The 65,960-nt window shown below is 45.2% G+C and overlaps 1 protein-coding gene across 1 annotated transcript; it reads right to left on the bottom strand.

Annotated features, from left to right (window-relative positions):
• Positions 1-19,414: 19,414 nt before the first annotated feature.
• LOC120061689 (sodium-dependent neutral amino acid transporter SLC6A17-like) lies at positions 19,415-54,215 on the bottom strand. Its single transcript, XM_039011583.1, has 11 exons — positions 53,918-54,215; positions 46,955-47,112; positions 36,377-36,506; positions 34,315-34,496; positions 29,646-29,756; positions 25,799-26,040; positions 23,780-23,972; positions 22,161-22,356; positions 21,769-21,928; positions 21,261-21,423; positions 19,415-19,789 (listed from the first exon to the last, which is right to left on the bottom strand). The coding sequence occupies exons 1-11, from the start codon at positions 54,213-54,215 to the stop codon at positions 19,415-19,417; spliced, it is 2,208 nt and encodes a 735-aa protein (XP_038867511.1).
• Positions 54,216-65,960: the final 11,745 nt, after the last annotated feature.

The raw sequence follows: 65,960 nt of genomic DNA, 5'->3' as shown, positions 1-65,960 counted from the left end.
TATACTGACTATCTCTGAAACTCATTTAGATAATACATTTGATGATACAGTGGTAGAAATGCAACATATTCCCGAAGAGACAGGAATGCCCGTGTGTGTCACGTCTACTCCCAATCCCCCTCTCCAGCGCTCCACGTCGCCGGGCCTACTAACCACCGGTCCTGGCAACCCATCTTTACGCACAGCTGCCTCTCATCATCAGTCACACCTGGACTTCATTACTCCCTGATTACTTACCCTTTATATAGTTCTCTTCTGTTATCAGGTAGTATTGGTTAGGTTTCCTTGTCAGATGTTTCTCTTGTTTTATATCGTTCTATGTTCATTCATATTAAACTCCCTATCTGGGCACCTGCTTCCTGACTCCCTGGTCGACGTTACAGTGGGTTGCTGTTTATATTCAGAGTCATATTTAGGTAAAGCTTAGGGAGAATATCATGTCAAATGCTGTAGAAGTAATATGGCTACAGGTTCACCTGCCTCACCTAAAGCCTGTTCTTGTGGGAAGTTGCTATAGACCAAGTGCTAACAGTCAGTATCTGGAAAAGACTGTATGTGTGAAATGCTTGATAATGTATGTGATATCAACAGAGAGGTATATTTTCTGGGTGACCTATATATTGACTGGATTCCATCCAGCTGCCCACTCAAGTAAAAGCTTCAAACTGTAACTAGTGCCTGCAACCTGGTTCAGGTTATCAGTCAACCTACCAAGGTAGTTACAAACAGCACAGGAATGAAATCATCAACATGTATTGATCACATCTTTACTAATGCTGCAGAACTCTGCTCTAAAGCTGTATCCAGATCCATTGGATGTTGTGATCACAATATAGTAGCCATATCTAGGAAAACCACAGTTCCAAAGGCTGGGACTAATATAGTGTATAAGGGTCATACAATATGTTTTGTAGTGATTACTATGTTGTTGATGTAAATAATAATTGTTGGTCTGTGGTGTGTAATGAGGAGCAACCAGACGCTGCACTTGACACATTTATGAAATTGCTTATTCCAGTTACTAATAAACATGCACGCATTAACAAAAACTGTTAAATCCTTGTGGTTTGATAAAAACATTTATGTTTGAGAGGAATGAGGCAAAAGGACTGGCACATAAGTCTAATAATTACCTTGATGAGGACAGTTTGTCTATCGAAACGTTGGTTATTAAATTATTGCATCTGAGCTCCTGGAGTGTGCGGCTCTCCTTTTAATTTTTCAAGAGTCAGGCATTCCCCAGAGCAGATGTCTAGGCCTCTTACTTTTTCAATCTTTACTAATGAGCTGCCACTGGCTCTGAGTAAAGTCTACAGTATGTGTCTATGAATGCAGATGACTCAACACATCAGCTACCACAGCAAGTGAAATCACTGCAACATTTAACAAAGAGCTGCAATCAGTTTCAGAATTGGTGGCAAAAAACAAGTTAGTCCTAAATATTTCAAAAAATAAAAGCGTTGTATTTGGGACAAATCATTCACTAAACCTTAAACCTCAACTAAATCTTGTAATGAATAATGTGAACATTTTGCAAGTTGAGGAGACTAAACTGCTTGGAGTAACCCTGGATTGTAAACTGTCATGGTTAACATATATTGATACAACAGTAGCTAAGATGGGGATAGATCTGTCCATAATAAAGCGCTGCTCTGCCTTCTTAACAACACTATCAACAACGCAGGTCCTACAGACCCTAGCTTTGTAGCACCTGGACTAATGTTCAGTCATTTGGTCAGGTGCCACAAAGAGGGACAATTACAATTGGCCCAGAACAGGGCAGCACGGCTGCCCCTTAAATGTACACGGAGAGCTAACATAATAATGTCAATCTCTCCTGGCTCAAAGTAGAGGAGAGATTGACATCATCACTACTTATATGACCTCCCGGGTGGCGCAGTGGTCTAGGGCACTGCATCGCAGTGCTAGCTGCGCCACCAGAGTCTCTGGGTTCGCGCCCAGGCTGGGCTGGGTTCGCGCCCAGGCTCTGTCGCAGCCGGCCGCAACCGGGAGGTCCGTGGGGCGACGCACAATTGGCATAGCGTCGGGAGGGTTAGGGAGGGTTTGGCCGGTAGGGATATCCTTGTCTCAGCATGTAAAAATGTAATGTAAAAATGTAATAAAATGTATGCACTCTACTGTAAGTTGCTCTGGATAAGAGCGTCTGCTAAATGACGTAAATGTAAAATGTTATATTTGTGAGAAGTATTGACATGTTGAATGCACTGAGCTGTCTGTTTTAAACTATTAGCACACAGGTCAGACACCCATGCATACCCCACAAGACATGCCACCAGAGGTCTCTTCACAATCCCCAAGTCCAGAACAGACTATGGGATGCGCACAGTACTACATAGAGCCATGACTACATGGAACTCTATTCCAAATCAAATAATTAATGAAAGCAGTAAAATCAGATTTAAGGTATACTTATGGGGATACATAATAAATACAAATAAAAAGACACGGGCCAGCTGGTGCTCTGAGTATGCGTCCTGGTAATCCGTCTGGCCCCGCGGCCTTGTGAATGTTAAGCTGTTTAACCTGTTTGGGCTGCAAGGGGCAGTATTGAGTAGCCAGATAAAAGGTGCCCATTTCAAACGGCCTCGTACTCAATTCTTGCTCGTACAATATGCATATTATTATTACTATTGGATAGAAAACACTCTCTAGTTTCTAAAACCGTTTGAATTATTTCTCTGAGTGAAACAGAAGTCATTCTGCAGCACACTTCCTGACCAGGAAGTGGAAAGTCTGAAACCGAGGCTCTCTTCTACTTCCTGCCTATAAATGGTCATGAGATCTATTAGTATACATGCACGTCATACACCTTCCCCTGGGTGTCAAGAGGCTGTGAGAGAAGAAATGAGGTGATTATCTTGGTCTGAGATGGAACACATCATCTTGGAATGACGTGTCCACCATTTTCGGTACTCTGAAGAGCGCGAGGTGGACAGTGGGATTGCCTTTTGTTTAGCTGCCGTTATAGGCGACTATTATCTCCGGCTTTGATTTTATTTGATACATGTCACCATATCATCGTAAAGTATGTTTTTTCAATATAGTTTCATCAGATTATTGAAAATTTTTCGGGAGTTTTGCCGTGTTCCGTTCTCTTCCGTTTGTTGACATGGAGAGCGTCGTGCCACTCGGCTCGTGTGCATGCTAAATGAAGAGGGAAAGTTGCCGTTCTAAATCCAAACAACGACTGTTCTGGACAAAGGACACCTTGTCCAACATTCTGATGGAAGATCAGCAAAAGTAAGAAACATTTTATGATGCTATTTTATATATCTGTCGTAGATGTGAACTGGTCGTCGGCGCCCAAGTGTTTCTGGCTATTGTGCTAAGCTAATATAACGCTACATTTTGTTTTCGCTGTAAAACACTTAATAAATCGGAAATATTGGCTGGAATCACAAGATGCCTGTCTTTCATTTGCTGTACACTATGTATTTTTCAGAAATGTTTTATGATGAGTAATTAGGTATTTGACGTTGGTGTCTGTAAGTTTTATGGCTGCTTTCGGTGCAATTTCTGATTGTAGCTGCAATGTAAACTATGATTTATACCTGAAATATGCACATTTTTCTAACAAAACATATGCTATACAATAAATATGTTATCAGACTGTCATCTGATGAAGTTGTTTCTTGGTTAGTGGCTATTTATATCTTTATTTGGTCGAATTTGTGATAGCTACTGATGGAGTAAAAAACTGGTGGAGTAAAAAAAGTGGTGTCTTTTGCTAACGTGGTTAGCTAATAGATTTACATATTGTGTCTTCCCTGTAAAACATTTTAAAAATCGGACATGTTGGCTGGATTCACAAGATGTGTACCTTTCATATGCTGTATTGGACTTGTTAATGTGTGAAAGTTAAATATTTAAAAAAATATATATTTTGAATTTCGCGCCCTGCACTTGAGCTGGCTGTTGTCATAAGTGTACCGGCGTCGGGCTGCAGCCATAAGAAGTTAAAGGTGTAACTCATATCGGCTACGGAGAGCGAGATCACACAGTCATCCAGAATAGCTGGTGCTCTCGTGCATGGTTCAGTGTTGCTTGCCTTGAAGCGAACATAGAAGGCATTTAGTTCGTCTGGTAGGCTAGTGTCACTGGGCAGCTCTTGGCTGGGTTTCCTTTTGTAATCCGTTATAGTTTGCAAGCCCTGCCACATCTGACGAGCGTCAGAGCCGGCGTAGTATAATTTGATTTTAGTCCTGTATTGACACTTTGCCTGTATGGTGATTCTTCGGAGGTCGTGGTGTGATTTCTTATATTAGTGTCCCGTTCCTTGAAAGCGACAGCTCTAGCCTTTAGCTCAGTGAGGATGTTGCCTGTAATACATGGCTTCTGGTTAGGATATGTACGTACGGTGACTGTGGGGACGACGTCATTGATGTACTTATTAATGAAGCCGGTGACTGATGTGGTAAACTCCTCAATGCCATAGGATGAATACCGGAACATGTTCCAGTCTTTGCTAGCGAAATGCATCCGCTTTATCGGACCACTTCCGTATTGAGCGTGTCACTGGTACTTCCTGTTTGTGTTTTTGCTTGTAAGCAGGAATCAGGATAGAGTTATGGTCAGATTTGCCAAATGGAGGGTGAGGGAGAGCTTTGTTTACATCTCTGTGTGTGGAGTAAAGGTGTTCTAAAGCTTTGTCTCCTCTAGTTGCCCAGGTGACGTGCCTGTGGAAATGAGGTCAAATGGATTTCGGTTAAGTTCACCGACCACTAGGAGCGCCGCTTCTGGATGAGCATTTTCTTGTTTGCTTATGGCCTTATACGGCTCGCTGAGTGCGGTCTTAGTGCCAGCATCGGTTTGTGGCTGTAAATAGGCCGTTACAAAAAATATATACGCTAAATAGTATGGCCTAAGGCTTATAATTAGGTATTTTAACTCAGGCGAGAAGACTTCCTTAATATTAGAGATTGCTAACAAAGTCACACACCCCTCCCCACTAACCTTACCCGACACTTGACGATGCATAGAAAAAAAACTTCTAGATGTGTATTATCCATGTCCTTGTTCAGCAACGACTCCGAGAAACATAGAATATTACAGTTCTTCAGGTACCGTTGATAGGATAGTCTCGAACGGAGCTCATCCAGTTTGTTCTCCAGTGATTGTAGGTTTGCCAATAGAACGGAGGGTAGAGGAGGATTATTTAATTGCCCGACATACATTATATATACAAAAAGTATATAAAAACACTGACTTCAGTGTTCCAAATTGCCTCTGAAAGCAACGTCAGCACAAGAACTGTTCGTAAGGAGCTTCATGAAATGGGTTTCCATGGTAGAGCAGCTGCACACAAGCCTAAGATCACCATGCACAATGCCAAAGTGTTGGCTTGAGTGGTGTAAAGCTCGGCACCATGGGAGCAGTTGAAATGCGTTCTCTGGAGGGATGAATCATGCTTCACCATTTGGCAGTCCAATGGACAAATCTGGGTTTGGTGGATGCCAGGAGAACGCTATCTGCCCTAATACATAGTGCAACTGTAAAGTTTGGTGGAGGAGGAATAATGGTTTGGGGCTGTTTTTAATGGTTCGGGTTAGGCACCTTAGTTCCAGTCAAGGGAAATCGTAACGCTACAGCATATAATGACATTCTAGACAATTATCTGCTTCCGAATTTGTGGCAACAATTTGGGGAAGGCCCTTTCCTGTTTCAGCATGACAATGCCCCCATTCCGCTGATAAATAAGCGTAACATAAACTTATCATTACACTATTGTCTATCTAAATTAAAATCAACCTCTTCATTTAGTTGGGCCTAATATAAATTAAATTGTGAAGTAAGGTGCACAATTATCTCCCGTTCATTCATTTGTCATTCATTCAGTGAGGAGAGAGAGACGTATTAACACCTGTCTGGGTACCAATGTCCTACAGCACATTGTCTTGGAGCGTGTCTGGGTACCAACGTCCTACAGCACATTGTCTTGGAGCGTGTCTGGGTACCAACGTCCTACAGCACATGGTCTTGGAGCGTGTCTGGGTACCAACGTCCTACAGCACATGGTCTTGGAGCGTGTCTGGGTACCAACGTCCTACAGCACATGGTCTTGGAGCGTGTCTGGGTACCAACGTCCTACAGCACATGGTCTTGGAGCGTGTCTGGGTACCAACGTCCTACAGCACATGGTCTTGGAGGGTGTCTGGGTACCAACGTCCTACACCACATTGTCTTGGAGGGTGTCTGGGTACCAACGTCCTACAGCACATTGTCTTGGAGCGTGTCTGGGTACCAACGTCCTACAGCACATGGTCTTGGAGCGTGTCTGGGTACCAACGTCCTACAGCACATGGTCTTGGAGGGTGTCTGGGTACCAACGTCCTACAGCACATGGTCTTGGAGGGTGTCTGGGTACCAACGTCCTACAGCACATGGTCTTGGAGCGTGTCTGGGTACCAACGTCCTACACCACATGGTCTTGGAGCGTGTCTGGGTACCAACGTCCTACAGCACATTGTCTTGGAGCGTGTCTGGGTACCAACGTCCTACAGCACATTGTCTTGGAGCGTGACTGGGTACCAACGTCCTACACCACATGGTCTTGGAGCGTGACTGGGTACCAACGTCCTACAGCACATTGTCTTGGAGCGTGTCTGGGTACCAACGTCCTACAGCACATTGTCTTGGAGCGTGACTGGGTACCAACGTCCTACAGCACATTGTCTTGGAGCGTGACTGGGTACCAACGTCCTACAGCACATGGTCTTGGAGGGTGTCTGGGTACCAACGTCCTACAGCACATTGTCTTGGAGCATGTCTGGGTACCAACGTCCTACAGCACATGGTCTTGGAGCGTGTCTGGGTACCAACGTCCTACAGCACATGGTCTTTGGAGCGTGTCTGGGTACCAACGTCCTACAGCACATGGTCTTGGAGGGTGTCTGGGTACCAACGTCCTACAGCACATGGTCTTGGAGCGTGTCTGGGTACCAACGTCCTACAGCACATGGTCTTGGAGCGTGTCTGGGTACCAACGTCCTACAGCACATGGTCTTGGAGCGTGTCTGGGTACCAATGTCCTACACCACATTGTCTTGGAGCGTGTCTGGGTACCAACGTCCTACAGCACATGGTCTTGGAGCGTGTCTGGGTACCAACGTCCTACAGCACATTGTCTTGGAGCGTGTCTGGGTACCAACGTCCTACAGCACATTGTCTTGGAGCGTGTCTGGGTACCAACGTCCTACACCACATTGTCTTGGAGGGTGTCTGGGTACCAACGTCCTACAGCACATTGTCTTGGAGCGTGTCTGGGTACCAACGTCCTACAGCACATGGTCTTGGAGGGTGTCTGGGTACCAACGTCCTACAGCACATTGTCTTGGAGCGTGTCTGGGTACCAACGTCCTACACCACATGGTCTTGGAGCGTGTCTGGGTACCAACGTCCTACAGCACATTGTCTTGGAGCATGTCTGGGTACCAACGTCCTACAGCACATGGTCTTGGAGGGTGTCTAGGTACCAACGTCCTACAGCACATGGTCTTGGTGGGTTACGTCAGGAATATGTGTGAAAAAACTGGTAAAAATGCTCTAAATACTTCTGTTTGTGATTTCTAAATTCTGACAAATGAGCAGTGGAAAAAACAAACACTTAGGAAGAGTCAGGGAAGGAGCAGGATTATTTTCATTTTAAAAATCAAACGTAATTGTCGAATTGTCCAAATTTTCCTTGTTTTACTATGCTTGTGATGACTTCTGGTCCCCACAAGGACAATAAAAAAGAAAAACCACACACTCACCCCACACACAGTCCTACACCCATCGTAGAGCAGAGCTGTGTTATTATGTGGTGTTGTTGGACGGTGTCAGCAGCCATCCATTCACTTGTAGTAAGTGGCTGCTGGTTTACACAGGATCAGGAGGACATACACATACACACACACGCACACACATACACGCACGCAGGCACACACACACAAACACACACGCTCATGCACACACACACACACACACACACACACACACACACACACACACACACACACACAGACGCGCATGCACACACACACACACACACACACGCTCATGCACACACACGCACAGACACGCTCATGCACACACACACACACACACACACAGACGCGCATGCACACACACACACACACACACACGTACAGTATATACACACACACACACTTAAATGAACCGATCTCGATATGATATGTAAACTAACAGCAGAGTACAACAAACCATATCAAGTATCTGTGAGGACAGAATCTGTCAGGTTGGAATAAGTCTGTGCCTCATGTCTCCTGTTGGCACTTTGAGTTATGAATTTAATCAAAACCTAACCTACACAATTTCCCCCTAGCAAGAGATGAGTCAACAGTGTGTGTGTGTGTTTCTGTGTGTTTTCTGTTATTGTGTAGATGTACGTAGAGTTCCTGCCAGAGCAGGAAGTGCTTCTGACACTGTTGACTTGGCAGACAGGTTGTGTGTGTAAATGTCAACAGTATTGTCCCTCATCGCTGCGTCACACTTCCATTCTTAATCCTCTGTGTTCCTATGGTCTTTGAACAGCAGAAACGGCAGCATGCCTCTTCTGGGGTTTCCATGTCAACAGAAATACTGACCTAACCATGACTGACACATACTACATGCACATACACACACCAGCGTACACATATATACACAGGCAGGCACACACACACTAATGGGATTCCCATCTTTATAGTTAATGATGGAGGACGATGTGCCGTCCTGCAGGTTCCAGTCCAGATCTTTATCTGGTCAGAGCACCAAGACAACACAATTACTGTGTGTGTGTGTGTGTCTGTGTGTGTGTGTGTGTGTGTGTGTGTCTGTGTGTGTATATGTGTGTGTGTGTGTCTGTGTGTGTATATGTGTGTGTGTGTGTGTGTGTGTGTGTGTGCCCGGAATACCAAGCCAAGAGGCCACTTCCCATCTTCCCAATGTCCGTCCACCTGACCTAGAATCTAGGAAGAGGCTCTTGGTAGTTACAAACATTTTTTTAAACTCTTAGCCCCACTTCCTGTTAGGAAGGACAAGAAGACAGTGGATGTGGGGGTGGAAAGCTATCAGTCATATTCTCACGTCTGTTGCTGTTTCAATGTCAGCTAGCTTCCAGACCAAGGCCCCAGCATAGTGATGCTGCTGTGGGCAGCAGAGTGTTACAGGGAAGTACTGCCATCTCTCATTTCCCACACCTCACTTTGAATAGAAGTCCCATTGTAGGATTTTAGATTAGGTTATTTTCTATAACATTGCATAAGTTTACGCATAAAAGATTTTTTGAAAATCCTCAGAGCTAAAGCCTAGGTATCAGCAGAAGGAGCTAAAGCCTAGGTATTAGCAGAAGGAGATACAGCCTAGGTATTAGCAGAAGGAGCTAAAGCCTAGGTATTAGCAGAAGGAGATAAAGCCTAGGTATTAGCAGAAGGAGCTAAAGCCTAGGTATTAGCAGAAGGAGCTAAAGCCTAGGTATTAGCAGAAGGAGCTAAAGCCTAGGTATTAGCAGAAGGAGCTAAAGCAAGTTTTCAGGTCTCAGGCAAGGTTTCTCATTATGTCATCGTCATCAGTGAACAACCTCAGTTACAGAGATACAGTGTTTTCGGAAAGTATTCATGAAACTACACACAATACCCCATAATTACAAAGCAAAAACAGTTTTTTTGAAATTTTGCAAATGTATGTAAAAACAACAACTGAAATATCACATTTACATAAGTATTCAGACCGTTTACTCAGTACTTTGTCGAAGCACTTTTGGCAGCAATTACAGTCTTGAGTCATCTTGGGTATAACACTACAAGCTTGGCACACCTGTATTTGGGTATTGTGTGTAGATTGATGAGGATTTTTTATTTATTTAATCCATTTTAGAACAAGGCTGTAACCTAACAAAATGTGTAAAAAGTCAAGGGCTCTGAATACTTTCTGAAAGCACTGTATGTGAAGAGTGAGAGACATAGGGTGAACTACAGGTACAGTAGAATAGGAAAGGAGATCCGGCTGCTATCCCTCAATCTGCTCCGGCTGCTATCCTTCAATCTTCTCCAGCTGCTATCCCTCAATCTTCTCCGGCTGCTATCCCTCAATCTGCTCCGGCTGCTATCCTTCAATCTTCTCCAGCTGCTATCCTTCAATCTTCTCCAGCTGCTATCCTACAATCAGTTTTTTCAATCAGTGTTATGCATGACCCTTTTCTATAGGATGGTAGGAAATCTCTAGAGGACCTGGACCAATCGTCCGGTGATGAGTGGGTCAAACAATCCAGCAACTCATCCATTCTAATACAAAACATTTGTACTCAACATTTTATGGTTTTGCGATTAAAACCATCAGTGCATGTTGTTAACTCCAGTCAGACGAGGTCAACACCAGTCAGACGAGGTTAACGCCAGTCAGACGAGGTCAACACCAGTCAAACGAGGTTAACGCCAGTCAGACGAGGTTAACTCCAGTCAGACGAGGTTAACGCCAGTCAGACGAGGTCAACTCCAGTCAGACGAGGTTAACGCCAGTCAGACGAGGTTAACGCCAGTCAGACGAGGTTAACGCCAGTCAGACGAGGTTAACGCCAGTCAGACGAGGTCAACTCCAGTCAGACGAGGTCAACTCCAGTCAGACGAGGTCAACTCCAGTCAGACGAGGTCAACTCCAGTCAGACGAGGTTAACGCCAGTCAGACGAGGTTAACGCCAGTCAGACGAGGTTAACGCCAGTCAGACGAGGTCAACTCCAGTCAGACGAGGTCAACTCCAGTCAGACGAGGTCAACTCCAGTCAGACGAGGTTAACGCCAGTCAGACGAGGTCAACCCCAGTCAGACGAGGTTAACGCCAGTCAGACGAGGTCAACCCCAGTCAGACGAGGTCAACTCCAGTCAGACGAGGTTAACGCCAGTCAGACGAGGTCAACGCCAGTCAGACGAGGTTAACTCCAGTCAGACGAGGTACCTCTCCAGTGTTTCTTTCAAAGGGTGTAAATATTTAATGCCATGCACACACCTTGTCCCTGTCCCAATTCTCTGATGATTTTGTGTGAACACGCGTGTATGTGTGAGTGCGTACATGGGTATTTACATGTGCGTGTGTCCCAAAGCCCTCTATATCGCTGCTGTGTCTTTCTGGTGGGCTTGTCAGTGACCTTTAACCCCCAGTCAGTCAGCTGAGAGGAAAGGGATTATGGTTCTCTGTATGGTCCAGAGAAGAGGGTGGGTCTGTGTAACCCAGAGGGTCATCATTAGGGTCGGATGTGGGTCAGATCTGGGCCAATTTGTGGCAGACCAGACCTGACCAGAGAGGTGTAACAATTAGCAATCAAGTAATAGCAAAATGATGGGATTTCTGAACAAACAACATTCTGATTTTATCTACCAACTAATCCTTATAATTCAGCAGACGTTTCCATCCTTACCGTCATGCACGGACACTTAGTATTGGTACGGGTGGCCTCAGCGGGAATCAAACCCACGATCCTGGGATTGGAAATGCCGTGCTCTAGCAACTGAGACACACAGGACCATGAATCTGATATATAGTGAGCTGAAAGGGTGCGACATCTGTCTCAGACGGTGATGGGATGTGTTGAGTTACAGTGGGGCAAAAAAGTATTTAGTCAGCCACCAATTGTGCAAATTCTCCCACTTAAAAAGATGAGAGACGCCTGTAATTTTCATCATAGGTACACTTCAACTATGACAGACAAAATGAGGAAAAAAAATCCAGAAAATCACATTGTAGGATTTTTAATGAATTTATTTGCAAATTATGGTGGAAAATAAGTATTTGGTCACCTACAAACAAGCAAGATTTCTGGCTCTCACAGACCTGTAACTTCTTCTTTAAGAGGCTCCTCTGTCCTCCACTCGTTACCTGTATTAATGGCACCTGTTTGAACTTGTTTTCAGTATAAAAGACACCTGTCCACAACCTCAAACAGTCACACTCCAAACTCCACTATGGCCAAGACCAAAGAGCTGTCAAAGGACACCAGAAACAAAATTGTAGACCTGCACCAGGCTGGGAAGACTGAATCTGCAATAGGTAAGCAGTTTGGTTTGAAGAAATCAACTGTGGGAGCAATTATTAGGAAATGGAAGACATACAAGACCACTGAAAATCTCCCTCGATCTGGGGCTCCACGCAAGATCTCACCCCGTGGGGTCAAAATGATCACAAGAACGGTGAGCAAAAATCCCAGAACCACACGGGGGGACCTAGTGAATGACCTGCAGAGAGCTGGGACCAAAGTAACAAAGCCTACCATCAGTAACACACTACGCCGCCAAGGACTCAAATCCTGCAGTGCCAGACGTGTCCCCCTGCTTAAGCCAGTACATGTCCAGGCCCGTCTGAAGTTTGCTAGAGAGCATTTGGATGATCCAGAAGAAGATTGGGAGAATGTCATATGGTCAGATGAAACCAAAATATAACTTTTTGGTAAAAACTCAACTCGTCGTGTTTGGAGGACAAAGAATGCTGAGTTGTATCCAAAGAACATCATACATACTGTGAAGAATGGGGGTGGAAACATCATGCTTTGGGGCTGTTTTTATGCAAAGGGACCAGGACGACTGATCCGTGCAAAGGAAAGAATGAATGGGGCCATGTATCGTGAGATTGAGTGAAAACCTCCTTCCATCAGCAAGGGCATTGAAGATGAAACGTGGCTGGGTCTTTCAGCATGACAATGATCCCAAACACACCGCCCGGGCAACGAAGGAGTGGCTTCATAAGAAGCATTTCAAGGTCCTGGAGTGGCCTAGCCAGTCTCCAGATCTCAACCCCATAGAAAATCTTTGGAGGGAGTTGAAAGTCCGTGTTGCCCAGCAACAGCCCCAAAACATCACTGCTCTAGAGGAGATCTGCATGGAGGAATGGGCCAAAATACCAGCAAGTGTGTGAAAACCTTGTGAAGACTTTCAGAAAACGTTTGACCTCTGTCATTGCCAACAAAGGGTATATAACAAAGTATTGAGATAAACTTTTGTTATTGACCAAATACTTATTTTCCACCATAATTTGCAAATAAATTCATTAAAAATCCTACAATGTGATTTTCTGGAGAAAAAAAATCTCATTTTGTCTGTCATAGTTGAAGTGATGGAAATTACAGGCCTCTCATCTTTTTAAGTGGGAGAACTTGCACAATTGTATATATATATATATAAATAAATAAAATACATTTTGCAATTTGACCCTGACACAGTGCAATACTTGGCTGTGTCATCACACAGTTCTATGGTTAGTAGAGGAGGATATAGCCTGCTATTGTACACTATTCTACCTATTATAATTCTATGTACACTAATCTTCCAACGTTAATCATTGGGTTGAAGAACTGAATGTGACACATTTTCAGAATGAATCAAACCACTGTATTTTTGATTTATCAATATATTATAGTACTTAGAGATCTCCAAACCTGTTTTTAATGATTAATACATACCTTCCTAACCCTAAAATGTGCCTAAATAATGAGAGCATTTTTTATTTATTTTTATCTTCCACTTGGTGTTGAAACGGAGACAAATATGCAGATATTTAGATGGCTTTTAAAAAAATGGATCCCTAATATTCTGAACCTGTTCTCCCTACGTATTCTAGTCTGTCGACCATATTCTAATTAACGGTACACCGTAAAGGGATGGCTTTAGATAAATGTACTGAGAACTCTATTGCTTGAAAAATCTGTTGGCCAGCAAGTGAGAGAGGGTTTGTAAGTGGTTGAATTACATTTATTCAACGCCCACAAGGGAGCCACGCCTGCAAAGCCAGTTATGCGTCTGCATAAGGTAAGTCTGAATACCAACTTCTGAGAAGTGCCTAGGAAAGGAATAAATTCCTAAGTCGGAATCGGGCCCTTGTGCATAAACACCTTCTTGTCTCTCACCTCTTGGGCAGCGTCAGACCAGACAGAGACAGAGAGCTCCTCCTGGGTAGTGTCTGACCAGACAGAGACAGAGAGCTCCTCCTGGGTAGCGTCAGACCAGACAGACACAGAGAGCTCCTCCTGGGTAGTGTCAGACCAGACAGAGACAGAGAGCTCCTCCTGGGTAGTGTCTGACCAGACAGAGACAGAGAGCTCCTCCTGGGTAGTGTCTGACCAGACAGAGACAGAGAGCTCCTCCTGGGTAGTGTCAGACCAGACAGACACAGAGAGCTCCTCCTGGGTAGTGTCAGACCAGACAGAGAGCTCCTCCTGGGTAGTGTCTGACCAGACAGAGACAGAGAGCTCCTCCTGGGTAGCGTCAGACCAGACAGAGACAGAGAGCTACTCCTCGGTAGTGTCAGACCAGACAGACACAGAGAGCTCCTCCTCGGTAGTGTCAAACCAGACAGACAGCTCCTCCTGGGTAGTGTCAGACCAGACAGACAGCTCTTCCTGGGTAGTGTCAGACCAGACAGACAGCTCCTCCTGGGTAGTGTCAGACCAGACAGACAGCTCCTCCTGGGTAGTGTCAAACCAGACAGAGACCACACTTTGGCAGAAGCTGCCTGGATGACATTAATGTTGGAGTCCAATAGGATTCTAAACAGCTTCTACTCCTAAGCCATAAGACTCCTGAACATCTAATCAAATGGCTACCCAGGCTATTTGCTTTGCTGCCCCCCCCCCCCCCCCCCCCCTCTTTTACACCGCTGCTATTCTCTGTTGTTATCATCTATGCATAGTCACTTTAATAACTCTACCTACATGTACATATTACCTCAACTTCCTCGACTAACTGGTACCCCCTGTATATAGTCTCGCTATTGTTATTTTACTGCTGCTCTTTAATTGCTTGTTACTGTTATTTCTTATTCTTATCCATATTTTTTTTAACTGCATTGTTGGTTAGGGGCTCGTAAGTAAGCATTTCACTGTAAGGTCTACTACACCTGTTGTATTAGGCGCATGTGACTAATCAAATGTGATTTGATTTGAGTACTGTATGATGGTTACTATTTTCTCTCTCCCCCTCCACCTCCCCCTCTCCCTCCCCCTCTCCCTCTCCACCTCACCCTCTCCCCCTCCACCTCTCCCTCCACCTCTTCCTCTCCCTCTCCCTCCATCAATAATAGTTCAAGTGATTCTAGCTCTCTAATTGGTAATCCATAATTTACCTGTGGCTGTGATCTACAAGCGGTCCCTAGCATCCTGTGACTGTGATCCACAAGCAGTCCCGAGCAACATGTGGCTGTGATCCACAATCTAGAGGGCTTCTCTGTTTGTGCCTGCACTTTAGATCCTGTGCTATTTGTGTGCTGGGTATTCTGTATTGTGCGACCATCATTACAGGTCTATCACTTCTAATAGTATAAAATAAATCAAAAACAAATTTAATGACAGCCCTGTTGTGACTACTGCTGCAGACAGACAAGACATGCTCTGTCGGTGGTTTTCTGTTCAATCAGTGTTTGATGTTCAACTCCAGGGTCTCTACCTGCTATAAAGTCATTGATGTTCAACTCCAGGGTCTCTACCTGCTATAAAGTCTCTGATGTTCAACTCCAGGGTCTCTACCTGCTATAAAGTCTCTGATGTTCAACTCCAGGGTCTCTACCTGCTATAAAGTCACTGATGTTCAACTCCAGGGTTTCTACCTGCTATAAAGTCACTGATGTTCAACTCCAGGGTCTCTACCTGCTATAAAGTCACTGATGTTCAACTCCAGGGTCTCTACCTGCTATAAAGTCATTGATGTTCAACTCCAGGGTCTCTACCTGCTATAAAGTCTCTGATGTTCAACTCCAGGGTCTCTACCTGGTATAAAGTCTCTGATGTTCAACTCCAGGGTCTCTACCTGCTATAAAGTCTCTGATGTTCAACTCCAGGGTCTCTACCTGCTATAAAGTCTCTGATGTTCAACTCCAGGGTCTCTACCTGCTATAAAGTCACTGTTGTTCAACTCCAGGGTCTCTACCTGCTATAAAGTCACTGATGTTCAACTCCAGGGACTCTGACCATAGCCTGTATCAACATTATAATCCATCAACAGGTTGACCATAGGCTGTATCAACATTATAATCCATCAACAGGTTGACCATAGCCTGTATCAACATTATAATCCATCAACAGGTTGACCATAGGCTGTATCAACATTAGAATCCATCAACAGGTTGACCATAGCCTGTATCAACATTATAATCCATCAACAGGTTGACCATAGCCTGTATCAACATTAGAATCCATCAACAGGTTGACCATAGCCTGTATCAACATTATAATCCATCAACAGGTTGACCATAGCCTGTATCAACATTATAATCCATCAACAGGTTGACCATAGGCTGTATCAACATTATAATCCATCAACAGGTTGACCATAGCCTGTATCAACATTATAATCCATCAACAGGTTGACCATAGCCTGTATCAACATTATAATCCATCAACAGGTTGACCATTATTATTATTATTATTATTATTTTATTTACCGTTATTTTACCAGGTAAGTTGACTGAGAACACGTTCTCATTTGCAGCAACGACCTGGGGAATAGTTACAGGGGAGAGGAGGGGGATGAATGAGCCAATTGTAAACTGGGGATAGCCTGTATCAACATTATAATCCATCAACAGGTTGACCATAGCCTGTATCAACATTATAATCCATCAACAGGTTGACCATAGGCTGCATCAACATTAGAATCAAAGCATCTCTGGGCTGGCTGCCAGTAACAGCTTGGATGTATCTCATTCTCAATCTCTTAAAAATCCTCCCTCTCATAATTTCCCCCTCTTCATCTGCACTGTTTGGAAAATATTTAACCTGGTCAGTTCTCGCAGATCAGTGCGATGAAGGAGAGGATAATTTTTTTTAGAACGAGCCACAGTGTGCTCTGTGTGTGTCATCACTGTCTTCATGAAGAGGCAGGAAACACACAGATAATGTCAGGTACTCCTCTGGTGGCCAACAGCGCCACCCTGTGGTTCAAGTCTTCTATTGCAACAACAAAAAACTAGTTTTGTACACTACAGTATTATAGACTACATTATCCACATAATTATTATTACACACTATCGTAGAAATATCTCAACCATTTAAATAAAAAGGCTTTTTTTTTTTTTACTTGACAATTCACATAAATACATATATTATTAGTGCCATTGATTGATCAGAGTGCTTATCGAAGATCATGATTAGAGGAATGTACAATCACAATTAACCCTACATTTCCCATTGATCCATTTCTGAACAACGGTCAACAGAAATCAACATATATAATGGCTTGCGGCACACCTGGGTAGTGTTCAATAGGTCACACATTTTGCAATGGAAAACTACAATCTGTGCTCAAATTTTCAGGTAGTACCTTAGTACACATTCAGGCTGTACCTCCCTGTTTCATTTGTTTTTTTTTAACAGTTGTTTTCACTCTGCTTCTAAACGTTTTCCTCCCAAATGAACACAACCCGGCTTGGTAACAGCTGGTTTCACTCTGTTTTTAAAAATGTTTTCCCTAATGAACACAACCCGGCTTGATAACAGCTGGTTTCACTCTGCTTTTAAAAATGTTTTCCCTAATGAACACAACCCGGCTTGGTAACAGCTGGTTGACAAAGCGCAACAACGTGCCCTCTTGTGTGTGTGTGTGTGTGTGTGTGTATGCCCTCTTGTGTGTGTGTGTGTGTGTGTGTGTGTGTGTGTGTGTGTGTGTGTGTGTGTGCCTTCCTCCATGACATCACAAGAGGATTCATCACCATGGCACTGTGTTGCCGGGGCTGGTTGCCAACGTGGGTATCACAGTTCTATTTATAACACTAGGGGTCACCTGGACTGGCTGGGGAGCACTACGACAAACACACACACACACACACACACACACACACACACACACACACACACACACACACACACACACACACACACACACACACACACACACACACACACACACACACACACGCTGCCTGATGATCAAACGCTAGCTGCTTGGCTTATCTGCGTTCAGATGAATCACCCCCTGCCTGCCTGCCTGCCTTCTAAGGCTGAATTCAAATGGGGGCCCTCCTTCTTCGTTTGTGCCTGAGTGATGTAGGACGAGGACTGCCATCAACATTGGTAGTGGCTCTACTTAGGGCCTTGGTTTTGTTTGGATTAGGGGCGATGTGGGGAAGGTTGTTTTAGAATTGAATGAATGTGTGTTAAGGCTCAGAGATGTTCTATGTTATGGGGAGAGAGGGGGCTGTGCTTTACAGATATGTGAACAGTAGAGAGGGGGGCTGTGCTTTACAGATATGTGAACAGTAGAGAGGGGGGCTGTGCTTTACAGATATGTGAACAGTAGAGAGGGGGGCTGTGCTTTACAGATATGTGAACAGTAGAGAGGGGGCTGTGCTTTACAGATATGTGAACAGTAGAGAGGGGGCTGTGCTTTACAGATATGTGAACAGTAGAGAGGGGGCTGTGCTTTACAGATATGTGAACAGTAGAGAGGGGGGCTGTGCTTTACAGATATGTGAACAGTAGAGAGGGGGCTGTGCTTTACAGATATGTGAACAGTAGAGAGGGGGCTGTGCTTTACAGATATGTGAACAGTAGAGAGGGGGGCTGTGCTTTACAGATATGTGAACAGTAGAGAGGGGGCTGTGCTTTACAGATATGTGAACAGTAGAGAGGGGGGCTGTGCTTTACAGATATGTGAACAGTAGAGGGGGGGGCTGTGCTTTACAGATATGTGAACAGTAGAGAGGGGGCTGTGCTTTACAGATATGTGAACAGTAGAGAGGGGGGCTGTGCTTTACAGATATGTGAACAGTAGAGGGGGGGGCTGTGCTTTACAGATATGTGAACAGTAGAGAGGGGGGCTGTGCTTTACAGATATGTGAACACTAGAGGGGGGGGGGCTTTGCTTTACAGCTAGGTGAACAGTAGAGAGAGGAGGGGCTTTGCTTTACAGCTAGGTGAACAGTAGAGGGGGGGCTGTGCTTTACAGATATGTGAACACTAGAGGGGGGGGGCTTTGCTTTACAGCTAGGTGAACAGTAGAGAGAGGAGGGGCTTTGCTTTACAGCTAGGTGAACAGTAGAGAGAGGGGGGGGACTTTGCTTTACAGCTGGGTGAACATTAGAGAGGGGGGGCTTTGCTTTACAGCTAGTTGAACAGCAGAGAGAGGGGGGGCTTTGTTTTACAGCTAGGTGAACAGCAGAGAGAGGGGGGGCTTTTTACAGCTAGGTGAACAGCAGAGAGAGGGGGGGCTTTGCTTTACAGCTAGGTGAACAGCAGAGAGAGGGGGGGCTTTGCTTTACAGCTAGGTGAACAGCAGAGAGAGGGGGGGCTTTGCTTTACAGCTAGGTGAACAGCAGAGAGAGGTGGGGCTTTGCTTTACAGCTAGGTGAACAGTAGAGAGGGGGCTCTTTCTTTCTCTCTCTCTTGAGGGGTTGTGTTGGGTTTGATAGAAAGGGTTTCTTGTGCTTCAGTCAGTCAGATCGATCATAGTTCGGACTCTGGCGAATGAATATTCTGATAACCCGTCTTGGTCGGTGTCCCGGTACCATATCCAGCCGTGTTGGTCATCTCCTGGGCTCCGCCGGGCCCCAGGTAGGGGCGGTGAGAAGGCATGGGCGAGGGGCTGGGGCTGGGGGTGCCTTTACTGAGGATGAAGCGGGACTCGTTCTCCTCCTCTAGACCAGAGAGGTCCTTGGTCATACCTTTACGGTAGGAGACGGACAGCTTGTTGGAGCCGTCAGAGAGCAGGTTGAAGTGGCGGGCGATGAAGACGCAGGGGAGAGGAAGCATGGCGGCGATGATGAGGGAGTAGGCCACACCCAGAGCCCACGGAGGGTAGGAGAGGAACTTCTCCGACGCCTAGCAGAGGGAAAACGAGAGGGAGGAGAGAGGAGAGGGAGGACGAAGAAGAGGGAGGAGGAGGAGAGTGAAGAAACATTGAGATACAGATTCAGAAAAGCTTTTAATGTCCCAACTGCATCAAAACACAAGAAAGAAGTGTATATGACGTACAAACACACGATAAACTGATTGCACAGTAAATACAAAACATAGATGGAATATACAGTTCCTTCAGAAATGATTCACACCCTTTGACGTTTTCCACATTTTGTTGTGTTATAAAGTGGGATTCAAATGGATTTAATTGTAATTTTTGGTAAGAAAATCTACACCAAATACTCTGCAATGTTAAAGTGGAAGACAAATTGGATAAGTATTCACCCCACTGAGTCAATACATGTTAGAATCCCCTTTGGCAGCGATTTCAGCTGTGAGTCTTTCTGGGTAAGTCTCTAAGAGCCCTTCACACCTGGATTGTACAACATTTGTCCATTATTCTTTATAAAAATCTTCAAGCTCTGTCAAGTTGGTTGTTCATCATTGCTAGAAAGACATTTTCAAGACTTGGCATAGATTTGAAAGACGATTTAAGTCAAAATAGTAACTAGGCCACTCAGGAACATTCAATGTTAGATTACTTGTTAAATATTACTGCACGGTCGGAACTAGAAGCACAAGCATTTCGCTACACTCGCATTAACATCTGCTAACCATGTGTATGCGACCAATAACATTTGATTTGATTTGAATGTCATCTTGGTAACCAACTCCAGTGTAGATTTGTCATTGTGTTTTAGGTTGAAAGGTGAATTTGAAAGCAGACTGAATCAGGTTTTCCTCTAGGATTTTGCCTGTGCTTAGCTTTATTCTGTAATTTTTTATTTTGGATTTTTACTCCCTAGTTCTTGCTGATGACATGCATACCCATAACATGATGCAGCCACCACCATGCTTGAAAATATGAATGAGTGGTACTCAGTGATGTTGTTGTGTTGGATTTGCCCCAAGCAAAACACATTGTATTCAGGACTAAAAAGTTCATTTTCTTTGCAATATTATTTTTTAGTGCCTTGTTGCAAACAGGTTGCATTTTTTGGAATAGTGTTATTCTTACTCTCTGGCAACTGAGTTAGAAAGTTTTTTGTTGTGGTTGTTATACATCTACCAATCGGGTGCCATTCAAAGGGTGTGAATACTTCTAAAGACACTGTATATAAAGTGAAGCAGTCCGTGGTGAGGAAGATGAGGGTGAGTCAACCATTGAACACGAGGAGATCATTTTAAAGGGAAAGTAAATGCATGTGTGAATACAAAGATGCTTCAAGGAGAACCATGTTGTACAAAACCCATCCGGGCTCGAAGGACCATGAAAAAGATTGTCACTTTCTAGTCACTGGACTAAGAGGGAGGTGCCGGTTAGGTGAAATGGATGGATTAGTACAAATGTGTTTGAGCTAAACTGGTGTAACAGAGGTACAGATTCACTGACCAGTTCCTCCACCCAGGCGTTGTACCCAGCAGGACTGACGGCCATCTCTATCACAGTGGCAATGATGAGCACGATGAGACAGGCAGGAGACACGTACTTCCACATATAGAAATAGAAAGAGTAGGGTCTGAAACCCAACATGTCCTCTAGATCCTGCATGAACCTGAGAGAGAGAGAGAGAGGGAAGGAGAGAGAGAGAGAGAGAGAGAGAGAGAGAGAGAGAGAGAGAGAGAGAGAGAGAGAGAGAGAGAGAGAGAGAGAGAGAGAGAGAGAGAGGGAAGGAAGGAAGGAAGGAAGGAAGGAAGGAAGGAAGGAAGGAAGGAAGGAAGGAAGGAAGGAAGGAAGGAAGGAAGGAAGGAAGGAAGGAAGGAAGGAAGGAAGGAAGGAGATTAAGGTGAGGATGAACAAAAGCGAATTTTGAACACAATCAAATTTACAAAGCCATTTCTCCTAGGCACTGCTGTAAAGTAATATGTACGTTCCTTGTGTCATGTTATGCATCCAGTACCTCTTGGTGCCGTAGATCCAGGCCACAGATATATTCTCCAGTATAACCACCACAGTGAGAGGCAGGCCAGCTGAGTAGTCATCAAACATGGTCACAAAGTAGTTCCCTGAGCGCTGGACGAACAGCAGGCCACAGAAGAACGCCACAATGCAACAACCAACTGAGAAGGAAGGAGGAGGTAGAGGAGGAAGAGAGAAGGAGGAGGAAGAGGAGGGGGAAACATTAATGATCATACATACAGACCACAGAAGAAGACTACGATGCAACTGCCCACTGAGAGAGGAGGACTAAGTAAGGCATACAACATATAGTCTCTTTCAACAGCCATTGGCTGACCTTTGACTTCTGACTGATAAAGAATAAATCAACCAACCAACCAATAGAAGACTTACCACAGAGGAACTCCTTGCGTATCTTGGGGAAGGCGTCCAGTACAGGTGTGGTGATCCCTGTCATGGTGCCGATCATGGACCCCAGCCCCAGGTTAATCAGCATGAAGAAGAACATGACAGACCAGAAGGGAGAGGCAGGGAAGTGGGTCATGGCCTCAGTGAAGGCGATGAAGGCCAGGCCTGTTCCCTGCACTGCCTAGAGAAAGAGAGAGGGAGGGAAAGAGATGTTTTATCTTCACTATATTTCACTTCACATAATGAGACGCCTGTTTTCAATCTAAAAGTGGTTGTAGATGATGTTGGAAGTGCTTTGGGTGTTGATAAGAGTATGACATCTCTACTTTATAGGCTAGTTTCAGAGACCGAAAGCAGTACTGGAAAAATCAGGACTATGGAATAACATGAAAGGCCACAAAAAGTTGTTTTTTTTGGTGTGAAAATGTAAAAAAAAAAAAAAACGATTTTCACCTCTAAACCAAATCAGACCAACATGCATTGTTGATTTCGTTGTCCAGTATATAAGGGTCCAGACCCAACATACCTTGTTGAGTTTTACCTCCAGTATATAGGGGTCCAGACCCAACATACCTTGTTGAGTTTTACCTCCAGTATATAGGGGTCCAGACCCAACATACCTTGTTGAGTTTTACCTCCAGTGTATAGGGGTCCAGACCCAACATACCTTGTTGATTTCGTCCTCCAGTATACGGGGTCCAGACCCAACATACCTTGTTGAGTTTTACCTCCAGTATACAGGGGTCCAGACCCAACATACCTTGTTGAGTTTTACCTCCAGTATATAGGGGTCCAGACCCAACATACCTTGTTGAGTTTTACCTCCAGTATATAGGGGTCCAGACCCAACATACCTTGTTGAGTTTTACCTCCAGTATATAGGGGTCCAGACCCAACATACCTTGTTGAGTTTTACCTCCAGTATATAGGGGTCCAGACCCAACATACCTTGTTGATTTCGTCGTCCAGTATATAAGGGTCCAGACCCAACATACCTTGTTGAGTTTTACCTCCAGTATATAGGGGTCCAGACCCAACATGCCTTGTTGATTTCGTCATCCAGTATACAGGGGTCCAGACCCAACATACCTTGTTGAGTTTTACCTCCAGTAGACAGGGGTCCAGTCCCAACATACCTTGTTGAGTTCGTCCTCCAGTATACAGGGGTCCAGACCCAACATACCTTGTTGAGTTTTACCTCCAGTATACAGGGGTCCAGTCCCAACATACCTTGTTGAGTTCGTCCTCCAGTATACGGGGTCCAGACCCAACATACCTTGTTGAGTTTTACCTCCAGTATACAGGGGTCCAGACCCAACATACCTTGTTGAGTTTTACCTCCAGTATACAGGGGTCCAGACCCAACATACCTTGTTGAGTTTTACCTCCAGTATACAGGGGTCCAGACCCAACATACCTTGTTGAGTTCGTTCTCCAGTATACAGGGGTCCAGACCCAACATACCTTGTTGAGTTCGTTCTCCAGTATACAGGGGTCCAGACCCAACATACCTTGTTGAGTTTTACTTCCAGTATACGGGGTCCAGACACAACATACCCTGTTGAGTTCGTCCTCCATTATACAGGGGTCCAGACCCAACATACCTTGTTGAGTTCGTCCTCCAGTAAACAGGGGTCCAGTCCAAGCTGACTGAAGCTGTCCTCCTTGACAGTCTTGATCACTCCATACATCTCCTGATAGTCCACAGCTGACAGGTGAGAGAAGTTGACGTGGGGAGGGATCAGATCATGGCTCAACACACCTGTGTTCAGGTAACCTAGGATCTTCTCCGCATTCCTGTAGAAAGGAGGAGAGAGGAGAGGAGGAAAGGGTTATTGCTAATTGTGAGATAGTGATTTAATATAGCTTCATTCATAGTAACGGGTAGTAAAGACAGAGTGAGTAGGGATAGTGCTGAAAGAGATTGACTCTATTTTATAATGACAATATGAGGTTGGTTAAGCTATTTGAGCTTGACAAAATTATTAGAGTTTGGCGCTTGATGGTTTTTGTGACTGCACTTGAAGAAAGGTTAAAAGTTCTTGAAATGTTCTGTATTGATTGACCTTCATGTCTTAAAGTAATGATGAACTGTCGTTTCTCTGCTTATTTGAGCTGTTCTTGCCATAATATGGACTTGTCTTTCACCAAATAGGGCTATCTTCTGTATACCACCCCTACCTTGTCACAACACAACTGATTTGCTTAAACACATTAAGAAGGAAAGAAATTCCACAAATTAACTTTTAACAAGGCACACCTGTTAATTGAAATGCATTCCAGGTGACTACCCCATGTAGCTGGTTGGGAGAATGCCAAGAGTGTGCAAAGCTGTCATCAAGGCAACGGGTGGCTACTTGGAAGAATCTCAAATATAAAATATATTTAAATTTGTCTAACACTTTTTTGGTTACTACATGATTCCATATGTGTTATTTCATAGTTTTGATGTCTTCACTATTATTCTACAATGTAGAAATAAAGAAAAAACCCTTGAATGAGTAGGTGTACTAAAACCTTTGACCGGTAGTGTATATATACACAGTTGAAGTCGGAAGTTTACATACACTTAGGTTGGAGTCATTAAAACTTGTTTTCAACCACTCCACAAATTTCTTGTTAACAAACTATAGTTTTGGCAAGTCGGTTAAGACAACTACTTTGTGCATGACACAAGTAATTTTACCAGCAATTGTTTACAGACAGATTATCTCACTTATAATTCACTGTATCACAATTCCAGTGGATCAGAAGTTTACATACACTAAGTTGACTGTGGCTTTAAAAAGCTTGGAAAATTCCAGAAAATAATGTTATGGCTTTAGAAGCTTCTGATAGGCTAATTGACATCATTTGAGTCAATTGGAGGTGTACCTGTGGATGTATTTCAAGGCCTACCTTCAAACTCAGTGCCTCTTTGCTTGACATCATGGGAAAATCAAAAGAAATCAGCCAAGACCTCAGAAAATAAAATTGTAGACCTCCACAAGTCTGGTTCATCCTTGGGAGCAATTTCCAAATGCCTGAAGCTACCACGTTCATCTGTACAAACAATACTACGCAAGTATAAACACCATGGGACCACGCAGCCGTCATACCTCCAAGCGTTTATTCAAGTTGGATTATCTTTGGGTGCCGACAGCAGTCGTACCATTGAAGACGTAGCTTGGACTGTAGCCTACAAAAGCCTACTCCTGCTCTTTCCCCGCGATCCATCAAACACATTTGGTGTGTCATCATGGTGGTCTCTGATTGGTGGTCAGACTCGCTCAGGTGGAACAAACTTTAACTTGTTCCTTTTTTCAATGCTGATTTGAATGTCATTGAGAAAACAGAGAAGTATCAAAGATTTTTTTCCCCAAACATCCTTTCTGAATTTAAAAGTAATCCTCGAAGTAATCATCTAGTTTTTCAAAAGTATCTGTAATCTGATTAGGATATTTTTGTTGGTAACGTAACGGATTACAGTTACCGTTTTTTTTGGTAATCCCTTACATGTAACAGATTACATGTAATCCATTACTCCCCAACCCTGCCAAAAAAAACAGATCATATTAAGTCAGGATTCAAGAGGAACGACTCCAGAAGACAACACAAACAGATCTGGGATAAGATATACTCACTCCACAACACATTTCTCGTTCATGATGTTGGCCTTGAACCCCAGCACGGCGAACACCACCAGCGTAGCCAGGATGGAGGTGATGAAGTTGATGATGGAGACCAGCGCTGCGTCAAAGTGGCAGTTGTTGTCCCGCTTGTTGTAGCTGGAGAAGGCTATGACCCCTCCGAACCCAAGGCCCAGAGCGAAGAACACCTGGGTGGCTGCCTCCCTCCATACCTGGGGCTCCAGCATCTTCTCCAACTGGGGTTAGAGGTCAGAGGTCAGAGGTCAGGGGCAACTATGTAATGTTCCACACAATCATGGCCTATCCTTTTGCACTTACCAAGAGGAGAAAGACATTATCTAGTGCGAGTACCTAAGTCAGCCATTGGAGGGAGACAACAACCACAATTCCACACTTTTAGTCTGACGTCACTCTAAGGATCCAGACATCCAGTACAGAGGCATTGAATACATGAATTATGGTTGAGTGTTCTTCAAAGAAAATGTTTCACTAAAACACTCCTCTATCTAACTATCTAAGGGTGAGGATCAACGTTCCCAAAGAATGGGATGCAAGAATGAGGAACAAAAGACTGCAGGACAGACACGGCCCTGAGACTAGAGTTGCCCTACATAGAATCCAGTCCAGACAGACAAACAGACAGTGCCCTGAGACTAGAGTTGCCCTACATAGAATCAAGTCCAGACAGACAAACAGACAGTGCCCTGAGACTAGAGTTGCCCTACATAGAATCCAGTCCAGACAGACAAACAGACAGTGCCCTGAGACTAGAGTTGCCCTACATAGAATCCAGTCCAGACAGACAAACAGACAGTGCCCTGAGACTAGAGTTGCCCTACATAGAATCCAGTCCAGACAGACAAACAGACAGTGCCCTGAGACTAGAGTTTCCCTACATAGAATCCAGTCAAGACAGACAAACAGACAGTGCCCTGAGACTAGAGTTTCCCTACATAGAATCCAGTCCAGACAGACAAACAGACAGTGCCCTGAGACTAGAGTTGCCCTACATAGAATCCAGTCCAGACAGACAAACAGACAGTGCCCTGAGACTAGAGTTGCCCTACATAGAATCAAGTCCAGACAGACAAACAGACAGTGCCCTGAGACTAGAGTTTCCCTACATAGAATCCAGTCCAGACAGACAAACAGACAGTGCCCTGAGACTAGAGTTGCCCTACATAGAATCCAGTCCAGACAGACAAACAGACAGTGCCCTGAGACTAGAGTTTCCCTACATAGAATCCAGTCCAGACAGACAAACAGACAGTGCCCTGAGACTAGAGTTTCCCTACATAGAATCCAGTCCAGACAGACAAACAGACAGTGCCCTGAGATTAGAGTTTCCCTACATAGAATCCAGTCCAGACAGACAAACAGACAGTGCCCTGAGACTAGAGTTGCCCTACATAGAATCCAGTCCAGACAGACAAACAGACAGTGCCCTGAGACTAGAGTTGCCCTACATAGAATCAAGTCCAGACAGACAAACAGACAGTGCCCTGAGACTAGAGTTTCCCTACATAGAATCCAGTCCAGACAGACAAACAGACAGTGCCCTGAGACTAGAGTTGCCCTACATAGAATCCAGTCCAGACAGACAAACAGACAGTGCCCTGAGACTAGAGTTTCCCTACATAGAATCCAGTCCAGACAGACAAACAGACAGTGCCCTGAGACTAGAGTTTCCCTACATAGAATCCAGTCCAGACAGACAAACAGACAGTGCCCTGAGACTAGAGTTTCCCTACATAGAATCCAGTCCAGACAGACAAACAGACAGTGCCCTGAGACTAGAGTTGCCCTACATAGAATCAAGTCCAGACAGACAAACAGACAGTGCCCTGAGACTAGAGTTTCCCTACATAGAATCCAGTCCAGACAGACAAACAGACAGTGCCCTGAGACTAGAGTTTCCCTACATAGAATCAAGTCCAGACAGACAAACAGACAGTGCCCTGAGACTAGAGTTTCCCCACATAGAATCCAGTCCAGACAGACAAACAGACAGTGCCCTGAGACTAGAGTTTCCCTACATAGAATCAAGTCCAGACAGACAAACAGACAGTGCCCTGAGACTAGAGTTTCCCTACATAGAATCCAGTCCAGACAGACAAACAGACAGTGCCCTGAGACTAGAGTTTCCCTACATAGAATCAAGTCCAGACAGACAAACAGACAGTGCCCTGAGACTAGAGTTTCCCTACATAGAATCCAGTCCAGACAGACAAACAGACAGTGCCCTGAGACTAGAGTTGCCCTACATAGAATCCAGTCCAGACAGACAAACAGACAGTGCCCTGAGACTAGAGTTTCCCTACATAGAATCCAGTCCAGACAGACAGACAGTGCCCTGAGACTAGAGTTTCCCTACATAGAATCCAGTCCAGACAGACAAACAGACAGTGCCCTGAGACTAGAGTTTCCCTACATAGAATCCAGTCCAGACAGACAAACAGACAGTGCATTGAGACTTGAGTTTCCCTACATAGAATCAAGTCCAGACAGACAAACAGACAGTGCCCTGAGACTAGTTTCCCTAAATAGAATTGAGTCCAGACAGACAAACAGAAACTGCCATATCAGGAAACCTTTCTCTCCTTTAGAATGTGATGCTCTGCACCAATGCTCTCTAATCTGAGTGTGATGACAGCCACTCTCTAATCTGAGTGTGATGACAGCCACTCTCTAATCTGAGTGTGATGACAGCCACTCTCTAATCTGAGTGTGATGACAGCCACTCTCTAACCTGAGTGTGATGACAGCCACTCTCTAATCTGAGTGTGATGACAGCCACTCTCTAATCTGAGTGTGATGACAGCCACTCTCTAGTCTGAGTGTGATGACAGCCACTCTCTAATCTGAGTGTGATGACAGCCACTCTCTAATCTGAGTGTGATGACAGCCACTCTCTAGTCTGAGTGTGATGACAGCCACTCTCTAGTCTGAGTGTGATGACAGCCACTCTCTAGTCTGAGTGTGATGACAGCCACTCTCTAACCTGAGTGTGATGACAGCCACTCTCTAATCTGAGTGTGATGACAGCCACTCTCTAATCTGAGTGTGATGACAGCCACTCTCTAATCTGAGTGTGATGACAGCCACTCTCTAGTCTGAGTGTGATGACAGCCACTCTCTAGTCTGAGTGTGATGACAGCCACTCTTTAATCTAAGTGTGATGACAGCCACTCTCTAGTCTGAGTGTGATGACAGCCACTCTCTAGTCTGAGTGTGATGACAGCCACTCTCTAGTCTGAGTGTGATGACAGCCACTCTCTAATCTGAGTGTGATGACAGCCACTCTCTAATCTGAGTGTGATGACAGCCACTCTCTAACCTGAGTGTGATGACAGCCACTCTCTAGTCTGAGTGTGATGACAGCCACTCTCTAGTCTGAGTGTGATGACAGCCACTCTCTAGTCTGAGTGTGATGACAGCCATAGCCCTGTGTTTGAGAGGGAGTCGGAGATAGTGCTGGATGGCTGTGTTGGATGTCGGATGGCTGTGTTGGATGTCGGATGACTGTGTTGGATGTAGGATGGCTGTGTTGGATATTGGATGGCTGTGTTGGATGTAGGATGGCTGTGTTGGATGTAGGATGGCTGTGTTGGATGTCGGATGGCTGTGTTGGATGTCAGATGGCTGTGTTGGATGTCAGATGGCTGTGTTGGATATCGGATGGCTGTGTTGGATATCGGATGGCTGTGTTGTACCTTGGATACACAACATGCAGGTGAGTTGAATCTGTGGAGCTGTAATTCTCAGCACCACAGATAAAGGATGGTATGTGTTTACCTTTGGTGTATGTGTGTGTACATTTGGTGTGTGTGTGTGTGTTTACCTTTGGGGTGAACATGTGAGCGATACCGTCAACAGATCCTTTGAGCATCAGGCCTCTGACGAGGAAACAGATCAACACCACGTAGGGGAAGAGAGAGCTGAAGTACATCACCTGATAGGAGAAGAAATACACCACACACACACACACACACACACACACACACACACACACACACACACACACACACACACACACACACACACACACACACACACACACACACACACACACACACACACACACACACCGTCATAAAGTATATCACCTGAGAGGGGCGACAGACAGAGGACTGTACACACATCACACTGTTACCATGGACACCAACACACTGTTACCATGGACACAACCACACTGTTACCATGGACACCACCACACCGTTACCATGGACACTACCACACTGCCTCAGTGTGATGCTTCGAAAAGACAGAGACATGCATACACACGTGCATACAGAGGCATGAACGCACAAACACACACACACACACACACACAGACTGACACACAGACTCACACACACGTAGTTTACTAAAGTTACCGGACATCTTCAATAATTTGGGTAATTAACATAAACTCTATGGCAATCTATCATAACTTTGGTAATTTATAGTTGACTAATAGCCCCATGTTAAAAGGCTGTATCCTTATACAGGGCATTACTTTAGACCATGGCCCCTGCTCTTTCCATGACATAGACTGACCAAGTGAATCCAGGTGAAAGCTATGACCCCTTATTGATGTCACTTGTTAAATCCCCTTCAAATCAGTGTAGATGAAGGGGAGGAGACAGGTAAAATAAGGATTTTTAAGCCTTGAGACAATTGAGACATGGATTGTGTTAGGTGTGCCATTCAGAGGGTGATTGGGCAAGACAAAAGATTTAAGTGGCTTTGAACAGGGGTTACGGTAGTAGGTGACAGGCGCACCGGTTTGTGTCAAGAACTGCAACGCTGCTGGGTTTTTGACGCTCAACAGTTTCCCCGTGTGTGTCAAGAATGGTCCACCACACAAAGGACATCCAGCCAACTTGACACAACTGTGGGAAGCATTGGAGTCAACATGGGCCGCACCCCAAGGACATCCAGCCAACTTGACACAACTGTGGGAAGCATTGGAGTCAACATGGGCCGCACCCCAAGGACATCCAGCCAACTTGACACAACTGTAGAAAGCATTGGAGTCAACATGGGCCGCACCCCAAGGACATCCAGCCAACTTGACACAACTGTGGGAAACATTGGAGTCAACATGGGTGTTAATAATGTTTGGCATACTCAGTGTACAGGAAATAAGGTGCTATTTGGAATCCAGACAAACTGTCAGATCTTGTTATATATTTCTCTATTCCAAAATGTGGGTTGGATTGTTGCGTTGTGATCATGACTCATTGTTTGGACTGAGATGAAAGCACCTTGTTAGGCTGAATCCCAAATGGCACCCTATTCTCAACTTTGACCAAGGCTCTGGTTAAAAGTAGTGCACTATATAGGGAACACACTACCATAGGGCTCTGGTTAAAAGTAGTGCACTATATTGGGAATACGCTACCATAGGGCTCTGGTTAAAAGTAGTGCACTTCATAGGGAATATGCTACCATAGGGCTCTGGTTAAAAGTAGTGCACTAAATAGGGAATAGTTCGCCATTTGGGATGTAGCCATGGAGTTGTTGGCCAGCCAACATATTATCGAACCACACTGTGCCTCCTAGACTCTTCAGACTAAGCTCATTCATTTTGCATGTTTCCTTCCCATAACACAAGATAATACAAAGATAATATTGTTTAACACAAGATAATACAAAGATAGTATTGTTTAACACAAGATAATACAAAGATAGTATTGTTTAACACAAGATAATACAAAGATAATATTGTTTAGCACAAGTGTCACGATCGTCTTCGTGTGAGAGAGAGGACCAAGGCGCAGCGCGTGAAAAATACATCTTCTTTAATGAAGGAAAAAACAACCACTTACAAAATGAACAAAACCAACGATCGTGAAGCTAAACAGAACTAAGTGCACACATGCAACATAGAACATAGACATAGACAACTACCCACAAAAGCCTACTGCCCATGGCTGCCTTAAATATGGCTCCCAATCAGAGACAATGAATGACAGCTGTCTCTGATTGAGAACCAATCCAGGCAGCCATAGACATAACTAGACAACTATACTCTACTCTGCCCCATACACATACAACACCCCATAGACACTACAAAACACATACATTCCCCATGTCACACCCTGACCTAACTAAAAAACATAAAGAAAACAAAGAATACTAAGGCCAGGGCGTGACAACAAGATAATACAAAGATAGTATGTTTAACACAAGATAATACAAAGATAGTATTGTTTAACACAAGATAATACAACAATATAATTGTTTAACACAAGATAATACAAAGATAGAATTGTTTAACACAATATAATACAAAGATAGAATTGTTTAACACAAGATAATACAAAGATATAATTGTTTAACACAAGATAATACAAAGATAGTATTGTTTAACACAAGATAATACAAAGATAGTATTGTTTAACACAAGATAATACAAAGATAGAATTGTTTAACACAAGATAATACAAAGATAGAATTGTTTAACACAAGATAATACAAAGATAGTATTTTGTGCTTTAAATTTTTTGCCTTTCTCACCATAGGCTATGTCACAGTTCAGCCAGTATAAAAATGCTCATGAAAGTTAATATACTTATACACGACGGGATGTGAATCTCCTCCTACTGTACAGTACACATAGAAAGTCCATAGGAAAATATCTGTATTTGAAAAAGTGAAACTCCAGCACACTTAATAATCTGTAATAACAACTGAATGGATCTCTTGAGCCTTCGAGAACAATTTCAACAACACCAGTGTTTCTTTTTCATGTAACCCCCCCCCCCACTGTCTTACCACAGATAGAATCATGTTACAACAACATACAGTAGCTGTAGGGAAGACAATGCCCCCGGCCCTGTACCTTTCCACTCATACAGTGGTGCACTTGGAAAGTATTCAGACCCCGTGACTTTTTCCACATTTTGTTACGTTTACAGCCTTATTCTAAAATTGATTAAATAAATTAAAGATCCTCATCAATCTACACACAATACCCCATAATGACAAAGCGAAAACAGCTTTTTTTCTTTTTTGTGTGCAAATTTATAAAAAATAAAAAACAGTAATCAGACCCTTTGCTAAAAGACTCGAAAATGAGCTCAGTTACATTCCGTTTCCATTGATCATCCTTGAGATGTATCTACAACTTGATCGGAGTCTACATGTGGTAAATTCAATTGATTGGACATGATTTGGTAAGCCACACACGTGTCTATATAAGGTCCCACAGTTGACAGTGCATGTCACAACAAAAACCAAGCCATGAGGTCGAAGGAGTTGTCCGTAGAGCTCCGAGACAGGATTGTGTTGTGGCACAGATCTGGGAAAGGTTACCAAAACATTTCTGCAGCATTGAAGGTCCACAAGAACACAATGGTCTCAATAATTATTAAATGGAAGAAGTTTGGAAACACCAAGACTCTTCCTAGAGCTGGCCCAGCCAAACTGAGCAATCAGTGGAGAAGGGCCTTGGTCAGGGAGGTGACACTATATAATGGTCACTCTGAAAGCACCAGAATTCCTCTGTGGAGATGGGAGAAACTTCCAGAAGGACAATCATCTCTGCAGCACTCCACCAATCAGGACTTTATGGTAGAGTGGCCAGATGGAAGCCACTCCTCAGTAAAAGGCACATGACAGCACGCTTGGAGTTTGCCAAAAGGCACCTAAAGATTCTCAGACCATGAGAAACAACATTCTCTGGTCTGATGAAACCAAGATTGAACTCTTTGGCCTGAATGCCAAGCCTCAGGTCTGGAGGAAACCTGGGACCTTCCCTACGGTGAAGCATGGTGTTGGCAGCATCATGTTGTGGGAATGTTTTTCAGCGGCAGGGACTGGGAGACTAGTCAGATTTGAGGGAACAATGAACGGAGCAAAGTACAGAGAGATCCTTGATGAAAATCTGCTTCAGAGCGCTCAGGACCTCAGACTGGGGCAAAGGTTCACCTTTCAACAGGACAATGACCCTAAGCACACAGCCAAGACAAATTAGGAGTGGTTTCGGGACAAGTCTCTGAATGATCTTGAGTGGCCCAGCCAGAGCCCGGACTTGAACCCAATCAAACATCTCTGGAGAGACCTGAAAATAGCTGTGCAGCAACTCTCCCAATCCAACCTAACAGAGGTTGAGAGGATCTGCAGAGAAGAATGGGAGAAACTTCCCAAATACAGGTGTGCCAAGCTTGTAGAGTCATACCCAAGACTCGAGGCTGTAATCGCTGCCAAAGGTGCTTCAACAAAATACTGAGTAAAGGGTCTGAATACTTACTATATAAATGTGATATTTCAGTTTTTATTTTATATATATTCGAAAATGTCTAAAAACCTATTTTCGCTTTTTCATTGTTGGGTATTGTGTGTAGATTGATGAAGAAATGTAATCAATTTTATAATAAGGCCGTAACGTGAAAAAGTCTGAATACTTTCCGAATGCACTGTATACAGTACCTTCAGATAGTATATATACAGTACATATATATACACGTGTATACACACACACAGACACACACAGATCTATATAATAGCTCTCGGCCTGTTACCTTCCCAGATGACTGGATACCCTTGATCACTGCCAGACAGACGATGAGCCAGGCGGCGAACAGGGACAGGGTCATTCTCCAGTTCAGGCCTCCGCTGTCCTCGATGGTGCTGGTGATGTTCAGGGTCTGCCGGTACCAGAAGTAGGTGGTGGCAGAAGACTTTTCACACTCCGGCTCGATGACTAGAGGGAGGGACGGATGGAGGGAGGTGAGAAGGGAGACGGGGGAAGACAGGAGGGGAGAGGGAGATTTGGGAGTGTGCAAAGAGGGGGGAGAAAGTAAGAAATATACAGCTGTGAAGTATACATAGCGGCCAATGGTTAATATCTGCATAGAGGTCGCTGTGGGAGCTCTAGACTAGCATGCTAACATAACGCTAACATAAGGTCAGTGTGGGACCTAAGACTAGCATGCTAACATAAGGTGAGTGGAGGAGCTAATGCGAGCTAATGCTGACGCAAGGTCCCTGACTCTGTCTGGATCGCTATGTGCTGCCTGCCGTCATCGCAGGGCATGCTGTGTACTCAGAGACTGGGCCATACCCCCTGACAGTATGCAGCACCACACCTACCCTCTTAGATCAGATTAAGTATAGGGCCATCCCAGCTCTGTTCTGACTGCATCCCACCTCATCCTCTCTCTGCTCAACCAGCATATTACCAGCTGTTCACTATATGTGTCAGTAAAACATCGTATTATTTGATGTAATGTATTGTTGACTATACAGTACTGAGCAGGCACAGTGAATGGAAAACTACAGTAGGCCAATGTAGCAAAATGTAACGTAGTGTGGTGTATTCAGCTGTACTGCAGTGTTTGACATTTATGTACCATGATGTTATATGACGTCCTATGACGTCCTGTGATGTCATATGACGTGATATGACGTGATGTCATATGACATGATGTGATGTCATATGATGTGCTGTGATGTCATATGACGTGATGTGATGTTATATGACGTGATGTGATATGACGTGATGTCATATGACGTCCTGTGATGTTATATGATGTTCTGTGATGTCATATGACATGCTGTGATGTCATATGATGTGCTGTGATGTCATATGACGTGATGTGATGTCATATGACGTGATGTGATGTCATATGATGTGCTGTGCTGTGGTGTTATATGATGTGCTGTGATGTTATATGACGTGCTGTGATGTCATATGACTTGCTGTGATGTCATATGACGTGCTGTGATGTCATATGACGTGCTGTGCTGTGGTGTTATATGTTCTGTGATGTTATATGATGTGCTGTGATGTCATATGACATGCTGTGATGTTATATTCCATGATGTGATGACATATGACGTGATGTCATATGACGTGATGTGATGTCATGTAACGTGCTGTGATGTCATATGACGTACTGTGTTGTACTACAGGATGCTGTACTGTGTTGTACTACAGGATGCTATACTGTGTTGTACTACAGGATGCTGTACTGTGTTGTACTACAGGATGCTGTACTGTGTTGTATTATGTACTACAGGATGCTGTACTGTGTTGTACTACAGGATGCTGTACTGTGTTGTACTACAGGATGCTGTACTGTGTTGTACTACAGGATGCTGTACTGTGTTGTACTACAGGATGCTGTACTGTGTTGTACTACAGGATGCTACGCTGTGTTGTACTACAGGATGCTGTACTGTGTTGTACTACAGGATGCTGTACTGTGTTGTACTACAGGATGCTGTACTGTGTTGTACTACAGGATGCTGTACTGTGTTGTTCTACAGGATGCTGTACTGTGTTGTACTACATGATAATGTACTGTGTTGTACTACAGGATGCTGTACTGTGTTGTACTACAGGATGCTACGCTGTGTTGTACTACAGGATGCTGTACTGTGTTGTACTACAGGATGCTGTACTGTGTTGTACTACAGGATGCTGTACTGTGTTGTACTACAGGATGCTGTACTGTGTTGTACTACATGATAATGTACTGTGTTGTACTACAGGATAATGTACTGTGTTGTACTACAGGATGCTACGCTGTGTTCTCCTTTGCTGTACTGTTCTAAACTGTGCTGCTTGTGTGAACTTACTGGCTTGGCTGCCGTTGACCACCCTGATGGGGCACTCTGCCCAGGGCAGCGGGTACTGGAAGGACTGGAAGAAGTAGAAGATACTCCAGCCGATAATCACGTTGTAGTACAGGCCCACGAAGCCACACACCTGGAGAGAGACAGGAGAGAGACAGGAGAGAGACAGGAGAGAGACAGGAGAGAGACAGGAGACAGGAGAGAGACCGAGAGAGACAGAAAGAGACAGGAGAGAGACAGGAGAGAGACAGGAGAGGAGAGAGACAGAGAGAGACAGGAGAGAGACAGGAGAGAGACAGGAGAGAGACAGGAGAGAGACAGGAGAGAGACAGAGAGAGACAGGAGAGAGACAGAGGGAGGTAGAACAATCCTTAGGTCTTCCAAGAAATGTCTGTCATTGCTCAAACTACAATTTTTGTTTTGTGGTGTATTTCTATGTGATAGTGCTCTGTTTTGGGAAACCCATAGCATTTCAGAGTTTCCATCAACCAAACGGTGGTGTAGTCTAGCTGGTTACACATACATATGGCTTTCTTGGCCGACAACAGTAAGCTACACAGGACATGCTATCATATGAATCGGCTTTTCTCTGTGATTCACTCCCAGACACTCAGGCAGCCCACAGCTGAAGTTTCTCTGAATAATTGAAGTCCTCTGTGTGTTCTAGGCCTCTATGTATTTATAGCTCTAGAGCAGAGCAGAGTTCCTGGTGCCACATCCAGCCTGCCACAACCCTCACTGTCCCAGGTTACTTCCAGCCTGCCTCAACCCTCACTGTCCCAGGTTACATCCAGCCTGCCTCAACCCTCACGGTCCCAGGTTACTTCCAGCCTGCCTCAACCCTCACTGTCCCACGTTACTTCCAGCCTGCCTCAACCCTCACTGTCCCAGGTTACTCCCAGCCTGCCTCAACCCTCACTGTCCCAGGTTACATCCAGCCTGCCTCAACCCTCACTGTCCCAGGTTACTTCCAGCCTGCCTCAACCCTCACTGTCCCAGGTTACTTCCAGCCTGCCTCCTCAACCCTCACTGTCCCAGGTTACTTCCAGCCTGCCTCAACCCTCACTGTCCCAGGTTACTTCCAGCCTGCCTCAACCCTCACTGTCCCAGGTTACTTCCAGCCTGCCTCAACCCTCACTGTCCCAGGTTACTTCCAGCATGCCTCAACCCTCACTGTCCCACGTTACTTCCAGCCTGCCTCAACCCTCACTGTCCCAGGTTACTCCCAGCCTGCCTCAACCCTCACTGTCCCAGGTTACATCCAGCCTGCCTCAACCCTCACTGTCCCAGGTTACTTCCAGCCTGCCTCAACCCTCACTGTCCCAGGTTACTTCCAGCCTGCCACAACCCTCACTGTCCCAGGTTACTCCCAGCCTGCCTCAACCCTCACTGTCCCAGGTTACTCCCAGCCTGCCTCAACCCTCACTGTCCCAGGTTACTTCCAGCCTGCCTCAACCCTCACTGCCCCAGGTTACTTCCAGCCTGCCTCAACCCTCACTGTCCCAGGTTACTTCCAGCCTGCCTCAACCCTCACTGTCCCAGGTTACATCCAGCCTGCCTCAACCCTCACGGTCCCAGGTTACTTCCAGCCTGCCTCAACCCTCACTGTCCCAGGTTACTCCCAGCCTGCCTCAACCCTCACTGTCCCAGGTTACTCCCAGCCTGCCTCAACCCTCACTGTCCCAGGTTACTTCCAGCCTGCCTCAACCCTCACTGTCCCAGGTTACTCCCAGCCTGCCTCAACCCTCACTGTCCCAGGTTACTCCCAGCCTGCCTCAACCCTCACTGTCCCAGGTTACTCCCAGCCTGCCACAACCCTCACTGTCCCAGGTTACTTCCAGCCTGCCACAACCCTCACTGCCCCAGGTTACTTCCAGCCTGCCTCAACCCTCACTGTCCCAGGTTACTTCCAGCCTGCCACAAACCTCACTGTCCCAGGTTACTTCCAGCCTGCCTCAACCCTCACTGTCCCAGGTTACTTCCAGCCTGCCTCAACCCTCACTGTCCCAGGTTACTTCCAGCCTGCCTCAACCCTCACTGTCCCAGGTTACTTCCAGCCTGCCTCAACCCTCACTGTCCCAGGTTACTTCCAGCCTGCCTCAACCCTCACTGTCCCAGGTTACTTCCAGCCTGCCTCAACCCTCACTGTCCCAGGTTACTCCCAGCCTGCCTCAACCCTCACTGTCCCAGGTTACTTCCAGCCTGCCACAACCCTCACTGTCCCAGGTTACTTCCAGCCTGCCTCAACCCTCACTGTCCCAGGTTACTTCCAGCCTGCCTCAACCCTCACTGTCCCAGGTTACTTCCAGCCTGCCTCCTCAACCCTCACTGTCCCAGGTTACTTCCAGCCTGCCTCAACCCTCACTGTCCCAGGTTACTTCCAGCCTGCCTCAACCCTCACTGTCCCAGGTTACTTCCAGCCTGCCTCAACCCTCACTGTCCCAGGTTACTTCCAGCCTGCCTCAACCCTCACTGTCCCAGGTTACATCCAGCCTGCCTCAACCCTCACTGTCCCAGGTTACTTCCAGCCTGCCTCAACCCTCACTGTCCCAGGTTACTTCCAGCCTGCCTCAACCCTCACTGTCCCAGGTTACTTCCAGCCTGCCTCAACCCGCACTGTCCCAGGTTACTTCCAGCCTGCCTCAACCCTCACTGTCCCAGGTTACATCCAGCCTGCCTCAACCCTCACTGTCCCAGGTTACTTCCAGCCTGCCTCAACCCTCAATGTCCCAGGCTACATCCCGCCAGCCTTAATCCAGCCAGCCTGCCTCAACCTTCATTGTCCCAGGCTACATGGGCCTGACTGACTGTCTATTTCCCTCTGCAGCAGGGCCTGACTGACTGTCTATTTCCCTCTGCAGCAGGGCCTGGCTGACTGTCTATTTCCCTCTGAAGCAGAGCCTGGCTGACTGTCTATCTGCTGCTGCAGCAGAGCCTGGCTGACTGTCTATCTGCCTCTGAAGCAGAGCCTGGCTGACTATCTATCTCTGCAGCAGGGCCTGGCTGACTGTCTATCTATCTCTGCAACAGGGCCTGGCTGACTGTCTATCTATCTCTGCAACAGGGCCTGCTGGACTGTCTATCTGTCTCTGCAGCAGGGCCTGGCTGACTGTCTATCTGTCTCTGCAGCAGGGCCTGGCTGACTGTCTATCTGTCTCTGCAGCAGAGCCTGGCTGACTGTCTATCTATCTCTGCAGCAGGGCCTGGCTGATTGTCTATCTGCCTCTGCAGCAGGGCCTGGCTGACTGTCTATCTATCTGCCTCTGCAGCAGGGCCTGGCTGACTGTCTATCTATCTGCCTCTGCAGCAGGGCCTGCTTGACTGTCTATCTGCCTCTGCAGCAGGGCCTGGTTGACTGTCTATCTGCCTCTGCAGCAGGGCCTGGTTGACTGTCTATCTGCCTCTGCAGCAGGGCCTGGCTGACTGTCTATCTGTGTCTGCAGCAGGGCCTGGCTGACTATCTATCTGTCTCTGCAGCAGGGCCTGGTTGACTGTCTATCTGTCTCTGCAGCAGGGCCTGGTTGACTGTCTATCTATCTCTGCAGCAGGGCCTGGCTGACTGTCTATCTGCCTCTGCAGCAGGGCCTGGCTGACTGTCTATCTGCCTCTGAAGCAGAGCCTGGCTGACTGTCTATCTGTCTCTGCAGCAGGGCCTGGCTGACTGTCTATCTGTCTCTGCAGCAGGGCCTGGTTGACTGTCTATCTGTCTCTGCAGCAGAGCCTGGCTGACTGTCTATCTGTCTCTGCAGCAGGGCCTGACTGACTGTCTATCTATCTCTGCAGCAGGGCCTGGCTGACTGTCTATCTGTCTCTGCAGCAGAGCCTGGCTGACTGTCTATCTGTCTCTGCAGCAGGGCCTGACTGACTGTCTATCTATCTCTGCAGCAGAGCCTGGCTGACTGTCTATCCATCTCTGCAGCAGAGCCTGGCTGACTGTCTATCTGTCTCTGCAGCAGAGCCTGGTTGACTGTCTATCTGCCTCTGCAACAGGGCCTGGCTGACTGTCTATCTGCCTCTGCAGCAGGGCCTGGCTGACTGTCTATCTGCCTCTGCAGCAGAGCCTGGCTGACTGTCTATCTGTCTCTGCAGCAGGGCCTGGCTGACTGTCTATCTGCCTCTGCAGCAGGGCCTGCTGGACGGATTTATCGACTGCGGTGGTTACATTCTAATATCAGTAGGAGCATAATGGTGCCATTCTAAGTGGTAGGCTAGTATGAATATTGTTACAGAGCCATCCAGTCTGCCTAACGCCTCATCATCTCAGGGTCTGAGGGACTGACTGTAGTATACATACTGGCATTGCATATTATTTAGAATGCATGCTCAATACATTGCCTCTTTCTAAGTGGTATGCTAGTGTGGGTACATAAACATCCAGATCCATCCAGCCTGCCTGAAACCCTCACGCCTCACGTCTCAACCATCATGCCTGAAACCCTCACTGACTCATGCCTCACGCCTCAAACCTCACGCCTCAACCCTCACGTCTCAACCATCATGCCTGAAACCCTCACTGACTCATGCCTCACGCCTCAAACCTCACGCCTCAACCCTCACGTCTCAACCATTACGCCTCAACCCTCACGCCTCAACCCTCACACCTCACTGCCTCAAGCCCTCACGCCTCGACCCTCACACCTCAACCATCACGCCTCACACCTCACTGCCTCAACCCCCACGCCTCTCCAATAGCTATAGTAGAATACTACTTAGAATGCATGCCAAATACAATGCTTCATTCTAAGATGCATGCCCAATACAATGCTTCATTGGTATGCTAGCTATTACATACTGACTGACTGCAGACTGACTGACTGACTGAGTCACTGACTGACTGACTGACTGACTGACTGACTACAGACTGACTACAGACTGACTGACTGACTGACTGGCTGAATGGCTGACTGACTGACTACAGACTGACTGTGTCACTGACTGACTGACTCACTGACTGACTAAAATACTGACTGACTGGCTGTAGCAGATGTGAGCGTGGTGAGTAGCCTGAGATCTAAAGTCTGACTGACTGGCTGATTAACTTACTGACTGACTCGCTGAGTGACTGACTTACTCACTGGCTGACTGACTGACTGACTCACTGACTGATTGACTGTGTCACTGACTGACTTACTCACTGAGTCACTCACTGACTCACTGACTGATTGGCCCAAGACTCACTGACTTACTGACTGACTCACTGAGTGACTCACTGACTGACTGACTAGCTGGCTGTAGCAGATGTGTGGTGAGTGCCCTGAGATCTAGTCTGACTGACTGACTGATTGACTCACTGACTGACTCACTGGCTGATTGACTCACTGGCTGACTGACTGTTTGGCTGACTCACTGACTGACTGGCTGACTACAGACTGACTGGCTGACTACAGACTGACTGGCTGACTGACTCACTGACTGACTGGCTGACTACAGACTGACTGGCTGACTACAGACTGACTGGCTGACTGACTCATTGGCTGACTGACTCACTAGATGACTAACTCGCTGACTGACTCACTGACTGTTTGGCTGACTGACTCGCTGACTGACTGGCTGGCTGACTGACTGACTGGCTGGCTGGCTGACTGACTCACTGGCTGACTGACTCACTAGATGACTAACTCGTTGGCTGACTCACTGACTGTTTGGCTGACTGACTCGCTGACTGACTGGCTGGCTGGCTGACTGACTGGCTGGCTGGCTCACTGGCTGACTGACTCACTAGATGACTAACTCGTTGGCTGACTCACTGACTGTTTGGCTGACTGACTCACTGACTGACTGGCTGGCTGACTGACCCGCTGACTGACTGGCTGGCTGGCTGACTGTAGACATAGCAGATGTGATTGTGGTGAGTGACCTGAGATCTAAAGTCAACATAGACATCCACAGCACACATCTTCTCCTGGACAGAAGCCTGAGAGTACTGAGGATGGAGGAGTGGGACATTTGACATCCACAGCACACATCTTCTCCTGGACAGAAGCCTGAGAGTACTGAGGATGGAGGAGTGGGACATTTGACATCCACAGCACACATCTTCTCCTGGACAGAAGCCTGAGAGTACTGAGGATGGAGGAGTGTGACATTTGGCAGATGAAAGCGACTGGTAGTGCTGACGTCTGTATGTCAGTCCACTTTGAACTCTCTAGAGACACTAATGTGGGTAGGCCTTCTGAGGGACGCTGTGCAAAACGTTTCATCAGACCACACGTCTGTCAGGTAAACTGAGACAATGACATCAAAACTGTTGTTTAATGTCCTGGTTAATGGTATATGTTTGGGACAGACCTGGCTGCTCATTGGAGAACAATAAACTATTCTATTCTTGTGTTGCCAGAAGGCATATTTGGCATTTTCTACTTATTAGGATCCCCATTAGCCGTACTCTTCTTGGGGTCCACATGAAACATGACATAATACATTGTACAGAACACTATTAGTCAAAGACTGAAATACATACATTTAATACATACACACAATATCTAGGTCTAATACATACATAATACAGGGCAAATTACAATAAAATATATATAAAATGGCAGTGTCTCTTCACAGTCCCCTTTGTGCAGTAAAATGTTATTTTATCTGGTTTTTAATCTGGTTGTATTGCTAGCTTGAGTTACCTGGGATGGCATTCTGTATACTTCTGGCCCTTCTTTGGACACTGTGATAACAACCCTCCAGGCGAGCTTCAATGCCATACAACTCTCCTTCCGTGGCCTCCAACTGCTCTTTAATACAAGTAAAACTAAATGCATGCTATTCAACTGATCGCTGCCTGCACCTGCCCGCTCGTCCAGCATCACTACTCTGGACGGTTCTGACTTAGAATATGTGGACAATTACAAATACCTAGGTGTCTGGTTAGACTGTAAACTATCCTTCCAGACTCACATCAAACATCTCCAATCCAAAGTTAAATCTAGAATTGGCTTCCTATTTCGCAACAAAGCATCCTTCACTCATGCTGGCAAACATACCCTCGTAAAACTGACCATCCTACCGATCCTCGACTTCGGCGATGTCATTTACAAAATAGCCTCCAATACCCACCTCAATAAATTGGATGCAGTCTATCACAGTGCCATCCGTTTTGTCATCAAAGCCCCATATACTACCCACAACTGCAACCTGTACGCTCTCGTTGGCTGGCCCTCGCTTCATACTCGTCGCCAAATCCACTGGCTCCAGGTCATCTACAAGACCCTGCTAGGTAAAGTCCCCCCTTATCTCAGCTCGCTGGTCACCATAGCAGCACCCACCTGTAGCACGCGCTCCAGCAGGTATATCTTTCTGGTCACCCCCAAAACCAATTCCTCCTTTGGCCGCCTCTCCTTCCAGTTCTCTGCTGCCAATGACTGGAACGAACTACGAACTACAAAAATCTCTGAAACTGGAAACACTTATCTCCCTCACTAGCTTTAAGCACCAGCTGTCAGAGCAGCTCACAGATTAATGCACCTGTACATAGCCCATCTATAATTTAGCAACTACCTCTTACCCTACTGTATTTATTTATTTTGCTCCTTTGCACCCCATTTTTTCTATTTCTACTTTGCACATTCTTCCACTGCAAATCAACCATTTCAGTGTTTTACTTGCTATATTGTATTTACTTCGCCACCATGGCCTTTTTTTTGCCTTTACCTCCCTTATCTCACCTCATTTGCTCACATTGTATATAGACTATTTTTCTACTGTATTATTGACTGTATGTTTGTTTTACTCCATGTGTAACTCTGTGTTGTTGTATGTGTCGAACTGCTTTGCTTTATCTTGGCCAGGTCGCAATTGTAAATGAGAACTTGTTCTCAACTGGCCTACCTGGTTAAATAAAGGTAAAGGTGAATAAAGGTGAAATATATTTTTTTGAAAGTTCCATGTCATGGATTTTTCAGCAATAGGTTATGAACAATAACATCAAAAGCTAACAAAAAAGCTATTAATGTCTTTCAGCCAATCAGTCAATTGTGTCAGTGCCGAGCATGTTGAGTGCCCTTCCGTATAAGCATGCTGAAAGTCTGTTGTTAATTTGTTTTCTGTAAAATAACTTTTTATTTCATCAAACACAATTTTTTCCAAAAGTTTGCTAAGCACTTGTAACAAGCTGATTGGTTGACTGTTTGAACCATTAAATGATGCTTTGCTATTCTTGGGTAGTGGAATGACCTTTGACCCCCTCCATGTCTGAGAGCACACACCGTCCTAAATGTAGGCTTAAAGTGAAGATGTGGTAAACAGGAGTCACAATGTATTCCGATACCAACCTCAGCAATTTACAATCCAGGTTGTCGGTACCTGTAACGAAAGTTGTCGGGAGAAGGAGAGGAGGACCAAAGTGCAGCGTATCCATAATACTTTTAATCAAAAATGAATACACGAACAAAAACAACAAAACGACCAACGAACAGTTCTGACAGGTGCAACAAAAACTAACCAGAAAATAACCACCCACAAACACAAGTGGGAAAACAGGCTACCTAAGTATGGCTCTCAATCAGAGACAACGATAGACAGCTGCCTCTGATTGAGAACCATACCAGGCCAAACACATAGAAACAGAAAACCTAGACCTACAACATAGAATACCCACCCACATCACACCCTGACCAAACTAAAAATAGAAACATACAAAGCAATCTACGGTCAGGGCGTGACAGTACCAGGTGGTTTGTCCTCATTTATAGACAGCTACAATTGTTTCACCTCTTCCACACCCACTTTATAGAACTCAAAACTACAGTGCTTGTCTTCATTATTTGATCCATTATGTATGAATATGAAGGCTTAGCATTTGTTGTTTGCATGTCAGGCCTACGTTTGCTAATCTTGTCAACAAAAAAGTTATTAAAGTGGTTGGCAATATCAAAGGGTTTTGTTAGGAACAAGCCATCTGCCTCAATGAAGGATGGAGCCGAGTTTTTTACCAAGAGTGTGCAAAGCTTTTATCAAGGCAAAGGGTGGCTACTTTGAAGAATCTAAAATCTAAAATATACTTTGATTTGTTTAACACTTTTTTGGTTACTACATGATTCCATATGTGTCATTTCATAGTTTTGATGTCTTCCCTATGATTCTTGTGAAAAACACTGGTTGACTTGGAAACATACAAGACAAACTGGCACAGAGAGACAGACAGCCCTGATCTGTTTCACCTGTCCATGTGATTATCTCCACCCCCTCCAGGTGTCGCTGATTTTCCCCAGTGTATTTATCCCTGTGTTTCCTGTCTCTCTGTGCCAGTTGGTCTTGTATGTTTCCAAGTCAACCAGTGTTTTTGACGTTCTCCTGCTTTTTGCATTTCTCCTTTTTCTAATCCTCCTGGTTTTGACCCTTGCCTGTTTCTGAACTTTGTGCCTGCCTGACCATTCTGCCTGCCTTGTCCACGAGCCTGCCACTCTGTACCTCTTGGACTCTGATCTGGTTTTGACCCTTTTGCCTGTCCATGACCATTCTCTTGCCTTCTCCTTTTGGATTAATAAACATTGTAAGACTCCAACCATCAGCCTCCTGTGTCTGCATCTGGGTCTCACCTTGTGTCATGATAATTCTACAATGTAGAAAATAGTAAAAATAAAGAAACCCTTGAATGAGTAGCTGTGTCCAAACTTTTGACTGGTACTGTATATTAGTAGGCTATATTAAAGACCAGAATAAATTGAGAATAGTCTGATGGGTGAGAATATTATCAAGTGCTTGTCAAATTGTGATTGAGAGACTGATGAAGTGTGTGCAGCCTGCTCAATAAACAGGCCTTTCATCCTACTTTTTTCAAATCATTAAAATCGCATCATGCAACCTTAGAATGTCAAAACATATTGCATAAATAAATATGAGGACCCATTTCATTGTTAACCGTTCAATACAGAATAGCCAAATTGTTCTTACCTTTATTTAACTAAGCAAGTCCGTTAAGAACAGATTCTTATTTTAAATGACAGCCAAGGAACAGCGGGTTAAATGCCTTGTTCAGGGGCAGAACGACATATTTTTACCTTGTCAGCTCAGAGATTCGATCTTGCAATCTTTTGATTACTAGTCCAACGATCAAACCACTAGGCTACCTGCCGCCCAATGAATGTGTGCATTCCCTCGGAAATCATTTGGGAAAAATATAATTTATATTTTATTCAACTATGTTCAATTGTATTCTTATTATTATAAAATAGTACCACAGGAATTATAAGCAAATCTTGTCTGCTAAGTTAACTAAAGTAGCCCACAGCCTATGGCATAGCCGTAGATCAGGGCCTAACATAAGGTCGTCTCAGAATATGCTATTCTGTTCTTCTGAAATAAGTTTAAAAAAATTCATATCATAAAATTTCTTTAAACCTGCCTAAAATAAATAATGGATTTATTGTGTGATGGTGTTGGCTATATTCAAATGGATGTATTAGACTTTTTGAAATGTAGATGTTCCATGTTCCGCATCAGTGGCTCAAAGCCTAGAGATGCTAAATGTGTTTATTTTAATTAAAGGTCAAGTACCATGAGACCAGCAGTTATTTGCATGACATTCACCGGCTGACAAAATTTCATGACCACCACTGTCCTTTAGTGTGTGTGCAAGCCTCTCACCATTAGACTGGAGACCCCGATGCCTCCTAGCTGAGGGTAAACGTAGTTCCACACCCCGATGCTGCCTCTCCTAATCCTCTGTCCCACCGCCAGTTCCAGGAAGAACAGAGGGATCCCGATGAGGATGAGGAGGATGAAGTACGGGACCAGGTACGCACCTGAGAGAGGAGGGGGGTGGGAGGAGGGGGTGGAGGAGGGGAAGAGCGAAAGGGAAGGAGAAGTGGAAGAAAGAGGAAGGAGAGGGAGAATGAAGAGAAAGAAGGTTAGTTACAAGTCAGTAAAGGTAAAATTGAAGCAGCCTTCTGGATGGAAAGAAAAGGCTAGCACACTATATTTCATATTGACAGAAATATCTCAAGCAAACCAAAGAAAGACAGACTGGTTTGTCATGGTCATGCCGTCCCTAGAAGGGGTGCGTCACTTGAGGGGGTTGAGTCGCTGACGTGGTCTTCCTGTCTGGGTTAGCGCCCCCCCTTGGGTTGTGCCGTGGCGGAGATCTTTGTGGGCTATACTCGGCCTTGTCTCAGGATGGTAAGTTGGTGGTTGAAGATATCCTTCTAGTGGTGTGGGGGCTGTGCTTTGGAAAAGTGGGTGGGGTTATATCCTGCCTGGTTGGCTCTATCCGGGGGTATCATCGGATGGGGCCACAGTGTCTCCTGACCCCTCCTGTTTCAGCCTCCAGTATTTATGCTGCAGTAGTTTATGTGTCGGGGGGATAGGGTCAGTCTGTTATATCTGGAGTATTTCTCCTGTCTTATCCGGTGTCCTGTGTGAACTTAAGTATGCTCTTTCTAATTCTAATTCTCTCTTTCTCTCTTTCTTTCTTTCTCTCTATCAGAGGACCTGAGCCCTAGGACCATGCCCCAGGACTACCTGGCATGATGACTCCTTGCTGTCCGCAGTTCACCTGGCCGTGCTGCTGCTCCAGTTTCAACTGTTCTGCCTGCGGCTTTGGAACCCTGGCCTGTTCACCGGACGTGCTACCTGTCCCAGACCTGCTGTTTTCAACTCTCTAGAGACCGCAGGAGCGGTAGAGATACTTTTAATGATCGGCTATGAAAAGCCAACTGACATTTACTCCTGAGGTGCTGACTTGCTGCACCCTCGACAACTACAGTGATTATTATTTTTTGACCATGCTGGTCATTTATGAACATTTGAACATCTTGGCCATGTTCTGTTATAATCTCCACCCGGCACAGCCAGAAGAGGACTGGCCACCCCTCATAGCCTGGTTCCTCTCTAGGTTTCTTCCTAGGTTTTGGCCTTACTAGGGAGTTTTTTCTAGCCACAGTGCTTCTACACCTGCATTGCTTGCTGTTTGGGGTTTTAGGCTGGGTTTCTGTACAGCACTTAGATGTCAGCTGATGTAAGAAGGGCTATATAAATAAATGTATTTGATTTTGATTTGATATTATCCTACCTCTGCAGCCTCACCACTTCCTGTCTCTCTCTGTCTTCTGCAGCCTCACCACTTACTGTCTCTCTCTGTCTTCTGCAGCCTCACCACTTCCTGTCTCTCTCGGTCTTCTGCAGCCTCACCACTTCCTGTCTCCCTCTGTCTTGCACTAAACTGTACATCTCTACTCTCCCTCTTTTAGCTCCACTGAGCACACATAGCATCATCATGCACTTACAAACAACACATTTTCCCCCTAATGAATACCCCAATCAACACAACCTTGGCTGCAAGCCAACTCTCACGTGCTGCTGCTATTCCAGGAGACCAGGTAGCAAATCCCAGTAATAACACACCTGGGACCAGGAGGCCTGGACTGGTTGTGCGGATGCAAACACAGCAGAGAGAAAAGCCCTTCAGGTTTATAATGCTCTTTTCTCTTTGGAACACAATTATTTTGATGGAGGGCTTATAATATAGTGGTGCTTTTTGCTGCTGTAATAGAGCACTGTAATATTGTAGCCTTTGTTCAATGTCCTCTCTACTGGCCTTTCATCAAAAGGAAATAGAATAGAGAGAACACAAAGGAGGAGGGAAAGGATGAAGAGAGTGAGAGAGAGGGAGATATAGGGGAGAGAAATAGAGAGAGAGAGAGGAGAGAGGAGGAGAGAGGGGGATATAGGGGAGAGAGAGAGAGAGAGAGAGAGAGAGAGAGAGAGAGAGAGAGAGAGAGAGAGAGAGAGAGAGAGAGAGAGAGAGAGAGAGAGAGAGAGAGAAGAGAGGAAGAGAGAGAGAGAAGAGAGGAGGAGAGAGAGAGAGAGAGCAAGAGAGAGCGAGAGAGAGAGAGAGAGAGAGAGAGAGAGAGAGAGAGAGAGAGAGAGAGAGAGAGAGAGAGAGAGAGAGAGAGAGAGAGAGAGAGAGAGAGAGAGAGAGAGAGGAGAGAAATAGAGAGAGAGAGAGGAGAGAGGAGGAGAGAGGGGATATAGGGGAGAGAGAGAGAGAGAGAGAGAGAGAGAGAGAGAGAAGAGAGGAAGAGAGAGAGAGAAGAGAGGAGGAGAGAGAGAGAGAGAGAGAGAGAGCAAGAGAGAGCGAGAGAGAGAGAGAGAGAGAGAGAGAGAGAGAGAGAGAGAGAGAGAGCGGGGAGAGGAGAGGAAGAGAGAGGATACACACAAATAGGTTGTCAAGGAGCATCAGAATCAATCATCACTAGGACAAGCCTGGACTTGGAGGCCTGGAGGTTACAGGTTACCATGGTGTCAGGTTTCACTGGGACACAACCGTTTAGAAATGGCATTCTACTATTATGACTTTCAAGAGTAAGTTGAACGCCAGAATGAGTTCCTTTAAAAAAAAGTATACATATATACACTACCGGTCAAAAGATTTAGAACACCTACTCATTTAAGGGTTTTTCTTTATTTTTACTATTTTATACATTGTAGAATAATAGTGAAGACATCAAAACTAGGAAATAAAACACATGGAATCACGTAATACCAAAAGAGTGTTAAACAAATCAAAATATATATTCTATATTTGAGATTCTTCAAAGTAGCCACCCTTTTCCTTGATGACAGCTTTGCACACTCTTGGCAATGTCTCAACCAGCTAAATGATGTAGTCACCTGGAATGCATTTCAAATAACAGGAATTTCTTTCCTTCTTAATGCATTTGAAGCTGCATTGAGTGTTGTGACAGGGTTGGGGTGGTATACAGAATATAGCCTTATTTGGTAAAAGACCAAGTCCATATTCTGGCAAGAACAGCTCAAATAAGATAAGAGAAACGACAGTCCATCATTACTTTAAGACATGAAGGTCAGTCAATCCGGAAGATTTCAAGAACTTTCAAAGTTTCTTCAAGCGCAGTCGCAAAAACCATGAAGCGCTATGATGAAACTGGCTCTCACGAGGACCGCCACAGGAAAGGAAGACCCAGAGTTACCTCTGCTGCAGAGGATAAGTTAATTAGAGATAACTGCACCTCAGATTGGAGCCCAAATAAATGCTTCACAAATAAAATACACATCTCAACAACTGTTCAGAGAAGACTTCATGGCCAAATTGCTGCAAAGAAACCACTACTAAAGGACACCAATAAGAAAAACAGACTTGTTTTGGCCAAGAAACACGAAAAATGGAAATTAGACCGGTGGAAATCTGTCCTTTTGTCTGATGTGTCCAAATTTGAGATTTTTAGTTCCAACCACTCTTTGTGAGACGCAGAGTAGGTGAACGGATGATCTACGCATGTATGGTTCCCACCATGAAGCATGGAGGAGGAGGTGTGATGGTGTAGGGGTGCTTTGCTGGTGACACTGTCTGTGATTTATTTAGAATTCAAGGCACACTTAACCAGCATGGCTATCACAGCATTCTGCAGCGATACGCCATCCCATCTGGTTTGCGCTTAGTGGGACTATCATTTGTTTTTCAACAGGACAATGACCCAACACACCTCCAGGCTGTGTAAGGGCTATTTGACCAAAAAGGAGAATGGTGGAGTGCTGCATCAGATGACATGGCCTCCACAATCACCCAACCTCAACACAATTGAGATGGTTTGGGATGAGTTGGACCGCAGAGTGAAGGAAAAGCAGCCAACAAGTGCTCAGCATATGTGGGAACTCCTTCAAGACTGTTGGAAAAGCATTCCAGGTGAAGCTGGTTGAGAGAATGCCAAGAGTGTGCAAATATGTCATCAAGGCAAAGGGTGGGTACTTTGAAGAATCTCAAAGATAAAATAAATTCACTTTTTTTTAACACTTTTTGAATTACTACATGATTCCATATGTGTTATTTCATAGTTTTGATGTCTTCACTATTACTCTACAATGTAGAAAATAGTAAAAATAAAGAAAAACCCTTGAATGAGTAGGTGTGTCCAAACCTTTGACTGCTACTGTATGTATATACTGTATGTAACCCTAATACACTGCTCAAAAAAATAAAGGGAACACTTAAACAACACAATGTGACTCCAAGTCAATCACACTTCTGTGAAATCAAACTGTCCACTTAGGAAGCAACACTGATTGACAATAAATTTCACATGCTGTTGTGTAAATGGAAAAGACAACAGGTGGAAATTATAGGCAATTAGCAAGACACCCCCAATAAAGGAGTGGTTCTGCAGGTGGTGACCACAGACCACTTCTCAGTTCCTATGCTTCCTGGCTGATGTTTTGGTCACTTTTGAATGCTGGCGGTGCTTTCTCTCTAGTGGTAGCATGAGACGGAGTCTACAACCCACACAAGTGGCTCAGGTAGTGGAGCTCATCCAGGATGGCACATCAATGCGAGCTGTGGCAAGAAGGTTTGCTGTGTCTGTCAGCGTAGTGTCCAGAGCATGGAGGCGCTACCAGGAGACAGGCCAGTACATCAGGAGACGTGGAGGAGGCCGTAGGAGGGCAACAACCCAGCAGCAGGACCACTACCTCCGCCTTTGTGCAAGAAGGAGCAGAAGGAGCTCTGCCAGAGCCCTGCAAAATGACCTCCAGCAGGCCACAAATGTGCATGTGTCTGCTCAAATGGTCAGAAACAGACTCCATGAGGGTGGTATGAGGGCCCGACGTCCACAGGTGGGGGTTGTGCTTACAGCCCAACACCGTGCAGGACGTTTGGCATTTGCCAGAGAACACCAAGATTGGCAAATTCGCCACTGGCGCCCTGTGCTCTTCACAGATGAAAGCAGGTTCACACTGAGCACATGTGACAGACGTGACAGTCTGGAAACGCCGTGGAGAACGTTCTGCTGCCTGCAACATCCTCCAGCATGACCGGTTTGGCGGTGGGTCAGTCATGGTGTGGGGTGGCATTTCTTTGGGGGGCCGCACAGCCCTCCATGGGCTCGCCAGAGGTAGCCTGACTGCCATTAGTTACTGAGATGAGATCCTCAGACCCCTTGTGAGACCATATGCTGGTGCGGTTGGCCCTGGGTTCCTCCTAATGCAAGACAATGCTAGACCTCATGTGGCTGGAGTGTGTCAGCAGTTCCTGCAAGAGGAAGGCATTGATGCTATGGACTGGCCCGCCCGTTCCCCAGACCTGAATCCAATTGAGCACATCTGGGACATCATGTCTCGCTCCATCCACCAACGCCACGTTGCACCACAGACTGTCCAGGAGTTGGCGGATGCTTTAGTCCAGTTCTGGGAGGAGATCCCTCAGGAGACCATCCTCCACCTCATCAGGAGCATGCCCAGGTGTTGTAGGGAGGTCAAACAGGCACGTGGAGGCCACACACACTACTGAGCCTCATTTTGACTTGTTTTAAGGACATTACATCAAAGTTGGATCAGCCTGTAGTGTGGTTTTCCACTTTAATTTTGAGTGTGACTCCAAATCCAGACCTCCATGGGTTGATAAATTTGATTTCCATTGATAATTTTTGTGTGATTTTGTTGTCAGCACATTCAAATGTAAAGAAAAAAGTATTTAATAAGAATAGTTCATTCATTCAGATCTAGGATGTGTTATTTTAGTGTTCCCTTTATTTTTTTGAGCAGTGTATATATATATATTTATTTATTCATTTCTTTTAAGGGGGAGGGGGGACCCGCACCCCCCTTCCAACCCCTCGCATTTTGGGAAACACTGTACTAGGGGATACTAGGGTATTATAGTACTAGTATAGCCAAGGGCAGTATATCAGTGAAGGCAAATGTATTATAGTACTTCACCATGTTTATCCTTGTTGCAACAAGTGAACAAGATGCTCAGGGTCACCTATTGGATGTTCCCTGACTCTGCCTGTTACTACACCATAGAAAATGTGAACAGTGACAGCTACAACTGTCTGCTATTTCACACCTGTCCAGTCTGCCAGAACAATGACCCCGTCTAGTCGAGAGATGTGTGATGCTCTTACCCCAATTACCCCCCACCATTTATCCACCAGCCTGGGGTGACTGGTGACATCAAAACAAACTGCATTTTCTCAAGCCTTGTAAAGCTGTAAAGGATGAGAGTGTTCTGATACATACATAGTAAACACAGCATGGGTCTTCACGATCGTCATTATCATCATCATTATTATAACACAGTAACTGTAAAGCTGTAAAGGATGAGCGTGTTCTGATACATACATAGTAAACACAGCATGGGTCTTCACGATCGTCATTATCATCATCATTATTATAACACAGTAACTGCTTCACAGAGTTCCCTAAATCACCACTAGTAATTACAGTATGCAGATTGACTACAGTACCCAGAATCCCCGGTGACTACAATACCCAGCTCCTCCATTCTACCGGCCTAGGTAGAGGAACCTCAATACGATAACGAGGCCTATAGGGAAGCCCACCCCCACCGAAAATACAGTATCCATAATCCCCACTAGTGACAACAGTATCCATATCCCCCCACTCCAAGAGTGATTACAATACCCAGAACCCACCTCCTCTGTTCTTGTGACACAGGTAGGGGAACCTCCAAATGTTTCCCAGCCCAACAGATAATCCTGACAAAGACTAAGGTACCCATATCCCCCCTGTGACTACACTATCCAGAATCCCCACCAGTAACTAAGTACAATACCCAGATTCCCCAGCGTTACCCACCTCCTCCGTTCTTCTGACACAGGTAGGGGAACCTCCAGACATTGCCCAGCCCCACAGAGAACCCAACCTGGGCCAGGATGTACTGCAGCTTGCTGTTCCAGGCTGGCCTCCCCTCCTCGTCCCCTGGAGAAGGTAGCAGTCCCTTGCCCATGGCTGGCTGGGCCCCGGGGCTGAGACCCATACTCATCCGGCTGCTCTTATAGTCCAGGGGCTCGGCCAGGGTCAGGAGGTCCGCCACTGACTCAGTGACGGGATCATTGTTAGGGAGTCCCAGGGTCACCTTGCTGTTTTTAGGCATGGTGGCGGTGGATGGTGAGGGGGGTCTACGGTCAGGGGTTAGATGTCAGAAGGGGTCAGAGATGGTCAAAAGGTAGATTCCACAGAGAGAGGCGTAAAAATGCGGGGTGGTTTTTGTCTTGAACCTGTGAAGAGACAAGTTACGAGTTGGTTTGAGAAATCTGTCCATGTCCTAAACAATCAGATTTGGAAATACAACTTCTGTATATGCCTTAAAACACAGATCATTTACAGCGACATTTCTTATGCAACTAGACAAATACAGACACCCCATCCACAGCAGTCTCCTCCCCCCTCCTGTACGGGCTCTTTAAAACTCCAGTAGATTTGATCAAATAGCCTAACATTTCAGCATGATTCAGCTGTATTATGTCAGTCCCATTAATTATGCCAAGTCTAATGTAATAACTAAAGGAGATTTGTCTAGAAATTGAGTCTGAATGGAAATCGCCTGAGTTCACCGCATTGTGCAACTGAATGTAACTTTGTGGAGGGAGACTCTGTGTAAAACCCTCTAATCCCTGGTTGGTTGGTTGGCTGCTTGGAGTGGTCAGCTGACTGGCTGCTTGACTAGTCAGTATCCCCTTTCCTGTCCCTTCCTCAGAGGGATGCTATGTTGTTGGTTTAGCCAGTACATCTGATGGGGGGAGGGGTCTGTGCTATACAGTTGAAGTTGGAAGTTTACATACACTTAGGTTGGAGTCATTAAAACTCGTTTTTCAACCACTCCACAAATTTCTTGTTAACAAACTATAGTTTTGGCAAGTCGGTTAGGACATCTACTTTCTGCATGACACAAGTAATTTTTCCAACAATTGTTTACAGACAGATTATTTCACTTATAATTCACTGTATCACAATTCCAGTGGGTCAGAAGTTTACATACTTACCTATACACCTATACACTAAGTTGACTGTGCCCTTAAACAGCTTAGAAAATTCCAGAAAATGATGTCATGGCTTTAGAAGCTTCTGATAGGCTAAATGACATCATTTGAGTCAATTGGAGGTGTACCTATGGGTGTATTTCAAGGCCCACCTTCAAACTCAGTGCCTCTTTGCTTGAGATCATGGGAAAATCAAAATAAATCAGCCAAGACCTAAGAAAAAAATTGTAGACCTCCACAAGTCTGGTTCATCCTTGGGAGCAATTTCCAAACGCCTGAAGGTACCACGTTCATCTGTACAAACAATAGTACGCAAGTATAAACACCATGGGACTATGCAGCCGTCATACTGCTCAGGAAGGAGCGTTCTGTCTCCTAGAGATGAACGTACTTTGGTGCGAGAAGTGCAAATCAATCCCAGAACAACAGCAAAGGTCCTTGTGAAAATGCTTGAGGAAACAGGTACAAAAGTATCCGCCCACAACCGTAAGGCTCTCCAGAGGGTAGTGAGGTCTGCACAATGCATCACCGTGGGCAAACTACCTGCCCTCCAGGACACCTACACCACCCGATGTCACAGGAAGGCCAAAAAGATAATCAAGGACAACAACCCCCCAAGCCACTGCCTGTTCACCCCGTTATCATCCAGAAGGCGAGGCCAGTACAGGTGCATCAAAGCTGGAACCGAGAGACTGAAAAACAGTTTCTATCTCAAGGCCATCAGTGTTCAACAGCCATCAATAACATTGAGCGGCTGCTGCCAACATACTGACTCAAATCTCTAGCCACTTTAATAAATTTTTTTTTGGAGATAATAAACATATCTCTAGTCACTTGAAACAACGCCACTTTATATAATGTTTTCATACCCTACATTACTCATCTCATATGTACATGCTGTACTCTATATACCATCTACTGCATCTTGCCTATGCCGCTCGGCCAACGCTCATCCACATATTTATATGTACATATTCTTATTCATTCCTTTATACTTGAGTGTATAAGGTAGTTGTTGTGAAATTGTTAGATGACTTGTTAGATATTACTGCACGGTCAGAACTAGAAGCTCAAGCATTTCGCTACACTTAACATCTGCTAACCATGTGTATGGGACCAATAACATTTGATTTGATTTATATCGACATAACCTGAAAGGCTGCTCAGCAAGGAAGAAGCCACTGCTCCAAAACCGCCATAAAAAAGCCAGACTACAGTTTGCAACTGCACATGGGGACAAAGATCGTACTTTTTGGAGAAATGTCCTCTGGTCTGATGAAACAAAAATATAACTATTTGGCCATAATGACCACCGTTATGTTTGGAGGGAAAAGGGGGAGGCTTGCAAGCCGAAGAACACCATCCCAACCGTGAAGCACGGGGGTGGCAGCATCATGTTGTGGGGGTGCTTTGCTGCAGGAGGGACTGGTGCACTTCACAAAATAGATGGCATCATGAGGGATGAAAATTATGTGGGTATATTGAAGCAACATCTCAAGACATCAGTCAGGAAGTTAAAGCTTGGTCGCAAATGGGTCTTCCAAATGGACAATGTCCCCAAGCATACTTCCAAAGTTGTGGAAAAATGGCTTAAGGAAAACAAAGTCAAGGTATTAGAGTGGCCATCACAAAGCCCTGACCTTAATCCCATAGAAAATTTGTGGGCAGAACTGAAAAAGAGTGTGCGAGCAAGGAGGCCTAGAAACCTGACTCAGTTACACCAGCTCTGTCAGGAGGAATGGGCCAAAATTCACCCAACTTATTGTGGGAAGCTTTTGGAAGGCTACCTGAAACGTTTGACCCAAGTTAAACAATTTAAAGGCAATGCTACCAAATACTAACTGAGTGTATGCAAACTTCTGTCCCACTGGGAATGTGATGAAAGAAATAAAAGCTGAAATAAATCATTCTCTCTACTTATATTCTGACATTTCACATTCTTAAAATAAAGTGGTGACCCTAACTGACCTAAAACAGGAATTTTTACTAGGATTAAATATCAGGAATTGTGAAAAACTGAGTTTAAATGTATTGGGCTAAGGTGTATGTAAACGTTCGACTTCAACTGTAGGTAGGGCTGGCAAAATTACAATATAACCGTGTAACCGATGGTTATGAATGAAGACTGTCATAACCGTACATTTTTTTTGCGGTTGAACGAACAGCTGACTGAATGACCACAATGCAGCCGCAGCACACATAGAAAGAGAATGAATGAAACAGGCTTGTTTATAACCTCTAACCCTGGCAATTTGACTGGTAAACTCATGGGTACATTCACAATGGCTGCCTGGTATGGTGATGCAATCATTTCCATGGTAATGTAGAATGTTCATTTAAATTATACTAACTGATGTGGCTCATGCAATGGAATGGACTTTTTGCAATGTCAGTTGAGTTGAATCGTAGCACATATTTTAGCAATGGCCATCAGTCCATCCATTATGCCATCGTTGACTTGAATGGGGACGCCCGTTCTATTCAAGTTACAATGTATATTGGCCACGTACACAGGATACAACAGGTGTAAAACAGTACAGTGAAATCCTTACATTCAGAGCTGTTTTCCAACAATACATTGATACCACTATAGATAGTAATAGTAAGTAGAAAAATATTTAAAGAAGGAATAAAAATTAAAAAAGAACTACGATGAGTTAAAGAAACACGAGAATAATAATATATACAGGTCAGTACCAGTACCTTATTCAATGTGCAGGGGTACTGGAGTGGTTGTATATACAGGTCAGTACCAGTACCTTATTCAATGTGCAGGGGTACTGGAGTGGTTGTATATACAGGTCAGTACCAGTACCTTATTCAACATGCAGGGTACTGGAGTGGTTGTATATACAGGTCAGTACCAGTACCTTATTCAACATGCAGGGGTACTGGAGTGGTTGTATATACAGGTCAGTACCAGTACCTTATTCAACATGCAGGGGTACTGGAGTGGTTGTATATACAGGTCAGTACCAGTACCTTATTCAATGTGCAGGGGTACTGGAGTGGTTGTATATACAGGTCAGTACCAGTACCTTATTCAACATGCAGGGGTACTGGAGTGGTTGTATATACAGGTCAGTACCAGTACCTTATTCAACATGCAGGGGTACTAGAGTGGTTGTATATACAGGTCAGTACCAGTACCTTATTCAACATGCAGGGGTACTGGAGTGGTTGTATATACAGGTCAGTACCAGTACCTTATTCAACATGCAGGGGTACTAGAGTGGTTGTATATACAGGTCAGTACCAGTACCTTATTCAACATGCAGGGGTACTGGAGTGAGTGAGGTGGGTTTATAAATAAAAAAGTGACAGGTAGTAGGATATACAGGGCTAAAAATTGTCTGATAGTAGGAATATATAAATACTTATGGTAATATTTTGTATTTTTTTAACTAGGCAATTCAGTTAAGAACAAATTCTCATTTACAATATCGGCCTACACCGGCCAAACCCGGACGACGCTGGGCCAACTGTGCACCGCCCTATGGGACTCTCAATCACGGCCGGATGTGATTCAGCCTGGATTCAAACCAGGGAATGTAGTGACGCCTCTTGCACTGAGATGCAGTGCCTTAGACAGCTGCGCCACTCAGGAGCCTCAATATACAAATGGTAATATATACATGTAAAAGTAATGGATACTAATGGTAATGGAATTCAATAATCAATGGACAGCAGCGTGATGGAGTAATACAGCTAATCAATAATCATTTTAGCAGCAGCTTAGGTTGTGTCTGAGTGTGTTGTGACCTGTGGATGGACATAGAGTCTGTGTAGATAGTCTGTGGGAGAGGGAGAGCAGTAGTTGTTAAGCCATTTAACAGTCTTATGGCTAGAGGATAGAAGCTGTTTAGGAGTCTGTTGGTCTGAGCCTTGATGCACCGGTACCGCCTGCCGGATGGAGAACAGTCCATGTCTCGGGTGGCTGGAAGCTTTGGCAATTTTTCGGGTCTTTCTCAGACACCGCCTGGCATGTACATCCTGTATGGCTGGGAGCTCGCTCCCAGTGATGCGCTGGGCCATCCGCACCAACCTCTGTAGGACCATCCGGTCGCAGGCGGTGCAGTTGCCATACCAGATGTTGATACAACCAGTCAGGATGCCCTCAATGGTGAATCTGTAAAAGTTCCTGAGGATCTGACGGACCATGCCAAATCGTTTCAGCCTCCTGAGGGAGAAGAGGCATTGCCGTGCATTCTTCACGACTGTTCTGCTGTGACAGGACCATGTGAGAACCGAGGAACTTGAAGCTCTTGACCCTCTCCACTGCTGACCTGTCGATGGGAGTGTGCACTCCAACTGTTTCCTGTAGTCCACGATCAGATCCTTGGTCTTGCTGAAGTTGAGGGAGAGGTTATTGTCCTGGCTCCACACTTCCAGTTCTCTGTAGGATGGCTCATCACCGTTGACGATTTAGGCCTACCACTGTCGTGTCGTCAGCAAACTTGATGATTGAGTTGGAGACATGCCTGGCCACACAGTCATGAGTAAACAGGGAGTACAGGATGGTGTTAAGCACACACCCCTGTGGGGCCACCCGTGTTGAGGGTTAGCGTGGCGGAGGTGATGTTGCCTACTCTAACCACCTGGGGTTGGCCCGTCAGAAATTCCAGGAACCAGTGAACTGGAGTGGGTTCTGGGTGTCTGGAGTGGGTTCTGGGTGTCTGGGGTGGCTTCTGGGTGTCTGGGGTGGGTTCTGGGTGTCTGGAGTGGGTTCTGGGTGTCTGGGGTGGGTTCTGGGTGTCTGGAGTGGGTTCTGGGTGTCTGGAGTGGGTTCTGGGTGTCTGGAATGATGGAGGTCATGTGTGTCATGACCAGCTTTTCAAAGCACTTCATGATTCATTCATATTCATTCTATTTACAATATATGGCAGCACATACAGTCAGGAGTGGGGGGAGAGGAGAAAATGTGTGTAAAAAAAGAAGATAATAATTTGCTATTCAGTTGAGTTGAATCAACAGATCTAAAATTCCCAGAATATCGCAGCCCTAGCTGTAGTAAAGGTCAACCAATAGAGGCCAAGTATTTGAGTGCATGCATCCTCCAAAGACGGAGAGGGACAGCTCACGGCTTGATCAGAGGAAGGTGATTGGTTGATGGTCGATGACGAGTCTGGTGACGATCATGTACAGGGCTACTCTGGGAACCAGCCTGAGTGGTGTAGCCACTGCACTTCTCATTCACAATGTGTAGTACCCACTTGGGTGACACCTCAGTAGCTCTGGGTGCCAGAAACCACACACAGTTCAGAGTAGTAGCCAGTCGTCTTCACGAGGAGTCCTCTGCCTCAGCAGCTCTGGGCGCCAGAAACCACACACAGTTCAGAGTAGTAGCCAGTCGTCTTCACGAGGAGTCCTCTGCCTCAGCATCTCTGGGCGCCAGAAACCACACACAGTTCAGAGTAGTAGCCAGTCGTCTTCACGAGGAGTCCTCTGCCTCAGCAGCACTGCGCACCAGAAAGCTCACCACACACAAGTTCAGAATAGTAGCCAGTCATCCTCACTATGAGCCCTCTGCCTCAGCAGCTCTGCGCACCAGAAAGCTCACCACACACAGTTCAGAATAGTAGCCAGTCGTCCTCACTATGAGCCCTCTGCCTCAGCATTGAATTCCTTTACTGCATCTCCCATTCCTCTCAGTTGACACTTCAATTGATATTTTCAAAAGATCAGGAATTAGCAGCCAGGTGAAACAAAAAAGCTGGCACAGTGTCCAGATGCATCATTCGAACAAAAACAATTTGCCATCTACTAGCTAGGTAGCTAGTTAGCCAAGCCGAAAAGAGTACTCGACACCAATGACCTCTTCCACTCAATAGTACTCAACACCAATAACCTCTTCCACTCAGTAGTACTCAACACCAATAACCTCTTTCACTTAGTAGTACTCAACACCAATGACCTCTTCCACTCAGTAGTACTCAACACCAATGACCTCTTCCACTCAGTAGTAAACACCAATAACCTCTTCCACTCAGTAGTACTCAACACCAATGACCTCTTTCACTCAGTAGTACTCAACACCAATGACCTCTTTCACTCAGTAGTACTCAACACCAATAACCTCTTTCACTCAGTAGTACTCAACACCAATAACCTCCTCCACTCAGTAGTACTCAACACCAATTACCTCTTCCACTCAGTAGTACTCAACACCAATAACCTCTTCCACTCAGTAGTACTCAACACCAATTACCTCTTCCACTCAGTAGTACTCAACACGAATGACCTCTTCCACTCAGTAGTACTCAACACCAATGACCTATTCCACTCATTAGTACTCGACACCAATAACCTCTTCCACTCAGTAGTACTCAACACCAATGACCTCTTCCACTCATTAGTACTCGACACCAATAACCTCTTCCACTCAGTAGTACTAGATGTTCAGGAGTCTTATGGCTTGGGGGTAGAATCTGTTTAGAAGCCTCTTGGACCTAGACTTGGCACTACGGTACCGCTTGCCGTGCGGTAGCAGAGAGAACAGTCTATGACTAGGGCGGCCGGAGTCTTTGACAATTTTTAGGGCCTTCCTCTGACACCGCTTGGTATAGAGGTCCTGGATGGCAGGAAGCTTTGTCCCAGTGATGTACTGGGCTGTACGCACTACCCTCTGTAGTGCCTTGTGTTCGGAGGCCGAGCAGGTTCCATACCAGGCAGTGATGCAACCAGTCAGGATGCTCTCAATGGTGCAGCTGTAGAACCTTTTGAGGATCTTTTGAGGACCCATGACAAATCTTTTCAGTCTCCTGAGGGGGAATAGGTTTTGTCGTGCCCTCTTCACGACTGTCTTGGTGTGCTTGGACCATGTTTGTTTGTTGGTGATGTGGACACCAAGGAACTTGAAGCTCTCAACCTACTCCACTACAGCCCCGTCGATGAGCATGCTCAGACATCTTTTTCCTGTAGTCCACAATCATCTCTTTTGTCTTGATCACGTTGAGGGAGAGGTTGTTGTCCTGGCACCACACGGACAGGTCTCTGACCTCCTCCCTATAGGCTGACTCGGCGTTGTCGGTGATCAGGCCTACCACTGTTGTGTCATCGGCAAACTTAATGATGGTGTTGGAGTCGTGCCTGGCCGTGCAGTCATGAGTGAACAGAGAGTACAGGAGGGGACTGCACCCCTAGAGGGTTGAGGATCAGCGTGGTGGATGTGTTGTTACCTACCCTTACCACCTGGGGAGCGGTCCATCAGGAAGTCCAGGATCCAGTTGCAGAGGGAGGTGTTTAGTCCCAGGGTCCTTAGCTTTTTGATGAGCTTTGAGGGCACTATGGTGTTGAACGCTGAGCTGTAGTCAATGAATCTTATTCTCACATAGGTATTCCTTTTGTCTAGGGGGGAAAGGGCAGTGTGGAGTGCAATAGAGATTGCATCATCTGTGGATCTGTTAGGGCGGTATGCTAATTGGCGTGGGTCTAGGGTTTCTGGGATAATGGTGTTGATGTGAGCCATGATCAGCCTTTCAAAGCACTTCATGGCTACAGACGTGAGTGCTACGGGTTGGTAGTCATTTAGGCAGGTTACCTTAGTGTTCTTGGGCACAGGGACTATGGTGGTCTGCTTAAAACATGTTGGTATTACAGACTCAGACAGGGAGAGGTTGAAAATGTCAGTGAAGACACTTGCCAGTTGGTCAGCGCATGCTCGCAGTACACATCCTGGTAATCCATCTGGCCCTGCTGACCTGTTTAAAGGTCTTACTCACATCGGCTGCGCAGAGCGTGATCACACAGTCTTCCGGTACAGCTGGTGCTCTCATGCATGTTTCAGTGTTATTTGCCTCGAAGCGAGTATAAAAGTAGTTTAGCTCGTCTGGTAGGCTCGTGTCAGTGGGCAGCTCTCGGCTGTGCTTCCCGGAACATATTCCAGTCTGTGCTAGCAAAACAGTCTTGTAGCTTATCCTCTGCTTCATCTGACCACTTTTTTATTGATCGAGTCACTGGTGCTTCCTGCTTTAATTTTTGCTTGTAAGCAGGATTTGCCAAATGGAGGGCGAGGGGGAGCTTTGTATGCATCTCTGTGTGTGGAGTAAATGTGGTCCAAAGTTTTTTTCCATCTGGTTGCACATTAAATTAACATGGTGATAGAAATTTGGTAAGACCGATTTAAGTTTCCCTGCATTAAAGTCCCCGGCCACTAGGAGCGCGCCTCTGGGTGAGCGTTTTCCTGTTTGCTTTTGGCTGAATATAGCTCAATGTGTGCGATCTTAGTGCTAGCATCAGTCTGTGGTGTATGTAGACAGCAAAGGAAAAATACAGATGAAAACTCTCTAGGCTGATTGTGTGGTCTACAGCTTATTATGAGACACTCTACCTCAGGTGAGCAAAACCTTGAGTCTTACTTAGAGATCGTGCACCAGCTGTTATTTACAAAAATACATAGAAAATACAAAATCTAGTGAGTGATTCACTTCTCACTGTAGAGAGAGAGAGAGAGAGAGAGAGAGAGAGAGAGAGAGAGAGAGAGAGAGAGAATGAGAGAGAGAGAGAGAATGAGAGAGAGAGAGAGAGAGAGAGAGAGAGAGAGAGAGAGAGAGAGAGAGAGAGAGAGAGAGAGAGAGAGAGAGAGAGAATGAGAATCCTGGGGCCCTCAGACCTGTCTGACTGTCTGTCACTTTAGCCTTGACCTTATCAACCAGACTGTTGTCGTGTCTGCTCATCAACTATGAATCATGGCATTTCTGTAGGCCAAATAACTGGATGGATCCTTAATACATGTGGAGAGTAGTGACGCTACGTAACAAATCCTGTGTAAACAACACAAAATGAAGTTAAGAAGGGTATTTGGATAGTAGTAGATAGCTGACACCTGCAATCAGACCACCAGTAAGACCCCATCTCTCTAGGGAAGAGTTGTTGATTAAATCATAACAGTCCAGGTCCTTGTTGTGCCATTTCTGGAGGAGATGCTCCACTTTATCCAAATGGGGTTGCTAGGCAATGGTTCTTCCTATTAAATGTAAATTCCATCCCTGCAGCATCAGTGATACCCAATCTCTCCTCCTCTCACTATCTCATAGACTGTCACTGTCATCTCTTGAAGGACTGCTGCGAATCACATAGAGTTACTCTGACAAAATAGAAGTGAACTAGCCTTAAGCTGCCAGACATCACACCGTATTCACGACCGGGATCGAGGCTAGGAGTGAATTAAATATATCCAGGCCATGGTCCACTCATATTGAGTCTAATCACTTGTTCTTAGACAGTTTCAGTACATCCCATGTCAAACTCAAAACTATAGTATATTGTTGTATACTGGGGGAAATAATTGCCTTTTCTGAAGACAAATTATTATATTCTATAGAAACTATTCCATTCCATGTGGTTTTGAGAGGATTTGGGACTTTTTAAAAACTTGAAAGTTGAAATCCCATAGCATCTTGACATCTAGCATCTTCCCACTTTAGGGGTGCGTCCTCCAGGCCCATCTCAAATGAGAGACACCATCATGTCATAGCCAATCGGCCTAATGTCCACAGGTACACTGTGTCGTGTCTGGCTCCTTGTGGGAAAAAACGAAACATTATTGCTTCAAACAGTGCACAGCTGGAGGACACATTTCATGAATCGTCGCCAAGGTCAAGGCAAGAAAACCCCCGAATAAGATGTCCATGCATCCAAAGACAGAGCACGGTAGCCTATTTCCTCCATAGGTGACCTGATCACTCAATACATGGTATACCTGAACGACATGGATGCTTATTGTAGGGCTTTATAATCGAACTAAATATTGTGGACAGCACCGCAACCTAGAGTGACCGCGCCAATGAGCGCTCAGCCTCAAATCGCACGGAAAAAAAGACGAACGCTTTCTATAGACAAAGCAACAGTATGAAATAGCCTATGAAACAATCATGCAGATTTGAAAAGGTGAGACATGACACTTATTTTCCATTGACTTTAACGATTATCCTATTATTAGCCTAGATATTTCATGATGCAATCGAGTAGCCTAATGCGTTGCTAGATGGAAAGAAAGGATTAAGAATCGTAAATGCCCTCCTTACCTTATTCAAAGTAGAACAGCAAAAGTATTTGTTCTCAAAACAATTCAAAATTCACACATTTAGTAAGGCAAAGCTTCATTCAGGCACAACCTCCGAACCCAGCATCTCTCTGCGCGCAGAGATGCAAAATCACCGCGAGTTCCTTGGTGGAAAATGACATGCTGTGATGCGCGTAAAGTCTGACGCAGACAGAGACAGACACCAATGGTTCTCATTGGCAAGTTTAACGGACAATAACGGTCACTTTTACACACGTTAACGACAATTTATTGTATTGCTTCATCAATCCAACACTGATATTGTCTATATTCTTTCTGAAAACGACTGTTAATAAGGTTCCTTCCACGTGGTTAATATTGGTAGGACAACTCCCTGTATTTAGAGTTAACTATGGTGAAGTTTTTTGTTCTCCCCACCAAGATGCCTGACGCTGGTTTGAGTCATCCTCTTTTTCTTACGTCAGCCGATGTTTATATACCTATTTTAAAGCATCTAGTATGTTTCTGTCAGAAAATAACAGTCGGGGTGCTGCTATTTGTCCCTGAGTGAGGGCAGTTAAAGTGATGGTGCATGTTGTTCAACACAACAAGGTACAGTTAAAGTCGGAAGTTTACATACACCTTAGCCAAATACATTTAAATGCAGTTTTTTCAATTCCAACAATTCCTGACATTTAATCCTAGTAAAATCCCCTGTCTTATGTCAGTTAGGATCACCACTTTATTTTAAGAATGTGAAATGTCAGAATAATAGTAGAGAGAATTATTTCTTTTTTCTTTTTTTCCAACACATTTCCAGTGGGTCAGAAGTTTACATACACTCAATTAGTATTTG

This window comes from Salvelinus namaycush, chromosome 16 (genome assembly GCF_016432855.1).
Source record: "Salvelinus namaycush isolate Seneca chromosome 16, SaNama_1.0, whole genome shotgun sequence".
NCBI lineage: Eukaryota > Metazoa > Chordata > Actinopteri > Salmoniformes > Salmonidae > Salvelinus > Salvelinus namaycush.
This window is presented reverse-complemented; position numbering and strand designations above follow the sequence as displayed.

Bases quoted from the DNA above. Each gene is read 5' to 3' on its own strand.
- LOC120061689 (XM_039011583.1), bottom strand. From the start codon at position 54,215: ATGCCTAAAAACAGCAAGGTGACCCTGGGACTCCCTAACAATGATCCC. The intron at 34,497-36,376 runs GTAAGTTCACAC...CCCTCCCTCTAG, and splicing joins GGTCAACGGCAGCCAAGCCA to TCATCGAGCCGGAGTGTGAA. The intron at 26,041-29,645 runs GTAAACACACAC...CTCTAACCCCAG, and splicing joins CTCACATGTTCACCCCAAAG to TTGGAGAAGATGCTGGAGCC.